At 40.8% G+C, this 72,089-nt stretch overlaps 1 pseudogene; it reads left to right on the top strand.

Moving 5' to 3' along the window:
- The first annotated feature begins 45,492 nt into the window (after window positions 1-45,492).
- Window positions 45,493-61,503, top strand: LOC121159241 (annotated as a pseudogene).
- Window positions 61,504-72,089: the final 10,586 nt, after the last annotated feature.

Below are 72,089 nucleotides of genomic sequence, written 5' to 3'. Positions count from 1 at the left end.
ATGGAGAAATTCTGGCAGAATGGCTCTCATGCGCATAGCTGAAAAGCAAGCAAGTAAATAATTCTTAGAGACCCTCCTCCCCACAAGAAAGAAGGCGCCAGAAGGCAGACGTGGGGGCAAAGACGATTGTGTACCTGTTTTTTCTTTTAAAATGCATATAAACTCATACACTGACCAATAACCCTGATAAACACAGATGTAAAAATCCTCAACAAAACATAAGCCAATCAAATCCTGCAACACATTAGAAAAAATCATTCACCTGTAATAAATGGGATTTATCCCTGGTAGGCAAGGATATTTAACACAAATCAGTACATGCAATACATCATATTAATGAACTGAAGAACAAAAAGTATAATTATCTCAACACGCAGAGAAAGTTTTGGTAAAAAATATAACAGCTTTTGATAATAAAAACTTTAAGCAAGCTGGGTATAACAGGAACATTCCTTAACACAATCAAGGCAATTAGCAGTGAATTAATCTTCCACCTGCACGTGCCAGCATCCGAAATGAACACTGATTCTAATCCCGGTTTCTCCACTTTATATCTAATTTTCTAAGTAGCAAAGGGTGCCCCCAAAGTCCTTAGACCCCCTGCATGTTGAAGACATGGGTGCAGCGGTCCAAGGACTTTGGTACTGGTTCAGATACCCCCAGCAGGCAATTGTCCCCAACTGTACTTTCCCATAGTTGGGTTGCTCTTGAGTTTGCTCTCTGGTTGGGCTAGAGTGAGCCTGTGGACAGAAGCTCATCCTCTCTTGTGTGCACTCCTCTCTCTCTCTCTTTCTATCTGTAAATCTTCCTTTCAAATAAAAATTTAAAAATCTTAAAAATCAAACAAAAACAAATCAAGCTTGAGGCATCACAACACCAGATTTAAGGACATATTACAGAGCAGTGATACTAACCAAAACAGTCTGGTACTGGTACCAAAACAGACATGTAGGCCAATGGAACAGAAGAGCAACCTCGGAGATCCACCCATCCACAACCAACTTCTCTGATGAATGAGCCAGAATCAGTTTCTGAAAAGAGGATACTTTCTTCAACAAACGGTACTGGAAAAATTGGTTTTCCTCATTCATTAGTGTGATACAAGGCCCCTACACTTTATATAAAAATCAACTCAGCATTTCAAGGATCCAGATCCAAACCCAGTACTCAGATTGCTAGAAGAAAACATCAGGAAAGTTGCATGAAATTAACAAAGGCAGAGACTTCTTGAAAAAGACCCCATACTTTTTTTTTTTTAAGCAAAGCTTTAACTGAATAAAGAAGGTGTTAGCAAATTGCGTATTTGTTTCCATTTGACTCAAAATATTTTCTAATCCCTATTAAAACGTTTTGTTTGATTTACATAAAAGTTTTTTTTTCTTCTTCAATTCTCATATGCATGCTTTTGTTTTTGTTTTTGGTTTTGGTAATCCTGTTATTACTGGTTTTTAGTCTGAGCAAATCACTGTAAAAATGGGAACTACGTGTTCTAACTTTTGCAATCTATTGGTGTAGCCTACCTTACGGCCAGTTTGTATAAAATTTTTGTGTTAGAAAATCAAGTACTTACAGTAATTTGGATACAGTATCTACCATGCATCCATAAGACCACATTTGCTAATCAAATGCCTTGATTGTCCTAGTTCTTTAGTGCTGCAATAACAAAACACTGGAGTGGACAATTTATAAAGAGTAAAAATTTCTCTCTCTACTTCTGGAGCTTCCAGCAGTTTGAAGATATTCTGCGGACTCTGCAATCCCTAAGAGAACTGCTAGCTACTCACAGGGCAGACAGGGTAAGACATCTTGAATTCCCTCCAACAAGTTCTTTTGTAAATCAATAATCTCATTCCTTAGGGTGGTGCTTTCAAGATGTAATCGTTTCTAAAATTCACAGTTTACAAAACTGCTGGGTTGGGGACTTTCGACCCATGTGAATTTTGGAGGAGTTTTGGAATTCATCAAAATTAATATTGATTAATATTCAAATATTCATAGTATTCATCTTACAGTCTAAAAATATATTTTAACAGTATAAGAAGTTGCTCCATCAGATGTGAGAGATGTTTGTAAAATTTCCCTTAATATTTGTAATTTTGACCATGTGTCTCTATGTAATCTCTTTGCATGTGCTTCGCATAATGTGAGGCTCTGTTAGGATGGCTTTCTTCCGGGTGAATTGAAAGTGTCACTATTATGAAGTACTCTTGTTTACCTAAGTAACAAGATGTTTTAATGTTTTCTCTTTCATTCTTCCTTCGTTTTGGGGACTGACATGGTCCAAGCTGTTCAACAGCTCACTGATGCTCAAGGTTCTGGCTTCCCCTTGTACTCATTCTTGATGGTTTCTGATTTTTATTTCTTCAAGTAGCATAATACCTTCCTATGCATTGTTAAATCTGTTGTCAATCCCCTTTAGAATATTTTTCATCTCTCATATTGATATTTTTCAATCTGTGTATTTAGTTTGAGTCTTAGTTTACATCTTACCTCTGTATAACTTTTTGAGCACATAGGATACAGTCTTAACTATTGTAATGTCTTTGTATGTTAAAATAAATATATTCCCTTTAATTTATCCGTCATTATTGTGCTGGTCTTTGGTAGTTTCTTTATATGTTCCTGTTGATTAGAAGTCATGGAAATATTTGAGTTAGGCGCATCATAAATCTCTTCAATCAGTCGCTCTCACTCTTTCTCTCCCAAACCACCCCCATCTCTTTGCTATCCTCCCTTCCTTGTTATTATGCACTCTAAAACCTCCTGTGTCATAAGAACTGCTTTCTTTATTTTGTCTCATTTTGGTTTACTTTTCCTAAAAGTTCAAACAGTGTATACCATAGAGCCCAATAATTTCTCTCCTCATTTTACTCAAGAGTAATAAATACACACGTTCCCATGAAAATGTGTACATAAACAGACACAGCGGCTTAACGTGTAATCCTCTGAAACTGGGAACACCAAGATGTCAAGTAACAGATAAATGGGTAAACAAACTATATATCCACAAGGGAATACTACTCAGCAATATGAATGAATAAATTATTAACAAACCAGTCCTCTCTCCAAATAATTAAGCTGAGTATAGAGAGTCAAATAAAAGCAAACTCATTGTACCTAATTTGCCTTCTATAAATTTTAAAAAGTGCAAATTAAACTATGGGGACAGAAATCTGTTCAGTGATCGCCTGGGGGTGGGATTTGAGGAGAGAGCAGTGAATTGTAGAGGAGCAGTGGGAACTTTCACGTGAGAGCTATCTTCATTATCTTGATTGCATGATACTTTTACCAGCTTATGCCTCATTCAAACTCACTAAAACAGTTCACTTCATTTTTTTTTAAAGATGTGTTCATTTTTAATCGAAGGACAGACTCACAATGAAAAGGAAAAACAGAGAGAAATCTTCCACACACTGGTTCACTCCCCAAATGTCTACAATAGCCAGAGCCGAACTGACCCAAAGCCAGGAGCCAGGAATTTCTTCATGGTCTCCCACATGGGTGTAGAGACCCAAAGACCAGAACCATCCTCTACTATTTTCCCAGGCCACAAGCAGGGAACTGAATGTGAAGTGAAATAGCCAGAATTAGAACCAGCACTCATGGAATGCCATACCTGCAGGTGGAAAATGAGCCTTTGAACCACACTGCTGGCCCCAAAAGGACGGATTCACTTTCAACATGAATAGTTTTGGGTACATTGAGTGCACCTCAGCCCAATTGAAGTAAAGAACTTGACTATTAAAAGAAAAAAAGAATTGTGGAGTATGCAGAATATGTAGAAATAAACTGTGTGCCAACAGTAAACAAGGACAGGAAGAGTTTGTGGCTTGACAACCCAATGAGGTCTCGTGCTCAGCGTGAATAAGACAAAAGATCACAAAGGTGAGCAGAAAAAAAAAACTACAAAAGTGACAGTCTGCTAATAAATGCTAAAACATATTTGATGTCAAAGCGCATAATTAGACACACTTTTACACTGTCTACAAGAAACCCACTTTACATACAAAAGATGGAAAATGTAACGGAGACACACACACAGCTTGAAATGTTATATGAATGCCAAAGTTAATTTTTGTAATAAAATACATGATCAAAGAGAAGCATTTCAAAGTACCAAAGTGCTAAGAAAAAGAATAGAAAATCCTTAAAAAGCACGTGCTTAGTCGCAACTTAAGGGAATGGGACAAGAATTGATACAACTGAAAGATAAACGCACAAACCCACAATTCCAGATTTTAGCTGGAGATCTCCACCCTCCCATCTCCTGGGTCGATAGAACAAATACTCTGGTTGTGTCCTTTTCTAATTCATGTGGAAGCCCTAACTCTAATGCTTACCAGAAAGACAGCGACAGCAGAACCAAATCTGCCAACCCTTTGTTCTCAGACTTCTCAGCCTCCAGAACTATGAAAAAAATTTTCAATTCTCCTTACTGCCCAAACTACAGAAATCTGTCACAGCATCTGGCATAGACTGTGACAACAAGAAATCGTAAAATGACCAACGACAGAGAAGACTTAAACCACCAGACTCATCATCTTGACCTGACATCACATCCACCCACTTTAATACAATCACGTTCTGTTTTGACCATATGGACTATTTACCAGCAGGCTATGTTATGAGACACATACACAAGTTTTACCAAATTTTAGAGGTGCACACTAGAGGGAAGGATTTCTCATGACTGAAAATGGATTAAGCATCAAATATTGATAGATGTGGAGACAGCTGGAATTATAAATTCAACCTGAGGTACACGGTACAAAGTAATAAGAAGGGACATTAGAAAACAGTATGAACTGAATAAGAAAAGAAAATGTCATGTAGGATAAAATGAAAACAATAATTTGAGAATAATATAGCAATATTTTTTAAAGTTCATGGAATGTGAAATCAAAAGATGCTTACTTAGGAGCAAAAAGATTGTTGAAATTCATCATTTCATAACATGCATTTCCCATGAACTTTTGGAAGAGTCATGGTCTACAGCATTAAATATTTCAATAGCTCACATCAACATTAATAGTTTAAAGACTGTTCTATGAATAAGAACCTTTCCAGACAACCACTCTTACCTATCTTCTCCAAAATTTTTATTTAAGGACCAAGGGCCTCTGCAAGACAAAGGCACATCATCTAGAAAGAAGTAGAATGGTGTCTGAAAATATGACTTCTATGGAGAACATCTGAAGAATTTACCTCCAAACAAGTAAGCTAGGCAAGCTTGCAGAATACATATGACAACTACTGGTGGAGAATTGGAAATTTAAATCCGTTACAATAGCAGCAAATTTCACAGTGTTTAGCTGTGCACACACTTTTGTGTGTCTATATGTAAAGCATGGGTGCTAAGAACAGTAAAACATTTTTGAGAGAATATTTTAAAGCCTGAGGTTATTTTCTGCTATGCCGCCACTTTGTCAGTTCTGAATTATACCTGATCAATTTTTTTTTTAATCTCTCTGTGGCTAGTTAATTTGCTTTTGTTCCTACATGGTAATTTTGATGGAATGCCAAATACCGAATTTGACATTGCGTAGTGTTCAATCCTATTGCAGTTCTATAAATCTTGAATTTTATTCTGAGATGAAATTGATTGTAAATAATTTGAGACTATTGACTCTTGTTTTATGATTTGATGAATGGTTCTGGAGCAGAGCTTAGTGCAAATCAACTGCTTCCCTTTACAGAGGCAAAATCTACCTGACCACTACTCAATTTCCCACATGCTGTGGACCATTCCAATATGGCTAGTGAAGATGAGCACCAACATAGGACTGTGTGAACCAGGAGCACTGCTTCTCTCCCTCTCCCTTTTCTTCTCTCTCTCTCTCTCTCTCTCTCTCAGATCAAGTAGTTTCCTATTCTACTGAATATTCAAGGAAAACCCTCAGTAGAATCCTGGGCCTCTTTCTATATGGCTCTGCTTCCTGGTGCTCTGTCCTGCAAACTGCATAGCCATCTTCACCTGCTTGACTCTTAGCAAATCCTCATTACACTAAGTGGTTCTCTGCATTTCATCTCAGCTCTACCTCCTGTATCATGCATGGGAAGTTCTCCAGGAAGACAATGAATAGTAACAGAGTCCAACTCCTGAAGATCACTGCCCATCATCGTCTGATGCCTCATGTCTTGAAAATGACTATGTTATCTATTTTATCTATGTTTCTCCTTGCTTTGTGGTTGTTCCAGGCAGAATGTGGCCGTAGGATAAATCCATATGGTCTTTTTTATAAAGATTCTTTTTTCATTTTTCACATTTCCAATAACTTTATTCATATCACACAACCCAGCCCGTAGCTAAAAACATTTCTGTTCATGTCAATTATCTCTCTGTCTCTTGCATTATTTTTCTTTCTTTTGGCAAAGGCTGACTTGACAACTGTCCTTTCCTAACACTTGAGTTTCTTGTATATCTGGCAATTTTCCTAGTGAGTTCAGTTTTCTTCCCTAGAACTGTCAGCTAACATCTAATTCTTTCAGAGGTGAAAAGCAGAGCCTCTTGTGTGCTTCCCCAGGTGAATGGTTGGCAGGTTTCAGGGAAGGATACACCTAAGCCATAACTCTTGTGCCTCACTCTTGCTGAGACAACAGAGGAGAGATATTTAGCATGGCCAGTGGGCAGGTGTTTTTATTACAACTACCTGGCACACACAGCGAGGTTTCCTGATGTCCTCCAGCTCCTTCTGACTGGCAGTGAGGTTTTCTAGACCCACTCAGAGTCAGGTTAGGTAAGAGGAAAGGGCACAACTAGAACGATATTCTAAGTACATGTCCCATTTGTCATTTCTGAGCGTTGCAGGCCTAGTTCTCTCATCTCTGGAACCTGCCCCCGTTGGACTGCTTACATAATGCTGTGTAAGCTGTTGCGCATCTCTGATTGTCTGCCACCCCACATCTCCACGTTACATCCCAGGGCCGGGTTTCGGAGAAAGGCCCAGTAGCTCCCGCTTGTTCTTCATCTTATTCAGACTCGCATTTTTCTTTGCAGATAACTTAATTATTTCACTGCGTGATTCACTTGAATTGCGATTCTAAACCTTTATTCATGATCCTCACTCCAATTGCAATCAGCATGTAAAAAAGTGTTCCAATTAGAAAAATCAAATTAATTCTTTTTTTAAATAAGGAAGAAAAACTACTTATTCCATACTCCTGGGAAGCAGAAATTAGGTAGAATTCTTAAAATGAAAGGGACAATTATATCTCTCACTTATTTCATCTTACTTTTTATTTCCCTGTGTTTTCAGCTCCCCAAAGCCCAAGAAATTACTGAGGGAAGACAGATTTCCACATATTACATGTTCCATTGGATTTATTCCATAAATTATGCCCTTAACATGGCTTATGAAATAGAAAGTAAAGACCAAGAAGACAGGAAATGTGCCCTGGATGTTTAGAAGGCAATAGAAGACATGTACATTTTTATGTCTTATATTACTTAATATCTGATTAAAAGGATAAAGGATGGACAGTGAAATGCTTTTCATGCAAATCTCTCCACTGTCCTATTCCTGTAGGTCCCCAACTATCAGCTTCATTACATGGTTTTCCCCTCAATGAGTTTGCATTAGAACATGTTTAACAAAATCCTATGGATCTTCTCAAAGAAGACCTATTAAGAATCCATGCAGGGGGCCCGGCGCGGTGGCGCAAGTGGTTAAAGGTCCTCGCCTTGCACACCCGGGATCCCATATGGGAGCCGGTTCTAATGCCCGCAGCCCCGCTTCCCTTCCAGCTCCCTGCCTGTGGCCTGGGAAAGCAGTCAAGGACGGCCCAAAGCTTTGGGACCCTGCCCCCGCGTGGGAGACCCGGAAGAGGCTCCTGGCTTCGGATCAGCATAGCATCGGCCCGTTGCGCTCACTTGGGGAGTGAATCATCGGACGGAAGATCTTCCTCTCTGTCTCTCCTCTCTGTATATCCGCCTTTCCAATAAAAAAATAATAAAAATAAATCTTTAAAAAAAAAAAAAAAGAATCCATGCAGGGCTTTGCACAATAGCCCGGCATCCCATATGGCACTGGTCTGTATTTTGACTGCTGTGCTTCCCATCCAGCTCCCTGCCTGTGGCCTGGGAAAGCAGTAAAGGATGGCCCAAAGCCTTGGAACCCTGCACCCACGTCGGATACCCAGAAGAAACTCTTGACTCTTGGCTTCAGATTGGCTCTGTTCTGGCCATTGTGGCCACTTGGAAGTGAACCAGCAGATGGAAGATCTTTATCTCTCCTTGTCTGTGTAAGTCTGACTTTCCAATCAAAACAAATAATTTCTTTAAAGAATCCATGCAATTATGGTTATTTTTTTTAAAAAAAGATTTATTTATTTTTATTGCAAAGTCAGATACGCAGAGAGGAGGAGAGACAGAGAGGAAGATCTTCCATCTGATAATTCATCCCCAGGTGAGTGCAACAGCCAGTGCTGAGCCAATCTGAAGCCAGGAGCCAGGAACTTCCTCCAGATTTCCCACATGGGTGCAGGGTCCCAAGGCTTTGGGCCGATTGCTTTCCCAGGCCACAAGCAGGGAGCTAGATGGGAAGCGAGGCTGCCAGGATTAGAACCAGAGCCCATATGGGATCCTGGTGCGTTCAAGGCGAGGACTTTAGCCACTAGGCCACCACACCAGGCCCAGTTATGATCATTTCAATCAGAATATACTGTAGCGGAAGTCTTTAACCTATCAGCTAAAATGCCAGTTAAGATCCCACCTGCCGTATTGGACTACCTACTTTCAATACCCAGCTCCAGCTCCAGCTCCTGACTCTAGGTTCTTGCTAACAAAGACTCTGGAGCTTTGGGTGATGGCTCAAGTAACTGGGTTCCTGTAGCCACACATGAGATGGGTATTGCATTCTTGACCCCTGGCTCCAACCAAGCCCAGTCCTGGCTACTCTGATGGTTTGTGCAGTGAACCAGCACCCCTCCCTACCCCCCTCTCTTCTTCTCAAATAAGAGAACTTAAAAAAAAAAAAAACTCCCCTGGGAAATGAATATTTGATACAACAGTTAATATGCTCCTGAGCATGTCCAGAACTTGTATTAGAATGCCTGAGTTCAAGCTTCATCTCCACTTCCTATACAGCTTTCTGATACTGCATATCCTGGGGAGTAGCAGATGATGGCTCAAGCGTGTGTCCCTACCAGGCGTGTGAGACACTCAAAAGGAGCTACAAGCTCCTACCTTAGCTTTGGCCTAAACCTCGTTATTTCGGTCACTCGCAGTAGAAACCAGCTAATGGAGGATTCTCTTTCTCTCTTTCCCTCCCTCTCAGTGTGTATGTGAGACCACAATTCCAAAGCCATTGTTTACAATTCATGGAATTCATGAACATATCTGAAATTCTGGTCTTTCTACTATAACTATAAATTGCTGGAACATATCTCTGAAAGGGTTTCTAAGTCGCATACCACTAATAGTAATGACTTTTTAGCCCCTTTCCAGTGTCCCAATTTCTGAAGTCAACTGACAGTTCTTGTAAAAAGCTCATGAAAAGCCCCGTTTTGATGAATATTTCGTGAACTTATTTTAGGATTAGCTCCCAACAATGTATTCCCATCCAAACATTTAATGATTTTCCATGTGAAACTAAAATACCATGCTATATTTTTAAAACACCATAAATCCTGGATCATTCATTATTCCATTTGGAATGAATCCGCTAAGCAATGGCTTGAACCACATGACAAACTACTATTCCAGACAACGGGGCTCTCTGGGACATGGAAATCTGAGCATTCAGTACTCAGTTTCTTCCAAAGCCAAGAGGAGGCATGGGTCAAAGAAAGGTCTCTTGGCATACTGTTAATGGGCCTAATAAAAATATGATTTCCAATAATAATAATGATCCAAGATAACCCAGGGAGGAATAAGGGGGAGTTATAATTACTGGCTCTATTACAAAAAAATATGTATTGAACAACTATGGGACTTCACAACAACCACATTAAAAAAACAAAAACAAAAACATGCAACTATATTGCTTTAGGCCAAGTGAGTCTTGGAACAACAACTCACTGCTAACACTAGAAGAAGTTAAGAATTAGATATTTTTGATAGTGGAGACAGCAGCTGCTTTATAGGATAAGACCTCTAAGTATCAGTAAAAGACATTTGCATTCTTGTAACTCTGATCCTCCCTTAGGAAAGCATTTTTGATAGAAGTGCTGAGTAGAGAACAGCTGTCAGTAAACTGTTGCTTTTACTGAGTAGCAGCCAAAGTATTAGAAAATCCCAAGGTACCCAAATATGAAAACAGTAGACTGAGCAAGACCACCAGAAATAACATCTTACCCTGTGTCTAACTTTATACCTTACAAAGTGCTTTCACGCCTCTTGTCTCATGTGCTTCTCAAGAACTGTTGGCAGATAAGGGCACCATTATTTTTGTTCTCCCTTTATCAACAAATAAGGCCTCCAGAGGCTGGGGAAGTTGTCCACAGTCAGACAGCCCCAAATATTGTTCCTCCTTTGCACTTTCCACTGCTTCTTCAACCCCCTCTACTTCTGTGCTAAAATCAGGTTCCCCAATTGTGTACTGGCTCCTCTTCATAGTGGAAATTCTCAGTATTTATCTGAATGGTCCACTTGGCAACACATTTCTATTGAGATAGACAGAATAATCTCCATTTCTCAAAGACATCCACCTCCGAGACTCTAGATGCTGGAATCTGCGAATATGCTTAGTTACCTGGTAAAAAGGAGTTAAGGTAGCAGGTATGCTTACAGTTGTTTTAAGATGGTCTTTAGTTGGAGAGGTTATTCTGGATTATCTGGAAGAGCCCAATGCAATCCCAAGAATCTTCCTGAATAGGCAGTGACAGGAGATGAGAAAGAAGATCGCATACCAAGGAGCATGGAAAGAACAAAGTCTACAAAATATTTAGAATACAGGCCGCTTGCTTTTTCAGAGACACAAAAACTACCAGAAATCTTACACTTTGAAGAATATTAATGGAAATTCTTTGCATAGATGGAAAATGAAACAAGGTAAAAATGTATGCAAAACAAAGAATACCAGAAAGAATGAGTAAACACTTTTTTTTTTTTTAATTCTTGTCATTTGAACCTCATAGAAAACAATGATATTGGTATGCCGTAGTTAGGTGCAGTGGTTGGCCTAACAGTTAAGACACCAATGAAAATGTTCATATCCCTAACAGAGTAATCCAGCTCTCAACGCCAACTTTCCATTAGTGCAAACTAGGAGGGAGCATTCATGGCTCAAATGTTTGAGTCCTGATCTGCAGTGTGGGAGGTCTACATTGAATTCCTGGCTCCTAGTTCATTCTCTCATTTTTTTTTCTGGTTCTAGTCATTATGGGCATTTGGTGAATAAACCCATGGGTGGAAGATTTTTCCTGTCTTTCTTTCTGAATAAATAAGTAAATTAAAAGATAACAAAATTCTATTCAGTGTAGATTACATATTAAAAGGTGATGTTAAATTATTAAATAATTAAGATATTCAGTACAAAGTTAGGAAGGACAGAAATGAAAATATACTCTTTTTTTTTAAAGATTTATTTATTTATTTATTTTATTACAAAGTCAGATATACAGAGAGGAGGAGAGGCAGAGAGGAAGATCTTCCATCCGATGATTCGATCCCCAAGTGAGCCACAATGGCCGGTGCTGCACCGATCCGAAGCCAGGATCCAGGAACCTCTTCTGGGTCTCCCATGTGGGTGCAGGGTCCCAAAGCTCTGGGTCGTCCTCAACTGCTTTCCCAGGCCACAAGCAGGGAGCTGGATGGGAAGTGGGGTTTCTGAGATTAGAACCGGCGCCCATATGGGATCCAGGTGCATTCAAGGTGAGGACTTTAGCCACTAGGCCATGCCGCCCGGCCCGAAAATATACTCTTATAAAGCTCTAATACTACACATTGGGTACCATATTACAATGAAAGTAGACTTTAATAGGTTTGAGATATATATTATCAACCCTAGTGTAATCACTAAACTAACACAGCAATGAATCATAAAATAAATAAAATTAATCTGAATTAAGGAAAAATTAAAATGAGGTAAGTGAAAAGTGAAGACAGTAAAGACATGGCAAGTTTAAATTCTACTATATTAATGATTATATTAAATCTAATGCATCTATAATGGAACAGAAAAGACTATAAATAAACCCTCTCCTATAAGATCAACTGTTTTTTTATAAAGATACCAAGATAATTCAATAAACATCAATCTTCAACAAATGCTATAGAGAGAAGTAGATATCCAAAAGCAAAGAATGAAATTTAAACTTCACCTAATACCACAAATGTAAATTAACTCAAAATGGGTCAAATACCTGAACGTAAGAACTAACACTGCAAAAATCAGAAGAAAATCTTTGTTTTCCAGGTTATTTCTTTGGGTGGTGACTCCTTGGATATGACACAGACAGCACGGGCAATATAAGAAAACTAAACCGCAAACAACTTTGAAACTTTTGTGCATTACAGGGCAACACACCAAGTGTCGGAAAATACCTGCAGAAATTAATCTGTTCAGAGATTAATATCTAGAATATCTTTATTCATATAGTCTAAAAACTGCAAGTAAAGTCCAAGCATTTCCAGATTGCATAAAAAAAAACAACAAAACTGTCTTTACATGCTGCTTAAAGGAACCTATTTTAACAATAAGACTAAGTAAGTAGAAAATACAGGGATTGAAAAATATATACTATACTTATACTAATCAAAATGAACAATATATACTATACTAACACCAATCAAAATCAAGCTGGAGTGGATATATTCATATCAGGCAGATAGATTTCAGAGCAAAGAATTAAATCAGACTCGCTACTTCTAACAGTACCACAAAATTAGCAACACTCTTTCTATGCCACAGTGTCTGCAGGTCAGGGTCCCACCTGCCTCAGCTAAGATCCTTGCTATGTGGGATTTGCCATTGGGACCTCTCACCTCTTGTCAACCAGAAAGGAAGAGACAGATAAAATCAAGAGGGGAAAGTGAATAATATGCACTAAAATCACGCAATTAATCACAATTGCATATGTGTCACCTTTGCCATATTCTTTTTATTAGCTCAAATGAATGGCACAGGTCCTATCCACAATCAAGAAGAGATACACACAACGAAATGGATTGCAGAAATGGGAATCGTCAAACCAGGGCTATGCAGAGTCAGTGAACTGGCCAGCCAGCAGACGAGAGCACTAGCGCTCCTCCTCCTTTACATTCACACCAATTACGCAAATAAGTATATACAAATGTGTGTGTGTGTACCATCTACCAATAGACACATTGCAAGTAAAGCAAATATAAAATAAATCTACATACTTAAAATTTATATTTCATTTTTGGTGTACCACTGTACTTACAATTTTATTACATAAAATTTCTATATTAAAAATATACTGTACGTACAAATTTATCACGAAATTTCTATACTAAAAATAGATCTCAAGTGATTTATCTCAGCTTCTATTTATAAAATTAAGGAGAAAAAATGGAAAACAGTAAATATAATGAAATAGACAATAAAAATCAGAATGGAAAACAATACAAATAACAAAAATATATGTACAAACAGCGAGCATAATATTAAAAGCCAAGAAAACCCAGAATTTTCTCCTTGAGAGAGTAAAAAAATTGATACACCTATAACAAGATTGATTTTTTTTAATGTGCAGGGGAAGATAACTTTCACTAATATCAGGAATGAGAAATAGGATATGGATTTTAAAGGAATAGTAAGGGAATAACATGAAAAACTTGGAACCAGTAAATTCTACAACATAGTAGAAATGCGTAAACAGTAATAGCTCCACAAACTTCTTTCAGAACAGTGAAGAGGACATCCTTTTAAAATCACTTAATGTAATTATTGTTACTCCTACATCAAAATCAAAGGCTTAATAACAGAAACCTACAATCAATGTCTCTCTTGAAAGCAGATTCAAGCAGAAACTGAATTAAATTCAACAACTAGTGGAGTCTATTCAAAAACTGAGCATTTAAAAAAATTTAGTCCTGAATCCACTTTATTAATAGACAAAAACCTAGCTCAGCAGTTTTCAAAAAGTTTCTGGAAAATACATATTACTAAAAAGCTATGCATGGAATTTAGTATCTTTTTTAATAAAAATGATCTTACATTCCATTTCCCCATGAATTTTTGAAGAATGGTCATATGGTCATCTCACAGTAAACGCATTTGAATTTGGCACCGCAGTGAGGATGTTACTTGGGTCTCATGCTTCTTGTATCAGTTGCCTGTGTTCAAGTTCATCTCGACTTCTGATTGCAGATGCCAGTTCCTGCTCGTACTGGGAGGTAGCAGAGACACAAGGACATGTGTCTCTACACCCATGAGACAAATCCAGAGAGTTCTTGGCTTAGTCAGGCATCTAGGGAACAAACCAGCAGGTGCAAGATGTTTATCCGTGTCTCTGCCTCTCAACTAAATAAGATTTTAGAAGTATATGTTCAGGGCCTGGTGTGGTGGTGTAATGGCTAAACTCCACAATCATATCTCAGCCTCTCCACTTCCCATCCAGCTCCCTGCTTGTGGCCTGGGAAAGCAGTCGAGGATGGCGCAAAGTCTTGGGACCCTGCACCCGTGTGGGAGACCTGGAGCAAGTTCCTGGCTCCTGGCTTTGGATCAGCACAGCACCGGCCATTGCGCTCACTTGGGGAGTGAATCAGGGCAGGGATCTTCCTCCCTGTGTCTCCTCCTCTCTGTATATCTGGCTTTCCAATTGAGATAAACAAATCTTTTTTTAAAAAAGGAAGTGTATGCTCAGATCCAATATCCACACATAACTTTTGAAAAATTATAAAACCAGGAAAAAGGAATCTCTTTCATCCGAATGATTGCAATTATGAAAAATAACTAACATTGTACTTCATGTCGACAGATGGAATACTTTCTAAATTCAGGATCAAGGTTAAGAATGTATACTCTTCTATAATTTTTTACGGTTAAAACAATATCTGAAAAGATGCAACTAGAAGCATTTAGAAAGTTTACAGAATAGAGACAAATATTGTTATGGATGGAACTGTGTCAGCCCAAAACAAATGCTAATATGAATTACTGATCCCAGTAGCTCAGAATGTACCTATATTTGGAAACAAGGGCTAAAACAAGGTAATTAACTTAAAATGAGGTCTTGGAAGTGGACCATAAACCTATCTGAGTAGTATCTTTATGCAAATGTGAAATTTGAACACTGACTTGCACACATACAAATAAAAGACTGTTGAAATACAAAGACAGCCATTTGTAATGCTCCAAAGAACTCAACCCAGCTACATTATAATCCTACATTATAATTCTCCAGAATTGTTCTCTTACTTAAGTAGTGCAGTGTTTTGTCATAAAAGCCCTGGTAAACTAATGAAAATGTACAGAGAACATTAGTATTTCTATACTCTAATTGTTCAATTGGAGAAAGCAAGATTATTTATAACAGATCAAAATATATAATTAAATGCTTAGAAATAGATTTTCAAAGGTGCAATCAAGGAGTGTACACCATGTTCACAAAGCAGAAGACTTAACATTATTAAGATGCCCAAAATGATCTTTATTCAATGCATTATCAAAATGTAAGATTTTTGTTTTCCGGAGGATATTTCTAAGAGAATGAAAATGCAAGTCACAGACTGAAAAATCATTTGAACATAGCATTGAATAATGAAATACCCAGAATCTGATCATATCTAATAAAATGTACAGATATTCAGTTTTTGATACAACAAACAAATATCTCAGCATCTATCCCAAATGAGGTCTAGAAAAACAAGGGGGAAAGGCTAACGCATAATGTCACATGTTACAACATTAGAAAACTTAGAACTTATTTCTGAATTTGAATGTCTAGAAAAATCATATTTAAATTAAACAATGTTTAGAACTAAAGAGAAGTGAACGATATCCAGGACTTTCAAAACTCAATAATAAAAAAAAAGCAAGATAGTTCCACGAAACTAGAACAAATGATTTAGAGAGGGCAAGAAGGCTCATGAAAAGGTGTTTATCGTGAGCCACAGGAACTACCGGAGTTAAAATTAAAAACTGACCATACCAAGTGTTGGCAAAGGTAGGGCCCACTAACCCTTATGCCTTCTGCACAGACTGCAAGGCACAATGTTTTATTTCAGGGAACGGTTCGGCAGATTCTTTAAAAAGGTAAATATACACCTTCTTTAAGATCCAGACAACCAATTCCTAACTATTTCCTTCAAGAGAACTAGAACACTGTAACTACATAAAGAATTACGCGCGACAGCATACAGCATCCTAGCTGAAATAGTCACAACTTGTAAATAGCCATAATGTCAGCTCACAGATACCAGATGGACATGTTGTGGTGTGCTGTTGTTTTGCAACGATAAAAAGAATTCTTGAAAAGTACAATGACAACATCTCATTATTCCCCTTGGAAAGAAGTCAGTCAAAAGAAATACACGCTTTTTATTTGTATTTACCTAAATTTATTCCGAATATAAAGATATCTATACCGACAGAAATCACAGCAGTCATTGAAAGGGGTAAGGAAAGGTAGACAGAGTTTACAAAGCATTACAAAGAAATGTTTAGGCTCGGGGCAATATTCATTCTCTTAATTGTGGTGATGGCTTTAGAGATTTGGTGATCAAGCTTAGACAAACTACCCTTTAACAAGTGGAATTTTCTTTGTGTCCATTTTATAACTTAGTGATTTTTGATAGGAGGTCCTAAGTGTTCTTGTTTTGATATTTACATCCAATTTTCTTCAACTGATCGAACAGCTATTGGTTTCCTTTTAGCATGTCTCTTCCGTTCTTTGAGCACTTCTGAACTTCATGGCTCCACAAGAGTACAGGCTCTCTTGTGCCGTCTCTCTCTCACTTAGGCAACTTCTTAAATCAGTCATTTCTCCAAGGTGCCCTCCTTCCTTTCATTACCCAATGGAATTCAGAAAACGAGCCCCGAACACAGGAGTGTGTATCATTTTACAAGATCAGAGCATCTAGATTTCTAGAGCTTCCAGGCTTCCTGCCCCCAGCTCGGTGCAGGATTTGATGGGACAGGGCAGAAGTCGACGGGAGGACAGGAAAGCGGAGCAAGACAGAGGACAGTGTTCAACAAGTACTCAAAGATTCTTCCGTGACTGTAAACAGGAGCTGGAAGGCAGATAACCGTGAGTGAATGGCCGGCTCAGGCTTTGAGGTTCCAACCCACCTGCCACATCTGGATTCCTTCCAGGACGTCTGGGACTTTCCAATATATCTCTCCTATTTGTGGATGGTGGTCTCTGGGTTCCTGCTCAGGGAAACAGACCTGCCCAGCCCAGCTGTCCATCCCAGCCACAGAATCGCAGTGGCCAGCACAATGCTGAGCTCATGGGCTCCACTCAGAGCCAGCAAGCCGTTCCCTTCCCTTTGGCATTTCCACAGGCACCAAACTGTGCTGCATGCTTGGGGCTCACTATTTCATTGCTTCTTTCCCCATGATGTCTTTATTATTGTTATTATTGTTGTACAGCTCACAAATTCAGCAGCAGCAGAAGAAAGGAACTGAGCCTGACCCACAGCTGGTGAGGAACCATCCACCTGGTCTAGGGCTTCATAGCCACGAAGAGGACACAAAGAAGGAATGGGTTCTCTCTACAGTCACACAGTTGCCAGCCAGAATCAGGAGTAACAGGAGAAAAATAAGGAAACGGTGTAAAATAACAGCAATTCCACAGTTAATCCTATAAGAAGAACTTTTAGGAGTAAGAGAAGCTCTGGAATAAAAATGTCTTGCAAAGAGCTGCAAAATTCAGTTCCGTTCTGATCCAGAACTTGTCATAGATTCATCAAGATCAGAGGAAAAAAAAAACCCCACACCATTTTGCACTTGAAGAAGTTACCCTACACTGACAGCAGCACCATGGCAGCAAGGCAGTGCCCTACGGCTGTGATTCTGAGTGATCAGCTTTTATTAATGATCAGGTGGGTGGTCACGCGGCACTTGGAAATCTGTTATGTAGATTTCCAATTGTCAGTCAATAGTTTCTCAAGCACCCCTAAAACCAGGTATTTGCAACTTTCGATTTCTCTGAGTGCTTTCATTTATATCATTTTATCTTTTGTTTTTCTTTAAACTGAATAGCCACTGGAGACACCAAATTACATCCTAATTCAGAATATGAATAAGAAGCAAATACATTGTTGCCAATCTCAACACAGTGACCCCTTGGTAATTCTGATTATCTTTAGGAAAGTCTCTGCATTTCCTAAGCCAAACATCAGGCTTAAAGGCAAAGACAGGTGGGAGACCAGAGACGGAGAAGTTTCTATTTGCTTTTTTATCCCTAACCTATTGATAATCGAAAGGTGTGAGATTGATCAAAGTGCTACAAGGAAAGGAGAGTTGTCTCAGCCTCCCCAGCCAGTTGGCTTTTTTGAACCCGGAGTTCCAATTTCCCCCAACTCCAGAGAGAGGGGGTGACCGCTTGAAAATCAAATGGGAAAGAGGCTGGCACTTGAGGAGCAGTCTGACCTTGGGAGTCCTGGGGTCACTGGCAGCTCCCCACGGAGGCCCAGCAGGGAGCCTGCTGGAGAAGCCAAGGGGGATGAGGGTCTCATTAACACCCTGGAGGAAGAGGGCGGTTCTGTGCCCAGAACAATTACAGGGTGGCCAGGACTAATTCAAAGGGGGGATGATGATGGATTCCCCTCATATTGGGAGCAATCAGCATAATTTATTTCCAAATCAGTTGAGAGGCATGGAGGCATGCATGCCTGACGCGTGGACCGGCTGGGTGACAGAAATTGTTTTTTAAGCAGTTGCCCTCTGAAAATATTACCCTCTCCCTGACACCCAGTATAATGAGGCCTTGATTATCTGTCAGGTCTGTAAAATCAGGCCTCCTCATTGAGTATTCCGGAGCCAGTGGGACCTATCCCTTATTCTCCTGTTCTTGGGTTTCTTTCTTTCTTTCTTTCTTCTTCTTTAATCCTCTTTGGAATCACTACTCTTTGTTCTCCCAGTTCCTGCCCTTTCCTCTGCAATTTGAACATTTTCTCTGTTTCCTTTTGAGAATCACATACTTTTTCCTACCTCCACTAACAACGCTGGGTAAAAAAGTCACTGCTCGCAGAGAAATGAATCCTGAGCAGGGAGCAACGAGCCCACAGATAACAGATATCCCTGGGAGAGCCATTTCCTCTCACTGAGTTTTCTGCTGTGTGATGTGGGGATGTAGATGGAGACAGAAATGGAGGGAGAAATGGCTAGGGACCGGCCATCCTATGGTTCATGTCATCTGCACTCAGACAAGGCTTGGTGGAAGCTAGGCGGTGCGGGTGAGATAAGTCCCCACTCTGAATTCAAGTCAGGAACCTGTTAGTGTCATCATCGATTCTCTCGTGTTCACTGCCCCTTTCTAAACCAGAGACTTGTGGAAGGACTGTGTGACTGGAATGAGAAGACCTAGCCGAGATTTTGTGTGCTGCTGTACCACTTCAGGCTACTCAAATCCTTCAAACTGGGAATTCATTCATTCATTCATCCAGCTCTTTGATAAGTAGTGGTGTTTACATTTTCCGGGGAGTGCTGAGGGATAAAAAAGAAAAAATGAATCTAAAACAACCTACATGTACCGTTGATGGGAAGAGCTGGTAAAATGGAAGATGGTGTCCTACCATGGTCAGTGTTGCAAACGGAAGATGTTGATGTTATACTTTGGTTCCCCAAGTGGCGACTGGGACATTTTCCCAGTAGACAGAGCTCAGTGTTTGCCAATTGATGGGGCTGTACTGCAAGGCTTAAAATAGCTTCTGGCAGCAAAGGAGAAAACACGCCTTTCTGGAGAGTGTGGATTAAAATGCCATTATACCCAAACCAGTAGCAATGCTTAAGACTGATGTTCTTTTCTCCAAATAACCCGTGATGCTGAAGGACCATCTCCAGCTGTCCAGGGCAGTCCCCAGGAGGAGGAGCAGCAGGTCTGCAGTCTGCAATACGCATTGGGCACCCTGGAACCTCTGCAGCACAGGGGCCATCAACGCCGCTCAGCCCAAGTAGGCAGCCAAGACTCTGGCCTCCAAGGAAGCCACATAACTTGCTCCCTCAACAACTCACTGACTAAAACTACTCTGCTGCCTTGTTGTAATCAGCTGGAATAATGCAATAAATCTCTCACTACAATCCAAAGAACTATGAAATCTGTTTTACTGTCAGCTGAGTGGCACGGCACAAAGCAAGAGGACATGAGCTGCCACTGGTCTGTCTGGTGCGGTAATGGGAAATAGTCCACCTTGCATGGAATCCAGCTGCTGTTTCATGCTGGGAGAGTAGCGATGGTGGGCCTGTGTTCAGTGATGGATAAGGATCCTTCATACTGCTGGGAACAACCAAAGCATCCTTTCATTTGAGTCTTTGTAAAAGTTTTATAGAGAACAAATTCCATGTATATTATTGACACAATGCTAAGAAGTTAACTACACTCGCCTCACTCAATCTCTCCTTCATTCATTTTTTTTCCTTTAATTTTTGCAATAACATAATTTCAATTCACTTTATAATCACAGACTTAACACATCATCATAACGTTCAGCAAGTAAAAGCAGAGATGAGCCTTTCACAAAACTATGGAAAAGCGCTACAAACAACAATTAAGTCGTAAGTTGTCTGCTTGATTTTTATACACTATTCTATATCCACTATCGCATATCACAGCAAACATGTGCTACTTGTCTGTTTCACATCTCGCAGTGAGAATGGATTCTGAAATAGAACTCTCTTTTCCCAGCTTTATCAAGGAATGGTTGATAAATAAAAGCTGTTTAAACTGAAGATGCAGAACATGATTTCTTTTTCAAGATGCTTTTTTTTTTAAGATTTATTTATTTATTGGAAAGTCAGATATACAGAGAGGAGGAGAGACAGAGAGGAAGATCTTCCGTCCGATGATTCACTCCCCAAGTGAGTGCAACGGCCGATGCTATGCCGATCTGAAGCCAGGATCCAGGAACTTCTTCCGGGTCTCCCAAAGCCTTGGGCCATCCTCAACTGCTTTCCCAGGCCGCAAGCAGGGAGCCGGATGGGAAGTGGAGCTGCCGGGATTAGAACCGGCGCCCATATGGGATTCCGGCGCATTCAAGGCGAGGACCTTAGCTGCTAGGCCATGCCACCAGGCCCAAGATGCATTTATTTTTATTTGAAAGGTACATTTACAGAAAGATAGAGAGGGAGAGAGGAGGGTATCTTTCATCTGCTGGTTTACTCCCCCCACAGAGCTGCAGCAGCCAGAGCTGAGCTGATTCAAAGCTGGGAGTCAGAAGCTTCTTTTTGGTCTCCCAAGTGGGTACAGCACCCGTGAAAAGTGCTAGTGCCACAGGCAAAGGACTAAGCTGTTACACATCCTGGCCCCTAAAACATGGTGTCATGAGCTCTATACTATAAAAAGATCAGCATGGTCAATTGAATTAATATATCTATTATCCTCCACAGCTGTAACTTTTTAGTGAAAACACTAAGGTCTACTTTAAGTATACTGTGAGGTGTTGCTGACATTCGCCCAGCTGCACAGGGCATCTCCAGTACTTGTTCATCCTGCGTAACTGAGCCTCTATACCATCCAGCACTGTGGTCCCATTCTCCCAGTAGCTCAGCCCTTGGCAACCCATCATCATCATCCCTCTTCTCTCTGGCTTGACAGAATCAACTCCTTCAGATGCTACCGGTGAATGGGATCACGCAGAATCTCTCCTTCTGTGTCTGGCTAGCTTCCTTTACCATAAAGTCCCCCAGCATCATCCATGCCCAAATGACAGTATTTCCCTTTTTTGAAACACTGAGCAATATTCCACCATTTAAATATCTATTTCTTTATCTTTGTGAGTAGTGTTATCAACAAGACATCCAGGCAGCTCTTTGACATACTAAGTTTCCTTAGATTTATAATTTATATGAGATTGTAGAATCATCTGATAGTTTTAACTTCTTGAGGAAGTTAAAGGAAGTACTTGTCTTCCAAATAGCTGTATTAATTTACCTTCTCACAACAGCGTATGGATGAGGGTTCCATCTTATCTTAGCCAGCACACATCTAATGTCTTTTTGTAGTCATTCTGTGCAGATTTGCTTATTTTTATTTGGAAAATAGATTCACATTGAGAAGGAGATACAGAAAGTAAGATCTTCTGTCTACTTGTTCACTCCCGAAGTGGTCACAATGGCCAGAGCTGAGCTGATCTGAAGCCAGGAGTCAGGAGCTTCTTCTGGGTCTCCATTGCAAGTGTAGGGTCTCAAGGCTTTGGGCCGTCCTCGACTGCTTTCCCAGGTCACAAGCAGGGAGCTGGATGGGAAGAAAGCAGAAGCCATGTATATGGGATCCCGGTGCTTGCAAGGCAAGGATTTAGCCATTGAGTCATTACGCCTGGCCCTCATTGTGGTTTTAACTAGCTTTATCAACTACCTATTGGCTATTTGTGTCTTATTTAGAGAAATGTCAAATAATGTCTTTGCCCAGTTTTAAATCAGGTTATTTTAATGAACTCCTTACATAGTTTGCATTTTAAGTCCTTATTAGATGGATTGTTTGTAAACAACTTCTACTCTTGCCGTTGTTACATTCCTTGGCGACGCAGAAGCTTTTCCCCGAGATAACTCTACTTGCGTTGCTTGTTCTTTCCGTATCATATCCAAAAATAATTGCCCAGATCAATATAGCAAGAAAGAAGTTTCCTGCATTTTCCTTAAACAGCTTAATAACTTCAGACATTACATTTAACATTAACATTATTTGAGGGTTTTTTTTTAAACATGAGATAAAAGTTTAATTACATTCTTCCGCACGTAAGTTTTTTCACAGCATCACTTACTGAAGAGACTATTTTACCATTGTGTGGTCTCGGTACTGTTTTCAAGATAATAGAAACACGGGGTCCTCTTTTTCTTTCCATTGTTCCATGTGAGTTCAAAGCTAAATATGTACTACAAAAAATATGCAGAGATTTCAAAAATATTTAACATCAAGATATCTTTATTTTCTAATTCCATTTTTCCCATATACTTTCTGGAGTGCCCTGTAATTCCACTGATATGATTGGAACACACTGTTTTAATTACTGTAGCTTTACATTTTGATTTGAAATTAGGAAATGTGATGCCCCCAGTTTCTGTTTTATGGGTCAGGTTTTCTGGAGCCAGGTGACCTGAGCACTGCTGGATCCCCTGCACCTGGGAATCACAAACCCAGCACCCACCTCATTAGGCATGCCCAAAGACCCGGGCCAGGTGACTCGAGCCTCAGCAGACCACCCAGCCCCAGAGTTTACTAATCACAGGCAAGCACAGCAACCCAGGCTGGGTGACCCAAGCCTTACCGGATCCCCTATCCCCAGGGCTAACGGATTTGGCACCCACCTCACAGGAGGGCTCAAGGACCTGGCACAGGTAACACTAGCTGGTGTTGTAGCCTGACCTGGCCCTCCTGTACCCTGTCCAGGATCTCAGATCTGCCACTGAATGTTATGAACTGGCCCAGCCTATCCTACCCTGAGACCTTGCCCATATGTATACCAGCAGGTACTGTAAGCTGGAATGGTCCAGGCTGTTCCTTAACTTGGTTCTTGTGCTCAGCTGCAGGGACCTGCAGGGACTGTGTCCAAATGAAGGAATTTCCAAAGCTCCTCTATCAGATGGCAGATCTTATGCACACCAGTGATCCTAGGTCCAAGTTGAATTAGTCCACCTCTTGTCCTTTCAGGAACAATGGCCTTGCTCAACTGGCCCACACCCATTCTGGTTCTTACTATTGGGTGTTGCCAACTCAGCCACATCTAGTCCAGACACCACTTTTGCATAGTTCACTAGGAGACAACCTAGCCCAGCCTATTCTACACCCAGCCTGGCTCTCAACAGTACTAGTGGGTGCTGAAATCTAGCCCAGTCTGTTCCTCCCTAGATCCAGTCCACACCTGCACCAAGGGAGGCTGCAGCCATATCCAGCCCAGCCCACTGCCCCCAATCTGGTTCTTGTGCTCACCAGTGGGAACCCCAACCCAACTGTGGCGTCCCTTTAGCTCCCCAGACAGGCCTGTTTCCATGCACAGTTCTTGGGTGTGCCAGCGGAGACTGCAGTTCCACAGTGGAAAGCCACATACCCTCACAGATTCTGCTACCAGACCCAAGTCTCTCACAAGCTTGTTATTGTCATGGCCCATCCTAACATCACCCATCCCCTGTTCTGACTCTCACTGATGGGTACGCTGACTTAGCCCTGCCAGGTAGGCCCCAGCCTTAGCTTTAATGTGTGGCAGTGAGTGGTACTCAGTGATGGTCAATGTTAACTACCCCAGCTCAGGTCTCCCACATGTGCTGGTACTTCCGACTGACACTTAAAGCCCCTCCAGCTCCCTGCTCCAGATCATTTAGTCTCAGCGCCTCACTTACCTACACGCACAGTGGCCTCATCCCTGGAAGTTACTATGCAGTAATTCCTCACCTGAGCATAAACCCTCAGGTCATTGCTCATTAGCCCCTACAATGCATTCCCCCTGCAAACTCACACCCCCAACTCCCTGAGCATGCTACCAGGTAGTCCCGGGACTTCCCCCAGCCAGTACCATTGGTGCTGGGACTGAGACTTGAGCTGAGAGAGGTCCCAGGCCCAGATGGTGGCCGGGGCTGCCCAAGGCAGCCACCTGACTCAAGCGAGGAGAGGTCCTCCTGCGGACTTTCATCTTGTTTCCTCATAGTCCCTTGCGCCAGCTGTTTGTCAGTATAGTGAAAGCAAGCTGGCAGGATGGGAGCTTTATCTTATCATTTTTCTGGATCTTTCAGTTGCACATCAGATCTAGGGATATTAGTCCACATCTGTTCAACCCACTTGTGAGGTTTGCAGCAGTTTTCCTAGTTCAGAGATCATCAGCAATTGCAAATTGATCAATGTAATCACGCTTCATCGTCACTTGAAATCCCAGGGATAATTTTGAAGCACGGCCTAATAAGACCCTAGACTTTGCCTCTGTCTTTTTCCAGCAGTACAGAAAGATGGCAGAAAAAGCCTTCATTGGGTTTTTTTTTTTTTTTGAGGTATAATGTTATATTGTCTACTTGAGAACTTTATTTTGTCTTAAATTTTTAATTATTTATTTTAGAAATAGGAATACAGAGATGAGAGTGTCACAGACACAAGAGACACAGTGAGAGACAAAAACAGAATCAAACTGAGACGCTTCCATTCAGCAGCCTCATTCCAAAATGCCCTCAGCAAACCCATCCAGGATTGAAGCTGGGAGCTGAACTTAACCCAGTTCTGCCATGTAGGTGATAAAACCCAACTATAGGAGCTATTACCACTGCTTGTCATGCACTGTCAAAAGACAGATGCAAAGATCAACCCCAGGCCCCCCACATGGGATGTCGGCATCTTAATTCTCATGTTAATCACTGGATCAAACAACTACACCCATAATATCTTTATCTTGGAACTACTTTCTCTGTACCCCATGAGTTTGGCTATATATGTTTCAGTCTTTATATATCACAGAGTATATTTAACTTTGTATTTGGTTCTTTTCTAAAACATTATTCAGGAATATGTTGTTTAATGCAGACATATTTGATAGTTTCCTAATTTTCCTCCTGTTACTAATTTCTAGTTTTATTCCATTGTGCTCAGGAAAGATACTTGATATAGTCCCAATCTGTTGAAATTTGCTGACTCATTTTAAGGATTCACATTAAGCATATCTAAAGAGCTCAAGAATCTCAACAATGACAAAATAAACAAACCAGTTAAGCAATGAGCAAAGGATACAAATTGTATTAAAAAATGAGAGAGAGTTGACTACCAATAGCCAACAAGAATGCTCAGAATCACTAGACACCAAGGAAATGCAAATAGAAACCACAATGCCTTTCACCTCACATCAATTAGAATGGCTACCATTCAAAAAAAAGAAACAAAAAACCAAACCTTACTGTTGTCAACTAGCACAACCATTGGGGAAGACCGTAAGAGATTCCTCAGAAATCTGAAACTATGTGAACCAAATCATCCCACCCATAAGGATTTACCCAAAGGAAATGAAATAAGGATATTAGTCGTCGGTACCCTCATATTTGCAGCACATTAATTCACAATACCTAAGATATGGAATCAACCAAGATGCCCATAAACTGTTGAGTCAACAAGGAGAATGTGGTCTATATGCATAACAGAATATGAGTCAGCCATTAAAAAAAGGTAATCCTGTCTTTAGCAAAAAGATGGTTGCAGCTGGAGAGCATCGTGCTTAACAAAACCACTGAAAAAAAAAAAGGCAAACATTTTTCTCTGAGTTGTAATAGATAATATATGCAGTAAAAATCCTTCATGTAGATAAGAAAAATTAAGATGTTTTATTTGGTTGTTGTTTATAACCCTGTCTATACTATCATGGAACAGTGATTTTTGTGTACCTTACTTCATTCAAAGGACCATTAAGCTAATGATTAGTGGTTAAAGTCCTCATCTTGAATGCACCCGGGAACTCATATGGGTGCAGGTTCTAATCCCGGCGGTTCTGCTTCCCAACCAGCTCCCTGCTTGTGGCCTGGGAGAGCAGTCAAAAGCCTTGGGACCCAAAACCTTGGGACCCTGTACCCACGTGGGAGACCTGGTGGAGACTCCTAACTCCTGGCTTCAGATTGGCACAGCTCCAGCCGTCACGGCTGCTTAGGGAGTGAACCATCTTCCTCTCTGTCGCTCCTCCTCTCTGTATATGTAACTTTCCAATAAAAATAATAAACAAATATTTAAAGAAAGCAAACTGAAAGTAGTAATGGGAAAACATTTAGAAAGAAGAAAGGAAAGAGGGAGGGTAGAAAGTACTGTGATGTTAGACTCGGATCCATGAAACACACGAAACATGCCATCTTTGTAAGACAGTAAAAATGTGTTCAACCTTGATTCATGGACTAACATGTGCTTTGTGCTGCAGAACACTGGTATTCTGCTGTTGGACTGACGGTTTTGCTAATGTTTGTTATGTCCATTTGGTCTACAGTATTGTTCAAGGCTGCTATTTCCTTATTGATTTTCTGTCTGGATAATCCATCCTTTGGTGAAAATGCAATATTAAAGACCCTAACTACTACCACATTGCTATTTATTTCTCTCATTTCTGCTCATATTTGGTTTCTATATTTGGGAACTACAATGTTGAGTGCGTAAACACTTCTAATGCCTATGCACTCTTGAGGAATTTGCTCCCTTATCATCATAGAATGCCCTTCCTTTTGTGGCATTTTTTAATAAAAAGTCAACTTTGCTTGATAAAGGTCAACTCTGTCTAATAAAAGTATAGGCAGTTCTGTTTCTTTTGGTTTCCATTTGTGTGGAATATCTTTTTTCCCCCTACATCTTTTTAAATGATTTCTTTATTTGAAAGGTAGAATTGCACAGACAGAAGCAGAGAGAGAGAGAGAGACAGAGATCTTCCATCTGCTGGTTCACTCAAAAATGGCTACAACCAGCCTGAGCTGTCCTAAGCTGATACAAGCAGCCAGAAGCTTAATCTGAGTCTTCCACATTAGCGCAGAGGCCCAAGGACTTGGGCCATCGTGTGCTGCCTTCACAGGTGCCTGAAGCTGACTGGGGAGTGGAGCAGCTAGTGCTTGAATCAGTGCCTTTATGCAACACTGGTGTCCTAGGTAACAACGCAACCCACTCGGCCACAACGCTGGCCCCAATTCTTTCACTTTGGCATACGTGTGTCCTTGTAGCTAAATTCAGACTCTAACAAACAGAATGCCTTTTGATCTTATGTACTTCTTTCGACACCCTCTTTTGATTGTATAATTTAATCCATTAAAAGTAATTGTTGATAGGCAATGACATGATTGCCATTTTGTTCATTGCTTTCTGAGTGTTTATAGAGCCCTTATTCGCTTATCTCTCCATTCTCTTCTGTGATTTGATGATTTATAGTGCCGATGTGACTTAATTAGTCCTTTTTTTCATTTTTAAGCGTTATCTACTACAAGCTCTTTATCTGCAATTACAATGATGCTTACATATAAATATCTTGAACTTGTAATCAGCTACTTTAAGCTGATAGCAGCCTCTTCAATCCCATATAAAACTCTACACTTTTTCTTCTTTTTAATCATATCCTTTGTTTTATTTTTGTATACATTAACAAATTGTTGTGACTGTGGCCTTTTTTAAAGAAATATATATGGCTTACATACTTTATGCTAGAGCTAAATGACATTTATGTATTGTTATCATTATGGCAGTACACACTTCAAAGTTTGGCTGCCTACACAACCTTTAAAAGTGACTTTCATATTTTGTGATGTGTTCATGTACTATTTAGAATCCTTTCATTTTTCAACTTGAAAATGCCCTGCAACATTTCCTGTGATGCAGAGAAAGTGGTGACTGTGTGGAAAGCATGTGTGTCTCCTAGAATTCTAAAGAACAGGTAAATTATTATTGGTTTGTAGGTTTTTTTTTTTTCTTTTAATACTTCATATAAGATGAACAAAGAGCTTCACATTATTTAGAAGCACTGTGAAACTTTCTGCCCTCGACACCCCTCCTGACCATGCTCAGTGTCTGGGAAGTTGGGGAGGGGTGAGAAAGAGGTGGTCTTCTTGGACAACTCAACAAGCCAGGCACATGCTACGTTCTTATTTCTTGCTCTGAGAGAAATCATGGGTGATATGGTGACATGGATAAAGCAAAACCTATTTTCTGCCTCAGTGTCTCTGTTGTTGGATATTTTTTTCTGCAAGAGGTTATGGAAAGCTCTTCAGCTCCACATAGGCATCCTTATCAATGGATGATTGCAATTATTTGTGTTTATGTGAGGGGAGTTGAGGGCGTGACCCCTTTATTTCTGACATCACTCTACCTAATGCTAAAATAAAGCTTTTGGGACAACTATTTCAATCAGTTTCTCATTTTGATGTTTACAGTATCTTTCAATTGTTTATTCTAAAACTACAACTGTAAAAGAGTAGCTGATAAAGCACAAATGCATTGTGATATATTTGGTGGTAATGTATTGCATTATATCGTCTGGGTTATGACAAATGTAAAGAACGTTCTCACATTTTCATGTTTATGTTTTCATATTTCATTTTTAAATTTTAATTTAGAACATGTCAAAGGTTTAACAAATAAAACATTACACTCCAGTAGAAATACATACAGATACATACAAGTGTATATACTCAGTAATCAGCTTCAGTCATATAAATTTTAAAACATTTACAAAATAATGACAACTATAGCAGTATATACTTCCTACCAATGTTTTGACAAGCATGTAAAATAAAGTTTGACAAAACACTGTATTTGTAAAAACTAATATATATTAATAAATTTCATTTCTTTCTTTCTTTTAGCTTCTATTTCTTTATTTCATTTTAAATTTTATCTCCCACTTACAAGGGAGAATATGTGGTATTTGATGTCCTTTGGTTGCAATCATTTTGCTGCAAATAATAGGATTTATTTTTTATAGGTGAATAATGCTCTATTGTACACCTACACTATGTTTTCTTTACCGTCTCACTGATGATGGACACTTTAGTTGATTCCACATTTTGGTAATTGTGAACAATGATGCTATAATATGGCAGTGTAGGTATCACTTTGATACAGTTATGTCAACTATATACCCAGTAATAAATTGCGGAATCACCTGGCAAGTCTAGGTCTGGTTTTTAAGAAATTCCCCTACTGTTCCCTGTAATGGTTGTACTCATTTACATCCCCATCGAGAGTCCCCCTTTGCCACATCCTCACCAGCATTTCTTGTTGTTCTCTGTCTTTCGGACCTCAGCCATTCTGACACAGGTGGAGTGGCATCTTCTCCTGGGTTTTGATTTTCACTTCCCAGATGACCACTGATGCTGAGTTTTTGTTTTGTTTTGTTTTCATATAGACATTTGTGCTTCTTCCTTTGAGAACTATCTGTTCAGGTCTTGCAACCAATTCTAAAATGGATGCGTTGCTTTCATACTGTGGAGTTTTTCCAGTTGCTGAAATATTCTTGGTATTAATCCTTTGTCAGATAAGTAACTTGCAAATATATACTCCCATCCTATTGAACAAACATCTCTTCACTCTATTGCTTTCTTTGCTGTGCAGATGGAATAATGGATGTCCAAAGTCCCTTGGGATAATTGACAATGTCAACATAACTAGCAGTGTAATCTGAAGTGGTCAGAGCAGCAAGTCAAGACCCAGATTCTATCCATACTGACCATCTATGGACTTTGGCCATGAGCAATGCCTCAACTATCTAGACCAATTCAACAAAATGAGTCCAAGAATGATACTGACATTGCATATATAACCAATACCATGAAACTTTTGGCTATTAAGTAAGATATATGAAAAAGCATTGATAATATAGTTCCATTGTCATGTCAAAGATTCCTACTGTGATTACACGAGCTTCAATATTCAAGCGATAAATAAAATCTGATCCACTAACTGAGAACGTGATTGAGCCGAGCTTAGCACAAATCTGTGTCACCACTTGGTGTCACAGGGAAGCTGGCATCCTGATGAATCACAGGTCATAACCTTCATTTATTTTCGCCACTCTGCTAGCAATAAATGAATACTATGAAAACAAAATATTTGTAAGGCATTTTGTGTAGTAAAAGATGATTTTCTCTGCATTTGGCATTGTATTTTTCTCATTACTTCAGAGAATGGTGGGGTTTTGTGATGCCCATTCTGTTTTCTGAGGTTTTCAAATAATTCTGTGGATGGAGATGAACCAAGGTCCTGCTGCTGTCAGTGTATCGAGCATGAGCACCATACTTTGGGAAATATATGTTAAAAAACTGAGAGATACTCACCAAAAATGTGTAACAGAATTATCACGAGATTAGAAAAAAAGGGACTAGCATTGTGGCATAGCAAGTTAGATCTCTGCCTGAGGTGACAGCATCCCAAAGGGAAACTGGTTCGCATCCCAGCTGGTCCCTGCTAATGTGCCTGGGAATGCAATGGGAGATGCTCATGGCTCCTGATTTTAGATTGGTCCAGCTCCAGCCAATGTGGCCATTTGATGAGTGGACCAGAGGATGGAAGATCTCTGTGTTTGTCTCTGAGTGTGGGCTTCTGCCTAAATCTACCTTAAAAAAGGAAAGAAAGAGGAGAGAGAAAGGGAGGCAGGGGGAGAGAGTGTATGCACTGCTTAGCAAAATTCCCCAGAACCACGAACAGGTACGCATGTAGGAGCCAAAACAAGGTTTCTGCCATGTTCCAACATTTGAAGTCTGAAAAAGTCACAAGTTGCCATAAACCTATACTTCCCAAACAGCACAAGGAATATCTCTGGCCTCCACAACCCAGAACGACAGCGGGAAAGAAATTCTGCTAAACACAGCTCCAGCTTACACTGACACAACCCACGTCCTTCAAAATCAATACGGAGATCAAGAAGGCACTGGAGATGCTATTTCTGGCCTCTGCAAACTCAGAGTCTGCCAGGGAAGACAACTTACAAATGGCTTTTCAAACTGTGCTGAGTGCCACAGCTGTGGTCCCAGATGTACACACCAGACGGTGGAAGCAAACTCAAATGGGACTCAAATGTTTGGGGGCAACATGGAGAGAGGTGATGAGAGGAATATTCCCAAGGAATCATCAAAACTTCACAGAGGAGCAACTGTAGGGAGAATCAAAAGTGACACAGAGGTTTGGGACAATGAGGAAAGCAGCCCTCCCCACAGTAAGAAATGCATAGCAAATGTAGATATTTATATGTATATTTGCAAACATATTCATATGTGTATATGTATACGGGTAAATATATTTACATGTATGTAAATGTGTGTGTATGTTACCATACTTTCCAGTGTACTTAGAGAAGGTGGTAATGTGCCTTGTGTTGGGCACCGTGGGCTGCTTGTGAAGTGCCATTGGCCTGGACCCAGAAAATCATTACAGCTTATGGTCCAAGTGCAAGAGATAGCAGAGGTCTCTGAGAAAGGCAGTGGTTCAGAAGGTCTTATTTTAGCTGAACGAAACAGAACTTACATGTGAAAAATCAATACACTGGGCCAATTTAGGCATAAACAAGTGAATAAATGTCACTCTTCATACTAGAGAAAAGCTTGAGAATTTATTTTCCTGTTCTAATTTACTTATTTTAAAATAGATATCTTTGGCTCATACAATCCTAGACTAACATGGTAATTTTGTTCCCCCCGAGTTGCCTAGGAACTAACCTATTTGATTTTTCTTTAGTCAAAGACCATTGAAGGGCATCAAGAGTTTAAAAGTTGGCTTTTTTTTTAACTGCACATGAAAGAAAACTCAAATAGGGACTAGGATCCATGCCTAGATGCATTTTTCATGTGGAGTAGACATTTCTTAATTTATTTGTTTCCTTTTTTTTTACATTAATCCTCCAGAGTTATTCAGTTTACTGTTAATAAAAGATTATCAAAAGAGCATTTATAACTCAGCATGATAGCAGCCAGGGAATTAACTCTAAGATTTCTGGAAATGAGTTATAAAAAGCTCTATATTTGTGAATGTGTTTACATATAGGTCCATATTAACACATAGATTCTGGGTTTTGTCCATTTTAATGCTATAATCTCACCAGGGGAAAAAGCACCTGCATGAAATAAAAATCTCAATGAATGGGTCAATAGCCATTGAAAATAATGTTGGAACAGGTGTTGCACGAAAATCTTTGATCTTGAAGACCCTTTTAAAAGTGTCAGAAACAAAGTGCATGTTTCCATCAAAGGAAAAAAAACCCACCAGTTTTGTTTTCTAAAGTAAGGGAGGTTTTTTGTTTAAGGTAAACTTTGCTCTGTCGCCTAATATTTTGTGGAATACAGTTGAAAGGACAAAAATCCAAAGGAATTAAACACACAGTGCATGAGGGCACTATTCTTTGCTCAAGTCACGGATGCGACAGGAGCAAGCAAGGACAAACAAGTAGAAAAGAGTCCTTGGCACATTCTAAAGATGCAGCTAAAATGTAGACAAGCCTCTCCACGCATTGTTTGGGCAGAAGCATGGAAGGAAACTTCTGGATCTCACAGATACATACAGACATGACCACATGCACAGCGATTCCACCTAGGACTCCTGGACGTTGTCACAGTGCGAAGTCAAACACATTCAACACGAACCTCACTGCAAAATTTGAACTTGAATTTGTTCCTGGGCTAGAATGGGTCTCTCTTGTGCTAAGGCGCATTGGCAGCCAGCTACAGATCCAGTCAGCAGTGTAATCTTTGCATAACAGACTACCCCACCACAACTACCAGCACACTGCTACAGTGCTACAGGTGGGGGGTGTGAAACGCATTTTCAACTCATGTTATTTTCCTCTTCAGACAGGTTTATTAGGATGCAACCTCATTTATGGCAAGGAGCATCTGTAGTTTGAAAAAGGAAGGCATATTTTAATATTCTCTGCCAATAATTCGAGTCTTTTTGACATTATACCAAATCTTGACACGCAGTAGTTCATCACTGCGTAATTGTTACATTTAAGTCCCTAAGTCAGACATCTAACGTGAATGACTTTCTAGCCTCATGCAGTTTTGCTCAACTACAACTAATGCAGAGCTTCTAAAAGTTGCCTCATCTCATTGCATAATATCCACAAATCACACTTGTTATTTTCTCTGCTGATCTCATCAGAAGTGGTTTTAATATTAGAAAGCTGTCAACTTCATGACGGTAACTTAAATTTTTCCAAAATGCTAGCTTTCACTTGAAAGTTTGAATTTTATTATTGGCAACAAACACGATCCCTTATTTTCCTTAAAGTGACAAATTTACTTTGTTACTTAAAAAAATAAAAAGACTGTGAAATACCAAAGTTTGAATATCCACAGTTTGTCACTTAATGATGTGAAAATGGAGTTGCAACATAAAAGCTGGTTAAGCTTGGAGTTCAGTCCACAAGTGACTTTCTCAGACAACTGCCACATTGGTTCTGCAACGGAAGGGTCTCAGGATCGCTCCCACTGTGTCACACAGGGTGTCAAAAGGATGTGCTTGCCTACATTCATGATTCCTCGCATTGAGAGTTTTTCCTGCTTCAGCAAAAACAATTTTAAGTGAAATACTGTTATTTTGTTCTTTGTTTTGTTTTGCTGGATGTGCTTGGCAGTGACAAACAGTGGATGTTCGCCTAGTTCAGTGTCTTGGCTGTGCGTCTCAATCACGCACCAGCATTTTCTTAGACCCTCTTGCTTCTGTATCATCAGTGCAATTTCTCGCCAGCAAGAAGGCAATAAGGTCAACATTTTTTATGAAAACAGTTTTCACTTTGTAGACCATCTGGAAGGATCTCTGGGGTCGCCATCAGTCTGCAGGAGAGCCTTTGAGAACCACTGACACCCAGAGTGAAAAGGGATACAAGAGAAGGAGGTAAATGTCATCTCCAGGATCGGCAAGGGAAAAGTCCTCATAGAAACAAGGACAGGACTGAGCACCTGTCGTCTCCAGGAACAGCAAGCGACTGTCCTCAGACAAATTTCAGAAAGATGCGTGAGAACTGTTAACAACTGAAGGGGAGAGAAGAGAACAGTGCACAGAAGGGAGAGAACCTACAGGAAGGGAATCCACATCTTGCCTTATCCCATGGTTGTGTTCCTCTGAGTAAAATACATGCTCTGCATGACCCTCATGTGTTCGTGGATGGAACGGGACGTTGACGATCACCACACAGGGGGCTCAGCGGTGTGGCCTGTCATCAGCACTCAACCGCTGTCAGATCCTTCTCTTCTTTTCCTGCACAGTGCAACCTGACTACACATGGGAAACGAGAAAGGTAGATCTTTGCAAACTCAAAGATTTTTCCCCTACGCTCTCATCAGGATCCAGTTTTTCTGAACTTTGAATGACAAAAGTTCTGAAATAATTTCTTTGTCTGTTAAAAAGAAAGCTCCCAGGCACAGAACTAAAAACAAGCAAATTCCTATGCTGATCATCAAATGTAGCTCAGGAAATGAGAACGGGATTCAGAGACCTCTGTGGGCATGCCGAAACAGTCTAAGAATATTCTTTTGTTATCTACATTACCATGTAATTGTTCAGCGATCTCTCAAAAATTAGAGTCTAAAAGATCTACAGTGTAACACAAAGCACCAATTTTCAGGTCAGATTTCAAAATACATGTGTTTAGGTTATTTATAACTTTGAAGAGATTTGCACAGTGACATACCGTTCAAGGAATAAAGCCACAACATAAAGCAGATTCCATATTCCCAAGGTTTAGGGAATTTCTGAGCCTGGCAGTCTAGGCTGTGGCATACTGCTATTAAAACTGAATATCATTCATTGTCTTCATAAATAAAATCTTCTCCATTTTAGGTTTCTTAATACAAAGTAGCATTCGGCTCCGACATTTTTCAGAAGTCTTGCCACAAGCAAAAGACTCCAGATGTCCTTACATCAGAAAATGCTGTCACTCTCCATGTGGGAACATGAGCTGAAATAAAGCCTGGAGCTTTGAGCCCAGCACCTGCACCCTAGAAAACACAGGTGACACTACAAGACCCTTCACACTACTATACTATTTCAACTATTTTAAACTATTCAGTGTTCTCTTTAATGTGTAATTCAAATGAATTCTCTGCTGTGAAGTCTTCCACAATCCTTCTATCCCGAATTAATACATTCTCTCTGTATATTGCAAACACATCATGGGCATAACCATTTAAACATTTCTTCTACCTTGCAACTGTGTATCTTTTATAACACGCATCTATTATGCTACTTTCCATCATCTCTGTGGCTGTTTACAGTTTATGCCACCAATTAAATTATGACCTCTATGATGAAGATACTGTTTATTTCTATTTCTCCAAGCAGGGAACAAAATTCAAGTCACCATGAATATAGCAAAGCCAGCGTTTGAATCCAGACCTGCTGCTTCAGTTCGTAGCTCATGGATGCTTTTTAAACAAAATGCTCCCCTTTTACAGAATCAGTTCAACAGCTAAAACATGTCTAACTGTGTTTTTCAGTAACATCAGCTAGCTTGGATCAGTTGACAGAGAGGTGGAAAACAGAAAACTCCAGGAGACAGGCAGCTCCAGAATCTTCCACAGAGTTGCTCTTGGTAAAGTTCTCTGTGTGCAGTACTGTGTATCACACTCTCAACGTTGTCAACGATCCAAGAAACATCAACAGGTATCACCAATTACCAGCAGACAACAAAAGAGCTCGCTGGACACTATCAGACACCAACAAATAATATTAGACCCTAGACATACACCACTGGATAAATCAGATACCAATATACACCATCATATACCAACACATGCCAACAAATATCATCAAATGCTAGCAGATTATAACAGATACCAACAAACAACAATAGATTCTATCTATGTGGTACCATTAGACAAACAGACACAGCCAGGAGTCCATCAAATACCAACATACACTATTAGGTGCCAACAGCTACCACTATTAGTGAATATCAGTAGACATTATCAGATACTAAGCATATGTCAACAGAATCATGAGACAGCATCAGCTACTAACCAGACACCAAAAGCTACCCGTAGGTACCACTAGGCACCAACTAATACTGTAGATCAACAGCATGTTTGTATCGAAGTCCCTGATCAAACATTTGCTCTCAAGAGCTGGCACCCCAACTCCTTCCCTTTGGAAGGTGAATTTCTCTCTGTTCTTCCAAAAGATGGTAGCTCATGGCTTCTTTAAGACAGGTCACTCTCTGTCCTTCTTTGGCTGCTGGCCAGTGGAGAAGGCTGACCCAGACACGGCATTCATCTCCTTGGAAGGCTCATATTAGATCCAGTCATCCTTTCCTAACTGCTGTGTCATAATTTTCAGCAAGGACACCCTTCTTGGGGATCACCCATATTGACTGCATTCTATTGTGAACTTAATCCCCAACAACTAGCCCACAAGCTCCCACGGCCAGAGAGAGGAGCTTTACAAAGTCAAATTTCCACAAAAACCAGAGTGGCTAAAGCTACTGTAGCTCAACATTCTCTGAGGTGCCTTATGAAAACATTCAGAAGCTTAGCAGGGCACTTAGTTTGTAAAAGGGTCCGTCTCCCAGCCCATGTCTGCAATAAAAAAAAAGCATTCAACATCTTGGGATTACAAGAGCAACAATTAAAGCAGAGCCTAAAAGCTGACCTTGCGCTCTTCAGAAGCCTGCACTCTGGCAAGCTGGGGAAACTATTTTAGACTTAGGTGCCAATTTTTACATAAGCCCTGAACCTCCCTTTAAAAAACAAAAGCTAAAGAAAAATTCAGGGGCCTCCCTGGCTTGGAGGAGAACATAAACAGGCGAGGTGGGGGAAGGGTGGCCCTGATGAAAGCTGTGCTGTGCTGGGGCAGGAATCCACAGCTCACTCGCCAGCAAGATTCCCCCCAACTCCTTTCAGACTGAAAAGGGGAAAACACGGAGCTTTTGCACACAATCCCTTTGGTCAGCTGAGCGAGGATGGCACTTTAGTGGCTCCTTTTCACAGACTCCGGCTATAAGTTTGACTTGAAAGTGTTCTTTAATGTCTGGAAAGCAAAAAGCAAATTGGAGAAATAGCTGAAGACACACTTTGATGGGCGTGGGAGCTGCTCGGGGGCCTTTAAAGGTACAGCACAGCAACTCAAAGAAAAGCCTTTTGTAGTTGGGTGGTTTCTCTAAACCAAATGCTTGCTTGCAATTCACCGCACAATTTCAGGGAATATTGAAACCCTATGGGAAAAACATGGGTTGGCTTCCTGAGTCAGCCTGTTATTAAATGTCTACAATAATTAGCAAGACTATGTATGTCTCCTTGCTGCTTCTTGGCCTGAGAAGAACAGAACAAATCGTTCTATTGTTGGGGGAAAAAAATGGGAGCTTTAGTCTCATTTACCCCCATAACCCACCTATTTCATTCGATGTACTCTGAGCTGAAGAATGACTAGAAGAACACATGTCAAGATGAACACATAATCTCAGCAAAAAATATACAAATAAGCATGTCCCATACATCGCCACCAGATAGAGTAGAATCAATGTACACTTCCCCAGAATGTCAACTTCAAAACATACATAAAGATTTATTTATTTTATTAGAAAGTCAGATACACAGAGAGAAGGAGAGACAGAGAAAGATCTTCCATCTGCTGAATAACTCCCCAAATGGCTCCTGAGCTGAAGCCAGGAGCCAGAAGTTTCTTTCGGATCTCTCATGCGGGGGGCATGGTCCCAAGGCCTTGGGCCATCCTTGACTGCTTCCCCAGGCCACAAGCAGGGAGCTGAATGGGAAGCAGGGTGGCCAGGACATGAACCGGAGCCCATATAGGATCTCGGCAAGTGCAAGGCGAGGACTTTAGCCACTAGGTTACCAGGCTGGGGCTCCCTCTCCTTGTTTTCAGAATGCAGGCCTTTCTCCATGCCCTTTCCATGATACAAGAGGGAGAGAGAGAGGAGAAGAAAGAGGAGGAGGGAGAGGGAGAAGTATCTTCTATTCATTAGCTCATTGTACAAATGATTGCAGCAGCTAGGACTGGAACAGGCCAAATTTAGGAGCCAGAAACTCCCAAACGCGTGGCAAGAACTTAAATACTTAAACCATTGTCTGCTGCCTGCATTCTAAGGAAACTGTATGACAGTCAATTCCAAGTCCTCCAACAAGAGTCATGGGTGCCCCAAATGGTGACTTAAAATCCGCTACAATACAAGGTTCACCCCCTTTGTTATATTTGCCACATTAATCCGAGAAAGAAGTATGTGATAGCTGCCATTTGTGTGTCCGTATGCAAGGCCCCCAACAAAGGAGCTCATAAAATTGTGGAGGGAACATCTTTCAAATGAAATCACCAGAATAAATAATTCATTATAACAGTGACAAGTACATTAAGGGAGCAGCTCAATGGGTTAAGCCACTACTGGCAATATTGGCATCCCATACTGAGTCCTGGCTATTCTGCTTTCTGTCCTACTAATGTGCCAGAGCAGGCAGGGAAACACAGCCTAAGAACTGTTGCCACCACTGCAGAAGACCAGGCTGGGGCTCCGGCTTCTGCCTGGCCCAGACTGGGATTTGTGACCATCTGGGCAATAGAAGACTCATTCTGTCTCTCTCTTAATGTGTGTTCTCTCTCCAAACTGATGTCTCTCTCTCTCTCTCTCTCTCTCTCTCTCTCTCTCTCTCTCTCTTTCTGTGTGTGTGTGTGTGTGCATGGTTCTGTCTTCTAAATAAATAAGCAAATTTTTTCTTTGGAAAAAAACAGTTGTTGATACAAGAATAAGAAATATATCCAAAGCAGGAATGGTACAATAGGTGAGATGATCAGAATGAGACTGAAGGCAAGGGGATGGACATATGAATGTTGCATAAGCAGATCTGGATTTGAACATGAGTCAACCAAAAATCCATTGAAGTATTTTTCAATTTTCCTGTTGGACACAGTGCGAAAAGTGATTAGAAATGGAAAACTGCATACACGAGTCCAGGCACAGCAGGTATTGCTTTTAAACATCGACGGTCAGAGTCAGGAGAAAATATCAGATAATGGGTAGCTAAAAGAAGCCTATAAATTGATTCCACTCTGGGACAGGAAAAAAAGGTGTCAGGGTCAATTCATAGGTTGCTGTCACTAGAAAGTTGACTAAATTAAGCCATTTGTCTGAGTGAAAGGTACCTAGAGAAAGGATGAGGAGGGGATGAGGGTACCATACATTTTATTAGACAAGCTGAATGAGGCTACACCATGAGACAGGCCAGAGATACAGAGCAGGTGTCTGGAGAGCCAGACCTGGGGTCCAGCAGGTGCCAGGGGCAGACAAATGTTTGAAGTCAACTCACAACAGATCACAGTAGCAATGGAGCAAAGGAGAGTCATATCTTTCCTGATTTCTCAAAACTGCCAGTTTGCAACAACCTATTGAATAAGTCACAACAATAAATTAAGATATGGCAGGAACATTTCATCCGGTCTCTGTCCTATTTGGGAATGAGCTACAAGGGTGAGCTGCACCCCTGATAAGAGCAATGCAAATATCTCATTTGTATTTTCTACATGGATTTCACAAGGAAAGAATAGTTTTCAATGATATATGAGTTAGACTACATTATTCAAAAACAATTTCATCTTAGAAAAAGATGTTGATGGCGCAAGCAATGGGATTCAGTCACAGAGTGCTTCGCATCATCATCTATATCTTTAGCATTCAGGTGAGCACAGGTTCACTGGGAAGCTGATTAAGGAATTGTGGTAGTAGCTGAAGGAAGGCCCATGCAGAAGTGGCTTGTCTAGACTCAGATGGGATACAGTATACAAGAACATAGCGGTGACTGTGTGAAGGGAGGTCTAAAATCTAACTTCACTACGCAGTAGCAGTTTGGGGATGATTTCAGGACACAAGGAAAGAATGAATTTTCTGATGTTTTTATGAGAAGTGCTTGGCAAGGATTTAACTTAGCTTCATCAAAAGACTCCTGAGTGCAAAAGTTCACATCCATTTCTTTGAGAGCCTGGAGGGAGTACCTCACCCCTACTCTCACCCAGCACAACAGTCAGAGGGAAAAGAGTAGGAGAAAGCAATCCGTTGGCACACAGCCTACCTGCCCAGTAGGTGGACATAGTCATGTTTAGTCCCTGGCTAGGTTACCAGAAAACTGAGGATGCCAGTTTTGGCATGGGTCAAAGATGCTCCCCAGAGCACAGACTCGTGGGAGGAGACAATGGAACATCTAACAGCGTAGGTGAGACACAGGTGAGTGGGGAGACCTGAAGAAAGACTGCACTGACAAGGACAGTGTCGAGTGCAGGATTTGTTTGCCTAGTTAAACAACAGGTGAGGAGGTGTGAATGGGAGGTAGGACTGTAGCTGGTCTCAGCACAGGCATAGGTCCTTAATCACTCTTCTATAGTACACACTACCTACCATCGTAGTCTAGTGATATTAAACCTAAAACGCACAAACCAAGCCTCACATCTCATGGTAGTTCATTTCTACAAAATTGCCATGATTGCTAACTTAGCAAACAGTGGACCTTTGCTAGAGAAAATACAGAGTTTGGTTCTTGTGAGCCTCTGGACCCAAAATCATCACCAATGGATCAGTGCACAGTTCCACATTAGTTTGTTTAGACACCTTGTTGAATGTCTCATTCACCCACAGGGAATCCAACAGCCTTTATTTAGCACTGCAATATGCCTGAACCCAGTTTATCGAATAAGCATGCTTTGCGAGACACATCACAGCCTCCAGAACTTGAGAAATGCCAGACAATGCTTCATTACTGCGCATTTAAACAAAAAGCAGAAAAAGGTGGCATTACAGAGCCCGTGTTCCAGAGAGGTTTATTGGAGCAGCCGAAACAGGGAGATGGAACGTTGTCTTATGTGTTGCCCATGGCTTACATGCTCATATGTAGTTCAGATTTCTTCACTGTTTTTGTGTGGCCATGGATGATGATGATGACAGCATGAAGAGCAACATGTAGGGCCTAGTACATTTTAGCAGACTGGTGCTAAGTCATGAATATTGCAAATTGAGAATATTACACGCTGATCAGTTAAGCTTTCCTCAATCTCTTCTCATTATAAAAGCACTGTATTGAGGAAAATTTTAATAATGAAAAGCATGAAAAAGAAAGTAAGAATCAACTCTGGCAGCCCAGAGGAAATTGTATTCTGTTTCTATTCAGGTGCTGGTCTGTGCTTTTGGAGGTGAGTTCAATAAGTGAGGCTCAATAAAACGCGTATGATTTTGTTTCCTGTTCTGTTACTTTAAATTAGATCATGAATTTGTCATTAAATATTCTCTAACAATATTTTTAACTACAAATAACTTTATTTCAATAATACACATTGATCACTGTAGCAAAGCTTGAAATAGAGGAGAAAATACAAAAAAGAAAATTAGAATCCGTTGCTGTCCTCACTGGCACTAAGACACAGCCTAAAGAGACTTCTAACACTTCTTACAGACCTTCCATACTACTGAAGAGATATTGATAGTAATATTTACCATTAATTGAAGTAAAAAACATTAAAATATTGAAATATTATCAGGCAATTCCTTACAGATAAAATTTAAGCCTCACGATACCAACACATTTTATGCTATCACTTTTATTTCATACAACTTGAAAAGCAGGATTTGGGAAGGTTAATTAACTTGGTTAAAAATCAAAGAATTTGTTAACTGCTGAAGCAAGAGCTCAAGTTCTAGTCAAGTCTTGTGTCCTGACTATTGTACATACATGCCTATTTTTATTGATAAGGGGATTGTGCATCTTCAATAATCTGAGAATACACATTGCTGCATCTATGATTTCGAGAGTTCATAATTTATTCAACCATATCATTATTTCATATTTACTAATCGCAACTTTCTATGTTTTATAAAGTCAAATTATTCATATTAATATAACTATAGAAAATTCTAGAATCCTCCACAGGGAAACTAAAACTCACAATAACACATTTATCTTCCAAAAGCTTTTACCAATTCTAATACAATTTTTTTGTTTTGTCCATTTGACCTAATTGAGTATTACTTACCTTTTAGCTCTGATAGATTTCTAGGCAGAGTGCCATGGAGCTTTTATTCCATGTACCTCAGTTTGTTCCACAGTTTTCTGCAGGTAAATCCTGCCCTGATTTTGAAGCTGTAGCCTTAAATCTTGCTAGTACTGTAAATGATATGATTTCCAATCCCAAACCCAAACTGTTCACCACAAGCATACAATTGCTTATAGCTGGATCTTGCTTGCTCAATTTCATTCTAATGCATGTTTTGTAGATCCTTTTGTGGGTTTTTTTTTTTTTTTTGGATATTCATGGCTTATTTAAGTTTTATTTCTTCCACTTGCCACATATGCCTTTCCTTGGCTTTCCCTTCTTTCTTCGACCAGTGACAACCTCAGGCACACTGAACACTCACCATCAAGGCTGACATCAGCTTTCGATTTTTCAAGGCTTCCTTGTATCAGATTGAGACACAGCTTTCAATTCAAAGTTTTCCGAAAACACAGAATTAGAAAGACACTTGGGAAACAACTTGACATTTTCTTATATCAGGTTAAACAAGTTCTTAGCATATACACCTACTAGAGGTATGTGCCCAAGGGAAATACAAGCATATTACTGCATGAAGACCCACGCTAACCTTATTCATAATTGGCCCAGACTGAAAATATCTCATGTCCATAAACAAGAGGAGGAATAAATAAATTGTCAAATATGAAAGAGTGCAAACTACTCAGGAACTTCAGAGAAGTATGCTACCACTGTATATATAACACCAATGAATCTCAAAGCCATTCTAAGCAGAAGCCAGATACAAAAGCTTGCATATTTATGATTCTATTAATAGAATAGTTTAGCGGAGGTAAAATATAGGGACAGATATCAAAATAAGTGGTTTCCAGAGTCTTGGACGAGAAGAAGGAATTTATTATAAAATGTATGAGGAAATTTAGAGGGTTATGGGAGTGTTCTTTGTATTGGTTGTGGTCATTGTGGTTACAGACTGTATGCACTTGTCAAAATTCATCTAACTGTACACTTTAAAGGGTATATTTTGCTTTATAAAAGTTATACCTCAACAAATATTTCCAAGGTAAAAGAGGGCTCAAATTAAAAAATAAAACTCGAGAAACACCTCAGGCCAGAAATGTTCTACAATATTCTCAAAACTGGTTAGAGAAATTGCTTAAAGAACTGTCCAAACTGGGTCCACTTGGGCAACACACAGCAAGCAGATTATTGATACTGGGATGGGTAAAAGAGAGTATCTTTGAAAAGTGCCAACCCAGGAGCTGGGCAGCTGTCCCTTAATTAACAGGCTCCTAAGGGATTAGTCAGAAGGGTTTTTATAGACTGAAGTTGGGACGAAGATAAGGTGCCTGTTCAGCTCATGCTCAGTAATGTCCTTGCGTTCATGCAAGTGGTCACCTACCTCATTCTTTAGGGAATTCCGATGATGGCTTGATAGGTTTTAATCACTTTGGGGGTTACTCATAAGTGTCACAAACTTTTTTGCTCAGAGTCTAAAGGTCCTGGAAGATAAGTAAAGACTACACACCAACAGGTTGTCTAAAGAGGACAGAGATGACCTGACAAATCTTGTACTCAGGCACCTAAATGCAGCGGGCACTGTACCACTCCCTCAAGTCAGTGAGCTAATTTCAATAAGAAGCTGACTTGAATTCTACCTGTCTTCTAGTTTACTAGGCAAAGAGAGCTACTGCAGTACGGTTCTGTGTACCTCACTTTGTGTGTTACTGCATAAGGACCCATCCTATGCCAGTGAGATTACCGAATAGGCTATTCTAGATCAGGCCTCACTGATGCTCCTCACCTATCGACAAAGATGTTCCTCATTCAAGAAGCAGCTTAAGGAAGCTTTGACCCATTCTGATGACTTTCCTAGTATACCTAGAAAAGGAAAGGAAATTCAGCCAGAAAACTTCCTGCTGGAGAATTTGTAATGTGGAGGCCATTCCAGCTGTAGCACTGATACACACATTCTCTGTGATCCCCAAACATACAAAATACGAAACACACTCATGCAAAAACAATGCACATATACAAAACACACTCATGCTTGCATACAGTAATTCTCTCTCATGCATGCGCAACTTACACATATGTACTCCATCCTCTTGAAACAATAATTCAATAATTTTTCCTCTTGGGATCTCTGTTTTCATTCATGGAAGGTCTAACTAGGTTGGCCAAAAGCATTCTGGAAGTGTACAAAGGAGATACCTTCAGGGAAAGGACAGCATTCCTTCCACTTAATTCATTCTCCTCTCCTCTCCTCTCCTCTCCTCTCCTCTCCTCTCCTCTCCTCTCCTCTCCTCTCCTCTCCTCTTTTCTTCTCTAACCTTTCTTCTCCCCCTCCTCCTCTTCTTCTTCTTTTCTCTCTCTCTCTCTTTCCCGCCCTCCCTCCCTCCCTGTACATTTTACCCAATAGTCCATTTGCCTTCAGGTTGCTTCTACTCTCAAATCACACCAAAACCCATGAGCCCTGAACAGCAATGGGTCATTTCATTTTAATTCTACAGACTGTTTGAAGTGTATCTGCACAACAGAATACAATGGGAACCAATTAATAATTGTGAGATCACTGAAACTCAAAAACTCCAAACAATCCTCCAGACCTCCCTGAAGTTTCAGAGCAGCTGCTTCTTTCATCCCTGACAGACCTGGGTGACGACTGCTAAACCAGGCACTCCTCTCTCTATTTTTATCATGGTTTAAAAGTCCCTAAACGTTACTTTCACCAATCTTAGCATACATCACCTAAACAAAGTTTAGACTAGGAGAAATGAGGCTCATAGTTTTTATTTTGCTCCTTCTAATCATGGACCTTCTGAGATGGTTAGCATAGCACAAAGAGGTACTGCATCAACATGCAGATTTTCCATAGTTTTCATTGCTCAGAGAGGCTTCCTACTCCTGGGCTTTGCAAATTTCAAATGTTGCTGTTATTCTGACTTCAGCAACAGAAGGACTGGTACACAGTCTAATCCATTACCTTTTTTCTCTTTCACAATGGATGGCGACTCCAGAATCAGTCCTGGTCTTGTTTCCTTGCAGGCAAGCTACACGCAAGGAGAACCAAGCACGGATAAGGTAACAGAATCAGGACAGGGACCGTAAGTTCTCAAAAACTTATACAGAAGGCCTTCACAGGAAACCGAAGTGAAGGCTTGGGCCATGATTCGAAGTGAGCCAAGCCAGGAACTTCTCAGAAGGGAAGCTTGCCTTTCATCTAGGACTCAGTTGAACCCTGCAGCAGGGGAGCCTTTGTTGGAATTTTTACTTAAGCTGGAGAGTGGGCGAGCCTGAGAGAGAACCACTTGAACCATCTTGTATCATACCAGGGCATACCTACCTCAAAGGGGTGTTGTATGGAACTTAATTAATTAACGTTTGTAAAAATGCTCTGGGCTCCTTGGATGAAAGGGAGCTCAAAAAGTGCAACGTATTATTATTATTAAAATGATATCTAGTATTGGCAGCCAGGCCAGATGCTGAATACAGATAGACCTCGATAAAAGATGGACCACAAAAGAAGAAAAAGTTAATAAGGATGTTTCGGGCGTGCTGCTAATAGTCTCACTGAAATTACTTCTGTCTCCTGTAATGATGATTTCAAGCCCAGATAGGATCTTAACTGCTCGCAGAACCAAAGGGTATTTCCATGGCGGGCGTTTTGAGGACCCAGAGACATCCAAAACAACAAATCCCCAACCTTGCCCTGCCTTGCCTCACAAAACATACAATGAGCCATCTCCAAGTCAAAGGAAACTTGCTATAAGCCAGCGAGGCCAGGCACTGATAGATTTGGTAGCTGTAGATGCTTGAAACATATTTAATATGTTACCTGGGCCCTTATCCAGTTAGCTTCACACTAATGTTTGAGGGCAATTTGAGAAAGAAAGGAAATGAATGAAGAGTTAAAAGTGTGTGTGTGTAGCAAGGGAAGTCATGAAAATCCCTAACTACACAAAGCGTAGGTCTCACACTGCCAGCTAAAGACAGGAGAGCAGGCAGAGCAAGTCTGAACATGCATGTCTTTATTAAGTCTTTTTTTTTTTTTAAAGCACTGTCTCCTGAAATATTTGGGGTGTTTAAACGTGCCACAGCTGACAGAAAGTAATTTTTAAGTCCTGGCACACAATTGCAATTGGTAAAGTGAACCTGATTCTGTTCCAAAAAAAAAAAAAAAAGACAAAGAAAAGAAAAAGAAAGAAAAAGGGCAATGATTCAAACACCTTCTCTGTCCACAATAAAGTAGTTTTAACCTCTATGTTCTAAAGAGGTAATTCATGCTAATTTTGCTCCAAAACTTCATGGCATTTTGGAGATCTCAGGTCAGTTTTTCCAAGTGAAGAAGTGTGCCACCCCCGCCAAAAATTGTTTTACCTGAGGCCATATATCTTGGGAGGGTTAAGACTGGGATACACCCAGGAGGTTGTTGAGGTTCCCAGAATTTAATGAATCTGTTACTATATCTTGACAAGGAACATTAGGATGATAGAATTTCTACCACCTCAATGTAACAATGTGGGGGAAAACAGTAGAAGGGTGGAGGGGAAGTCCCCGTGCGTACGGAACTGTACCATGGAAAACAAATCAGTCCCTCTGCTCTGCTATAACAGGACAGCTAAGATCACGTACTTTATAAAGAACAGAGTGCACTTCTTTGAGTTCTGGAAACTGGAAGTCAACAATCAAGTAGTCCACCTCCAACTGAGGGCCTTGTGCTGCGTCAGTGTATTATGGCAAAGCTGGTGAAGACGGGCACAGGGCAATGCTACCCTCTCGTCACAACCCGTTCCCATGATAACCAAAGTCCTCTTCCCATCAGGATGGTATTAACCCATGCATCATGGCAGGCCTCACGACCTCATCACTCCTTAAAAGTCCCATCGCCGACACTGCTGCCCAGGGGATTACGTTTCCGACGCATGAATGTTAGAGGGCACATTTGAGTCAGAGTGACTGCCCACACAGAACAGGGCCCTGGAACGCAGTCAGCAGCCTGTTCATGTGTATCAGTATCAGTCATCATCACCTATTTCCGGGTCTCTCCAGGCCCTTCAGTGACCCCCACACACACCATTCACCAGACTTTAACTCCAGAGAAAGAGTTAGGGTTCCCTTCATCTTTGCGATGCCATCAAGGTATAAAATCTCTAATGGGAGACACCGAAGAAGCATGACCAGAACCTAAAGGCTCCCAATTTAGTGTTTGTTGGTGGTGAAACAGTACTTTGTGTTAGATGATGGCCACCGACCGCCTGCCCGCTGGTGGAATAATATCGGCAAGTTGTTCAGAGTTGAGATGGAAGCTTTATTGGAAAATCCGCTCCTGGGCCCCCTTTGCGCAGAGGGGAAGGAAGAGGGAAGCGAAAAGGGCGTCTGAGATACGTGTGGAGGAGTTTTATACCCATCTAGACACGTGGGAAGGCAAAGGGGCTGTCTGTGCCCCAACTGTGCAAGGAATGTCCATTCAGGTGTGCCATTGGTCACCTGGAATCCCGCCAGGTAGGTGACGTAACTGGCTCCTGTGGACCCTCCTCCTGTTCCAGGCTGGAGCCTAGGAGATGTGGGGGCGCGGCAGACCAAACCCTGGTCTCCAGTGCCCTGGGCAGCCATCACTTTGTTATTTTTGTTGTCTTTTAACCCTTTCATCACCGTCCTCATGATATTTTACATAGTTCTTTGTTTATAATATCATCTTTTCCCTCCAACATTACTATTTTTCCTCCTAAGTTATACATTGGTTGGTAACAAAGGAGGATTGAGGTATTCTAGGATTCTCTGTAGTGATTACCAAAATCAACACAGGTGTATTTATTGCTTTTATAACTAACTTTATAAGGATGTTCCTATTTGCTCACACATATATTTAGAAATGCAGAAGACTGAAGGTTTTTGTTTTTCAGCCCCCTGAAATGAAAAACGTAAGAGAAGTTTTCTCTGAGTATGGATAAGCATGCATGAAACTAAGCAATCGCAGCCATTCACACATAGGATAGGCTAGGAAGTCAGAAAGGAACTTCTGTAGAGGTGATGGAGAGACAGGACCTGGCCCTGACCACACGGGCTCCAGAGCAGAGAGGAGCAAAGCTCAGGTGTCCAGGCAACAAGCCCATCACCCTGACATGCTAGGAGGAAAGAAATCACGTCCCAGTGGGAGCATTATGTTATTTTATCTTATTTCAGTTTTTGCTTTTATTGAACTACAACATCTCAAATTTGACAAAGGAAACAGTTTCCAAGATTTGGAGATCCATTATACTCTTACCTCTGTCACCAAACTTTTGGACAGTGAAGCTTTTAAAACCAATGGAGAGGGCCTGGCACAGTAGCATAGCGGCTAAAGTCCTCACTTTGCACGCACCGGGATCCCATATGGGCACTGGTTCTAATCCCGGTAGCCTCACCTCCCATCCAGCTCCCTGCTTGTGGCCTGGGAAAGCAGTCAAGGATGGCCCAAAGCCTTGGGACCCTGCACCCACGTGGGAGACTCTGAAGAAGATCCAGGCTCCTGGCTTCGGATTGGTGTAGTTCCAGCCATTGCAGCCATATGGGGAGTGAATCAATGGACAGAAGATCTTGCTCTCTGTCTCTCCTCCTCTCTATATATCTGACTTTCTAATGAAACTAAATTAAATCTTAAAAAAAATAAGAAAACAGTTAAGAACCCACTTGCAGGCTGCTGATAGAACTTTAAAAAAATGGAGAAATCGCAGCATTGAGGCCAATTCTTTGTAAATGGATGTTGTAAGGAATATTTTATCTCACAGAGTAGATGCACTGCTCTCAAGTTTCCCAGGCATAGAATTTCTATGTTAAGTGTTGTACTTTGCAAATGGACAGTCTAATTTATAAAGCTGTGATCATCTCATGTACCTGTCTATGTATTTATATATTTTTTTCCACATCAAGATAATCATAAAGATAATGGTAGTAATTGTAGTATCCTAGAAATTCTTTTAAATCCTGTGGAATTGCCAACAAAAAAGATTTTAACAGTTCAAAATTGTGAAATGTTTAGGACAATTTTTAGATTTGATTCTAGAGTTTAGTGTTTACGAAATCAAATTATAGCATAAACTGCATACGTTGAGGACCACACCCTACCTGCAGTTTTTTTCAGCCACCTGATACTAATTTGTTGTGTTATGGGGGAATTGAGTTTACAAAATAGCCAGGCCACAATGGCCAGAACATGAAGGAACACTGTAGCGTTCTGTAATGTAAGGAGAGCATTCAATGCACATTTATAAATCAGCCACCTTTTGTCTTTACCCACGAGTCCATAGGATTTGCAGAATGTTCTGTGACACAAATGAGTAGAAACTGTGCTTGACAAACCTGGATTTTCTGTGTTTTTAATATATAAATATATACACAAGAATAACCGTGATTCAAACTCATCTGAGATACGCTTCCCTACATGTAGATCAGGCGCAAAGAAGAAAAATCACCCAAATCTAAAATTTTGACTGAAAACAAAATCAATATTTTAACTAAAAATTCCATCTTTGTGAAATTCTTCGTATCAATTTCCAACAAATGTTACTCCTCTCCCAAGTTACCTAACTACTTTGGGAATACTCATCTTCATGCATGTGTTGCTGCTTAAGCGCTAACTTATCTCATAAAAACGTGGAAAAAAGTTATTGACTATGGGTCCCCCATAGCACATGAAATTCCAATCACTGTGTGAGCCTTATTCTATTTGTTGGTCATTTTCAGACCCCCACTCGACTTTGTACTGTCCATCTGTGCTAAAGGTTTTGCTCTCCTCTGAAGCAACAGAAAAATAAGTGGATCTCATCAAGCTGTTGCTGTTCATGGCTAGTCATAAGGCTTTAAAAGGAAGGACATTTCTTATCAGAATGAAGTGTAGCCTCTTATCTTTGTAAATAAAATCATATTCACTATTTTGCTTCATGCAGAAAATGAGGCAACAACTTGGGAGAATCAAAAACATCCAGAATGTAGCAACTGCAAGCCAATACAGCCACTGCTGGTACTCTGACTTGAGCAAATCTGTTGTACAACAACTAGACAGAATAACAAACCGTAAGAGTGAATCATTGTGTTACTGATTGTGAGTATAAGGAAAATCGTGATTATATTTTAAGTCATGAGGGATAAAGCACCACCAAGTCAGAGTATACTCTCTTCAACAGAAGCATAGCTCATGAAAACATGACAGCAGTAAAAATGCAGGTCACAGCATCCTTTGATGTTTAATGATCCATTATTTTCTTTTTCCATGTGTTTGAAATTTTTCTTAATTAAAATACTAATATTCACTATAGAAGTGGGAAGGTACTGATTGCATGCATTTTCTGAAACTCTGGGTAACACTGTTGAAGCTCTCTAGGGGAACTGTACAATGGAAGTAAGTACACCGTGCAGTGGAGATACATGGCAGCATACACCTCTACTTCTGAATAAAAGATGGAGTCCCAATGAAACTGATATTTTGACAATAGAATATTGGACTTTATACCATTGTCTATACTTACAATGTCAGAAAACATTTTAAAACCAGAAAAAAATCAGAATGATGGATTTGTGATTGGTTTTGAAGGAGTATACTATTATTGTACAGGGGAAAACAGTGTGAGGGATGTGAGAGCGGAAAGGTAGAAGGGAAAATCTCTGAGCCTAAGGACCTGTATCATGAAGAATTTAAAACAAAATTAAAGTAAATTAAAAAATGAAACCGAACCTAAAAGGTCATGTCTCTATGAGATCTGGAAACAGTAAAACTCACATTTACACTTTATAATGGAATTCCCGGACCTTTAAGTACATGTAATCAAATAATATTTTTCAAGATCACAGGTGCGGAAGTAGTAACTTATCCATTCTGAGGGTGAGTGGAAATTTAAAAAAAATATATGCCTACGCGAGGATGCCGCTGTGACATAGCAAGATAAGACTACACATGAATCACTGACATCTCAAATGGCTGATTGTTCAAATCCTAACTGCTCTACTTCTAATACAACTCCCCATTTACAGCCTGGGGCAGCAGCAAAGGATGAGCCATGCCCTTGGGACCTGGCATCCATGTGTAAAAGTTGGAAGAAACTCCTGCCTCCTGGCTTCAGATGGGCTCAGCTCCGGCTGTTGTAGCCATTTGGGGAAGAGAATGAGAGACAGATGATTCTGTCTCTCTCTCTCTCTCTCTTTCTCTCTCTCTCTCCCCCTTCTCTCTTTAACTCTTCAAATAAAATAAAAACAAATATTAAAATTATGCCTAAATAATTAGTATGTTAGATTCTCAGAATCACAGCAAATGTATAACTACTACACCATAATTCTCACGCTAATGCAATATTAATACAATTAGACAAGACTATGATCATCCTTCTTTCTTAATTTTTGAGATAACAGATTTTAAATTTAATTTACATCATATTTTCTTCAATGTTCCACTAAATAAAAAGTCCAAGAAAGGAAAAGACCAAAACTCAGCAGGAAAATAGGCAAAGACTGAAAACAATAATCAAATGAAAAGGATGATCATTAACTCATGTATGGTATATTTTTAAAAAATCAAGAGACCATTAAAACTATAGTAGTATGTTACCCTTAACCAGACATTCATTTTCCTTTTTGTTTCTGTTTTTTGACCATTTTTTCCCTTTAAAATTTTAAATTCCACATCTAAGGAAGAATATGTGAGTTTCTCTCTTTGTGTCTGGCTTATTTCACACAACATGATGCCCCTTGACTGCATCCATTTTGATGAAAGTGGTGGACCTGCCTACTGTTATAGCTGACTGATAGCCCCTGGACACACACACACACACACGCACACACACATGCTCACACACACGCATACACACGCATGCACAGGCACACACCAGCTTTCCTTCCATGACTTGATGATGAACATTTTGGTTGAGTCTACATTTTGGCTACTATGAACAGCTGCTATACCATGGTGCTGCACAAGTTTCTTTGAAGCAGTATGTTCATGTCCTTAGGTATGTTTACGATTTCATGGCATCTGTGACTCCTCTGTGTTCAAAACCATTCAATTCAGTAAAAACAAATGCTCTAGCCTTTAACGGTGGTACCTCCATCTTCCACCCATTCCACGGAGCTCCAAATTCTGCTCGTTCAATTCTCAAAAAGAGTTTAGAAGCCTGTTTCTCTTTGTCATCGTGATCACCAACATCCACTCAGTTGAACGCTCCATCTTCTGCGAATGTATTTCAAATAAATGTGTAGTTCATTACTTTCCTCATTCTTTTTCTCTCCCTCTTCTCCGTCTCCTCCTGCTGCTTGCCTCCCTCCCATATTACCTATGATGAATATATGGCAGAACTAATCATCCTTATTGTCCTGCTTAGTTCTCTTTCAAAGATTCTATTACCCCAAACCAGACTCTACCAATCTGCCTGTTTCATTCTGTCACTCACTGCCTTTCCTCTCTCCGGTCTAACTCCTATGTTCCTGAGCCTTAGCAAATCTCCCAAGGCAGTCACAAAGGTGTGCACGCACACATATGCTCCCCTCCACTCACACGCATACACACAGCTCTTTATGCCCTGGTGAATATCCACTCATCCCTGGAAATTACACCTTTCTTGAGATTTTCCCCTCAAATATGCTAGTGCCTCTCTTAAACGTATGCACAGCTTTCTTCAAGAACCCACTCCTCCACATGGAAATACTCTAGTCACCTGTGTCTACGCATCATCCCCCCTCCAGCTGGGTTTACTTCTCACACTTCTTATTTATAACATCCACATCACACACATCTATCTAGTTACAGTGTTGGCAAATAGTAAATCTTGTCCTAAGCTGAACTACAGCAAAAATATCTTGTGAAATTCTCTCCTAAAAATGTTTTCAAGGAATTCAAAAAACAAATACATTTTTATAGATGAATTAGGGATAATAGCAAAGAAATATTCAGAAATAATATTCAGCCGTGAGCTCTTTGCTTATTTGAATGCTTAGATTTTCTGTTTGTAATCTTAATTAGTTTCTGCTTCTTTATGACTTCTCAAATGTCATAAACCTTGGGCAGAACCTATAAGATTTAATATATTACTAAATGGTTAGAAATAGAAATAAATCACATTAGATCTCCCATCCACGTCTTTTTGTTTAACAACCATATATTTAGATTACTTGCTCCATTTGGGGGGGAAAAAACCATGAGAAGTGTCTAGAGGTGCTAATTTCTACATTGTTACTAAAAGGATCAATGCCCAAGGCCACGAGCGACTCCAGCACTGCTTCTGCCACTTGCACCTTCGGGGATTCACCCTGAAGTTGTCAGTTTTCGTATTTGCTTTGCTTCAGTGAGCATTCATTTGGGGACATGCCCAGAATTCGGACACCTTCTAAATGGGACTCTCACTTCCCTTCTCATCAGTGATAATGTGTTGGAAATGTCGATTACATTTCTTTTGATTTTTCTGGAAATCAATGTGTTTTTGTCGCCTGCCTCTCTTTAAGATATCAATACTATCTGTGGTACATGTGGTGACTTCTTGTCACAACAAGAAGTGCCTTTTAAAAAATGTTCATTTATTTACAAGACAGAGAAACACACACATAAAGAGAGAGAAAAGAGAGATTTCCTATGTTTGTGCACTCCACAAATACCTTTAGACCCTGGGCCGGGGCTAGGCCTTAGGTCTCCTCTGTAGGTGGTAATGATACCGCCTGTCTGCCAGAGAATGCACTAGAGGAAGCTGCAATTGGGTACAGGCTCTTGAACCCAGGCACTCCTACCTAACAGGCCAGTACCCTAAGCAGTGCCAACTTCTAGGCCAAATACCCACGCCCAAAATGACTTCAGCATTTTTAAATAACTTTAACTTTGAGGATAGTTTACCTGTGATTCTTTGGTTCTCACATCAGCTAGGCAGAGTTTTTTCCTTTGTTAGTCCAATGTTTTTTTCCATTCAGTGGTAATCTAGTCCATTCATCTTTTTACTTCCAAGCTGTAAGTTCCAACAAACTTTAAGTGTCAAGGGCAGCGGCTGTGCTTGTTTCATTCAATGTCTAGAATCTAGACATTAGTCAGGAATCATTGCTGAAAAAATCTAGTCCCACTGTTTTATTTTCACCTATAAATCATTATTAATAATGTTGACAAATACATAGAAATAACATTTTCGTTGACTGATAAGACATGATCATACATGGTCTTTAATATTTCAAGATGGAGAATTTCAAATATTCACTTATTTTATTGGAAAGGCAGAGTTACAAAGGTAAAAGGAGAGAAAGAGAGAAACAGATCTTCAATCCACTGGTATACTCCCCAATGGTCAGCCAGAACTGAGCCAATCCAAAGCCAGGAGCCAGGAGATTCCTCCAGCTCTCCCACACGAACCCTCTCCTATTTTCCAAGGCCATACGTGTGGAATTCCATTGGAAGTGGAGCAGTCAGTACTCAAAGTGGCAGTCATATGGGATGTGGGCACCACAGACGAATGTCTAGCTTTTCATGCTACCACACTGACCCTCAAGATGTGGAATTTTGGCTATGTAAGTTTGGCATGTATTAAAAATTTTATATTATATAGCTTAGATTTTTTTTTCTTCAAGTCAGTGTTAGCACTTTCTGAGTCAGGAGTCTCTCATCATTCCCAGGTTAATTCTCTGTCTCCTGATTTCTTGGTTGTGGATATTCTTCAAGTGCTATCTGTTTAAGTTTTAATGCCTTGCAGCCCTGTTTCATGGTCAGTCACCTCTGGGATGGGGAAAACTTTCCTTTCACTAAATCAGCCAACACAGAGAGCTCTAGGATAAATTAGTGTATTTTCTTCTATAGCTTCTCACACTAATTCTGGACTGGGGTAACTCCAAAAATCATATTATGATGTTTACATGCAGATCCTTCCCCCCGTTCAGTTCCTATATTTCTGGAAAATTGCTCTGTGATTACCTGTTCTATAGTCAGCACATATGAAGCACCTTTGTCTCCTGGGCCAGTCATCTCTGACCTTTGTTGGTAAAGACACAGACTACACTTGGAATTGTAGACTTTTTTTTTTCAAAATTTTTGTATAGTTCTTGAGCACAGGTTTATGATATATGAATAAGATGAGAGAAACTTTTCCTTAGCTCCTACATTCTAGACTGACAATATTTCCGTTGATTTTAAGCGCTGTGAAAGAAAACAAGCTTGCTTTGATAAACTCAAGGACAAGGTCAAGTATTTTGAGATTTCCAAAAGAAAAATAAATATTCCCCTATTCTTATTACCACCGCCTCCGGTTGACATTAGGTGAATGCTCATGTGGTTCACTCTGTAGAAAGCCTTCCCAGAATAATCCAGTGCTCAGTAGCATGGCTTGCAATATGAGCTATCTTTCAGCCTCCTCATGCTCGCAGGCACAGCAAAGATGCACTCTAAGTACACGCTAAATGGACATCTTGGCCCAGGAAAGGACCATGTCAGCAGCAGCAGCAGCGGCAGCATCTTTGAGAACGAAGGACAACGATATAAACGATGATGAAGGCAGGAAGCAAATTATCCCTGAAACTTCGCAGCGTCCTCTAGGGCTGCTCTGTTGTGTTCATATCCATTCCCTTGTCCTAATGGCCCACTGTCCTGATGGCCTTTCTCACTGGTCTATTTGGAGGAGCATTTCCCGTATGCCAGATGTCTCTCTACATCTTGGATAATCATAACTATTTGAAGAATTTCAAGGAAACGTCAGTTCATTAGTGACTGAGAGTACTTGACATTCTTTCTGATTTTAAAAAAAAGTTTTTTGAAGGGCTTCAAATTCACACTAGCTATGGCACAAAACAGTGTCCAATGTGAAGAAATCAAAACTTGGGAAATCTAGGCTTGAATAACAGAGATACAATAATGGAAAATAACAGTATTCTATATTGAATTTGATTCATATACAATGTCTTGCATTTTTAAAGATAGTGAAGGGATAACTGGATTCACAGACTTACAAAGAGGGGCAAACATTTGCAGAACAGGAATATTGGGAAAAGAAAACATACTGTTTCCCCAAGATTTATCAAGAAAAGCCTTTTGTTCCTCCTCTTATCACTGCTCAGTGAACAACATGTGGAAGATGGATTTCAAATGGTTGCTTTGGTTAAAGAGACTGCACTATTGCTCAAGGTTATTGTTTCAAAGCTGAGGCATCTGTACAGAGAAGACAGAAATCGCTATTCTCGACTTCAGAGTAGCACTATGGAAAACAAGGCTGGGGCTAAATTTACAATGCTTCCAGGAGCAGTTAACAAGATCATTTTTGGAAATTTACTTGCCTTTAATGTTAAAGTATGTGATTCAAACTTCGTGATCTTTGAAACTGCTCTTTGGCAAGATGGAAAAAAACTAAAAGGAAAGATTTAGACTGGCAAGGCAAAAGTAATGTTAGTTTCCAATCTCATTGTGGTTTTTGTTTTCATATTGGAAAGTGTGATATAGAAAGAGGAGAGACAGAGAGGAAGATCTTCTGTCCATTGAGTCACTGCCCAAATGGCCCCAATGGCCACAACTGAGCTGATCCGAAGCCAGGAGCCAGGAACCTCTTCTGGTTCTCCTGTGCAGGTGCAGGGTCCCAAGGCTTCGGACCTTTCCCAGGCCACAAGCAGAGAGCTGGATGGAAAGCAGGGTCACTGGGATTAGAACCAGTGCCTATATGGGTTCCCGGTACGTGCAAAGTGAGGACTTTAGCCACTAGGCTATTGTGCTGGGCCTGGCATTGCCTTTTAATTTCCGTTTTTCAAAAGCTTTTTGAAGCTCTATTGCATAGCTCCGAAATGTGAAACAACCTGACCAAGATTAACATAGGTAAGAGGCATTAATACTTAGCTACCTAGCAGAGTCTCCCTTACACAAAGCCAACTTTAACAAGAACCTGGAGAGCAAGAATAGCATTATTCCCAATGTATGGCATACTAAGCTATGTCCTGAAGCAATTAATGTCCTCCTATCAAGAATTTTAGAAGCTTGGTGTCTAAAATAAGACCCAATTCAACGTTCCTTCTGTTGTTCTGCTGCCTTCCAGCTGGGAAGAGGCAGAGCAAGGCAGCACCTGTCTCCTGACATCAGTACACGGGGCTCTCCTTGCCATCACAGAGCTCAGTGGATGTAAGAGGAAAGAAGTGCTGAGAAGAGGAGAAGATGGTGCCTGTGGAGGTGAGCAACACTGAACGTCACCTTGGCCTGGGAGAGGCAGAGAGGCTTAGGACTCGTGCAGACACTTGGAAGCCCCAAGGAGCATGGGCTGGTAGGGCAGAGGTTGGGTTCAGGCAGGAGCTCCCTGAAGAAAAAGAACCCCAAGAAGAACACATTGTGTAGAACTTGAGGTTTATTTCAAATCATCACCAGCAGACAAGCAAGGCCTGTCAAGTCAATAGCACAAGAAAAACCTGTCCTGAGGGATGGGTCATTTCACCACAGTGTGATAATAATTAGAATTGGTCCTAGTGGCTGGAGACAGAGAAGTTACTGGGGATCCCATAAATCAGGCTGAACTTCAAGAGCAAACTGACACAGCAAGAGGTGGGGACAGGTGTGAGGAAGAGCACAGAGAACACTGATGGGCAAAGCCTCTTTCTGCCCTAACTGCAATTTAGTAGAATCTGTGGGACTCAGCCTGTGAGGAAATGAGTGCCCCTAACGTGGAGGAGATGGTGATATAGGGCTGAGATAACCTCTGTACCGTGAAACCAGGGGCTACAACTCCAGGACTAAAAGGAGGAACACAGTATAATTCTGATGACTAGTCATTAATTTAATTGGAAAGGCTACGCTTATGCAACCCTTCCTGCAATGACCTTGCTATATATGTGAAGAATGTTGCTTTTCAAAATGCCTCTCTCAGTGTTTCCTACAAATAACTTTCTGAGCACCAATAAACATTTGCTTATGGTTTGATAATTATTCATCAGGGAACTCAGGCAGGGAGATTTTTAGTGTCTTTGTAGCTGATGCTGATTGAAAATCAATAAAAAATTAGGATAGGATTTCCTTCTTTGAGGTGATTACATAAGTCAGTAGGGAAACGTGTTTAGATTTTGGAAGATTCCATTTCAAGGCAACTTTTAGGATGATATCATTTTCATGAAGTCAACACTTGAGTCATAAAATAGCATCTACAAATAGAAAACTCCTAATGGAGACATCCAGTTTTGTGAGGACTTTTCATGCATTTTCCAAAGCGTAGCTATATCTAGCAGTATCTGAAATGAGCAAAACGACCACCTGTAAGCAGTAGAGCATGGGATACGGCTTGTTTCAGTGGGTGTATCTCCAGGATAATGAGTTCTCTCATCCTCTCTGCAGTCTAGAGGCCACAGGTAACAAATATCTCCATCCAGTGGGATATCCTCCTAAAGAATCCTTAAACAACTGTCACGTGACATTGATGGGCCAGGGCTTGCATTGCATGTGTCCTGCCATGAAGCCAAAACACACCCCTGTCAACCCACAGGGACAGCAGACTTGGAAATGTAGATTTTCATGTATGGCAGCCTGGCCTCCACTACTTACTAACCTACTGGCAAAGCACGAAGGAGGGTGGGAGACATGTGTCTGCTCCCTCTTCTCCTATGCAACCATAAGTTCTAGTTTTGTCCTTGCTTCCTATATTGTACTAGGAACAACTCTAGGCCCAGCAATTATCTGGTCTAGCAATTGATTTGTGCTTGTGGAGCCCTCTCATGGGGAGGTGCTGCGCTAGACATAATGATGAGATCTAAGATTCCAACTTGACACACCTGCATCCACGTTGGAATACCTGAGTTCAATTCCCAGTTCAACTCTCCATCTTGCTCTCAATGTCTGGGAGGCAGCAATGATGAGTAGAGTGATGGGATTCTTCTGAGCCATGTGGGAGAGCAGGCCTGGGTGCCCAGCTGCCAGCCCAGCCTCAATCACTGCAGGCAACTGAGGAATGGCCGGAAGATGAGAGTGGTCACTCATGGCTACACTTGTTCTCTCTCTCTCTCTCTCTCTCTCTCTCTCTCTCTGCTTTTCAGATAATTTCTTTTCAGAAAATTTACACAAACTGAACAACTTTCGTGACACAGACTTAGGGGCATGATGACACTTTCCCACCCTCACCTCCCTGCTGCCCACATTTCCTATCCACTCAACTCTTTCCTTATTTCTTTTTTTTTTCCTCCTAATTTTAATGATGGCATATTTTAATTTTACATTGCAATCTCAAGCCTAACACTCTATCAGGTAAATATATTAACACATAGCAAGTAGGAAATAAAAAAACTACTATTCCTCAGGAGTGTAAAGAATCTTCCTTGGAAACATACCTGCAATGTACATTCATTGTGTAAGAGAGCATTATCCTAGCTGTCATCCAGATTGGGGGTCGGGGCAGGGGTGAAACAAGCCAGACCTGAGGCTATTGAGGTGTCCAGGGCTCAGAGGAAAGGACACTGCTTGTGGAGAGAGACTTAACAGCACCGATGCAGAGACAGTGATGATGAGCTCAGGAGGGAAGTCACACACACCTTTGGCTCTCCTATTTCTGTCTCTAATTTTATCCCTATGCATTATGGTAGCTGTGCTTGCCTCAAAGAAATACTACTCACTGGAGTAAAGTTTCACCTTAGCAACCTGCTGCCACATTCCCTGGGAGAAGTGCCCCTGATCACAGAAATGACCCGAGAGAAGGCAGCACTCTGAGGAAGGACTTTGGCTGGCAGTCCCCACAAGGCGCACAAACCCCAAAGCACGGTCAGAGCACACCTTGTCTGCACACTTTCCACAGCCATGACTGCCCCCCTCACTCCAGCCACAATGACCACAGACCAGTCTGGCATGTCCTGAGTCCCAAAGAACACAGGATGGCAGGCCGCTGGGGTCAGGTAATCAGACAAGTATTTCACTGCTTGGAGGATTTCAGCAAGGGAAGTGACTTAACCAGCTGCAGAGATGTCAAATGGCATCAGAGAAAGGATCCATCACAGGAATTATTATCAGGTCCCTCATTTTACTGCCTGGGAAGAACACTGCGGAGGACACAAAAGGGCTGCAGGAACTTCCTGTGTCATCCTAATAGGCCACAACAGGCTCAAGGTTTGAGCGCAGTTCCAATCGCTGAACACAGAGTGGAAAACGTGGGACTTCAGATCCAGTTTGGGATTCCATGCATCATTTTGCTCCATTAACCCTACACCTAAACAGTGATATTTTTTTTTAATAGCAGTATAGGTGCCAACGTGGACCTGCCAACTGTTTTTATTGTTCCTGCTGCTGTGGTTGCCTGGGTCTGGCTTAGATTTGTCTTGACTAAGATCTGGAGACCTATGTAAAACATGTCACTTCTCTCACCAATTTGATGAGAAATTAATTTTTTAGTTAATTAAAATACATAGAAATATACAAAGGACATTTTCAAATGGTCAAATTTCCTATCAACTGCAGGACTTTAAGCAAGAACTTCATTGAAAAAAAAAATAAGACTAGGCTCTCTATACCCTGTTTAAAATGGTAATTAAGAAATGCAGTCGTGAAGGAAGATCAGCTGCTTCAAAGTGAGGCTGAGCATCTCCTTCCCGGCCACTGGCTGCCAAAACCTCACTGAACTGAATGACGAACATAAACTTCATGCCTTCTTTGAGAAGAGTATGGTATAGACGTTGCTGTGACGCTCTGAGTGAAGAATGGAAGGGTACGTGGTTCAATGAGAAACAAGGCTTTCTCATGAAGCTAGGAATCCTGATCCATGGCCATGTCTGCCTGCTGCTAAGTAATGGGCATTCCTATTACAGACCAAGTACTAGAGAACAAAATCACAAATAAGTTTGAGGCTGCATTGTTGAGACCAACTTGAGCATTCTCAATTTGGATATTGTAAAGAAGGAGTTAAAGATATTCCTGGATTGACTGATAACACAGTGCTTCGGTGCCTGCGTCCTCAAAGAGCCAGCAGACACTGCAAACATTTTGATCTCTCCAAAGGAGATAATATATGCCAGTGTGTTGGAAGAAAGCTCCTAAATAAAGAAGGCCAGAAACAGATTGCCAAGAGACTACACTGTTTTATCTGAGAGCATGTAGTTCTGGATCAGAGTCTAGTAAAAAGTAACAATAAGGCTTAAGAATAATGAATAAATAAGGTTGGGAGAAAGGAAGGAAGGAAGGAAGGAAGGAAGGAAGGAAGGAAGGAAGGAAGGAAGGAAGGAAGAAAGGAAGGAAGGAAGGAATGCAGTCAAAGATGAGGGATTTCAGGTGCTCTGGCTGCTAAGGTGACAAAACACCACAGCAAACTCCAGAACCCAAGGCAAAAATTCCCCATTGTATTCCAGTATCTCTCAGATTTGCTCATTGCATATGGAGCAGGTTTACCTTCCAGGTAATTTGGAAATGCATGACCTCACTTGGACCTGCCCACTCTGTAGCCCAGGGCTTCCACGCCCAGTCCCTCATTCCCCATTGATTTGCAGACTACTTCTGGCCCTCAGACTCCCTGATCTGCTGTGCTGCTTCCTGATCTGTTCTGTTACTGGCACAAGCGATCTCTTTCAGACAGGGAGGCTCTTGTTCCCAGCCCCAGCTTCTGTGACACCTCAGAGTCCAACCTTGTTGAGGCCCATCACTTTTATGCAGGGGCTTGTTATCCTCTGATTAGCACAAAACTAGTTAGTCAACAGTAGCTGTTCTCAAAACATTGGGTGTCGTTTTTGCTGTCATCATTTTCCTCCATTTCAGCTCAGGCATTATTATGAGATTGTAAAATAATACGTGAGCATGATTTAACCACCAAAGCACAGAAAAGGCAACAAGCAAGTGTTCCCAGCGGCAGTCCTAAAATACTGCTCCACTGACCTACCTCTCCTGCTCTAGTTTGTCACTCCAAAAGAGTGCTCATAAAAGCAGAGTCAGAGCCGAGTCCCTTTGTTATCCAACATCGGACAAGCAGTGCTGCTTGTTCTTACATGTGCGAAACTATCTTGTTAATTAAGCATACCATAAAATCTTTGAATCAAATCCCCACTCTGTTGCCTGGCATTATTCTGTGAAATTTATTCCAGAAGTCATGAAAAGGGAAAAATTCCTAACAAGGTAATCATTTCTACTAGCAAGTCATTCCAGGGGATGCACAAACTCCTTGGGGAAGCCTGTGCCTTCTGTTGCACTGCTAGTTCAGCAACCACGTCAGGAAGCACTGTTTCAGGAGTCCTCAGCAGACGGAAGAATCAGAATTAAGCAGCAGCAATACAGAGGGGGAGTGAGAAAGATCCAGCTCCCAGCTAGCCCTCTGAGTAGGTGTGAACTGGACCAGCACCCAATCCGGGAAGAGTCATCACTGTGGATGAGTATGGGTGGTTCTGCAAAATCACTCCAATGCAATCTGTGTGATATGAGAGCATTTCACAATGCGTGTGGGAAAAGATATATTTTAAAAAAAAACCTATCCATGAATTAAAAAAAAAAATAGCTTGCACTTCGAGTGAGTGGCCTTGAAGTCAGCTGAGATGTCTACATCCCTTTACCAGAGTGCCTTGGTTTAAGTTCTGGCTTCATTCCTGATTCCAGCAAGGTAGCAGCCAATGACTCAACAAGTTGGGTCCCTGGCATCCACAAAGCAGAACCTGGCTTGGGTTCTCAGCTCCTGGCTTCAGCCTGGACCAGCCCCAGCTGTTGCAATATTCAGTACAACAGTAGATGGGAGTTTGTTCTCTCCAGCACACTTTTACTCTTTCTCCCCATTGGCCTGCCTCTCAAATAAGTAGATAAGAACTTTAAAATATTTTTGCACCAAATTAAACTTGCCTTTTAATTCCATTTCCTGTTACATTTTTTAAATTCCTCAGATGTGTCCCATTGCTCACATTGAGGGTGGATGCCTCCAGGGAGCCAGGGACATGCCAGGATTTTACTCCAGGGTTCCTCCAGGAGACCTCGGGAAGATAGGTACTATGTTTGAAGCCCAGAAAGGGAAATCCCACTGTACCGCCCTCCACCTTGCCATCATTACACTATCCTCCCAATCTCGCTTTCAGTTTCCGTGCCTGTAATATAAGGCTAAAAATATTTGTCCTGGGATTATTGTGAGACTCAAATTCGATAATACCTGTGGAAGAATTTCTAAATTCAAAAATGCTATTTGAGTATAAGGGATCTGTGTCCTTATTAAACCAACTTTGGTGGGGCTGGCATTGTGGCATCGCAGGTTAAGCCAGAGACTACAATGCTAGCATCCTCTGTGGGTGCCAGTTCAGGTCCTGGATATAGTTCCCAATAGACATGGAAGTGTGATGGGGAGAAGAGGACTGAATGCCAGGAATGAGCCCAGGAATGCAAGGTGGCTGAGGAAAGGCACTGGGTCATAGGGGCCAAGGTACAGACATAGTCCAAGCTTAGAGATTCCCATGTTCAGGTGTCCTGGAGATGGGGAAAGAATACAGACTTGGGATCAGCCGTGTGGGAATCATTCCTAGATGTGTTAGGAATATCCATTTCTGCATCAACAGCTGTAAAGATTATGGCCAGTACTCTGGCGTAACTGGCTGAGCTGCTGCCTGTAACATTGGCACCTCATATGGGCCACTGGTTCAACTCCTGACTGCTCTATTTCTGATCCAGTTCCCTGTTAATGTGCCTGGAAAAACAGCAAAGGGCCTAGTTCTTGTGCTCCTGCATCCACATGGTGGAGACCTAGAAGAAGCTCCTGGCTTGTGGCTTCAGTCTGGACCAGCTCTTACCACTGTAGCCATGTAGTGAGTGAACCAGTGGGTGGAAGACTCCTCTGTCTCTGTCTGTAACTCTGCTTTCAAATAAAATAAAGATTTTTTAAAAATTGCTATAAACTCTGCACAAAATAGATTGTGCATGTTAAGTGGGATCACAAATATTCCTAAACATATCTTAAATCCTGTAGATTAATAGCAATTGGTGGCTCTTTCCTTCTCCTTTCCTTGAGAGTATACTAGGACATGAAATTAGCATGTCCCATTGAGAAAGAGGATCTGCTAAACAAAGTACAATGTATTTCTCTCAGAACTTCACAGTTAGCCATTCGGATGTGTGTCTGTCATACAGGCTGCAATGCAAATCAGTACAAGAAATCACATTCCCACCTGCTTGACAAGGCGCAGCTCACACGCCCTACCTAGGAGCCTTTCAAGACAACAAAGATGCCCATGACCATGGTGATTTGCTCAGTCCACTGATGTGCAATTTCACACCACATTCTCTAACACGTGCTTGATACACAGCTGAGCTGGAAGAGACTGGGGACCGCACCCCACATCTTGGTATCCCAAATGGGGCCCAGAAGGCAGAATCTCAAGCTCTCTCCAGGAGACCAGAAACTCCACAGTCCCTGTCACTGCAAACACCTGACACTCCCAGCAGAAAGCTGGGTGCTCTTTCTGGAAGTTAAGTATCATGGCAATTGTTGACTTCATTTTTTCATATTCTGGACTTGGAATGAGCAGACTCACCATGTCTGTGGAATCGTACTCCCCACTGGGGGGGCCAGTGTGTGACTATGGCAATGACCCTGCTCCTTTAGATGGGCATCAGCATCAGCATAGGAGGTGGAGCACCCAGGACTTACACTGTTGCCTATAAGGGATGCCAGCATATTTTACCCATTATGCCACAATGCTGACCTGAAACTTACCTAACCTTTAATTCCATTTGCCACAAACCTTTGGAAGAACTCTCATGAGATTAAACAATTCTGTTTCACTGAATTCACTGATATCACTCCTTAACTGAGATTTCCTCTCCTGATTTCAGAGAAGACTTAAACTCCTGAATGCGAGGCTATTTATGCCACCATCGGGCCTAACTTTGCTTTTGAATAATATAAGGAAATCTCCCCAAATCCTTATCAATGCTGCTTTGAAAACCTTTGACTGCGTTTGAAACCTTGGATTAGAAGGTTTGTCGTTTCCACGAGAAGCTGCTAAGTCCTGAAGCTGGGATACTGGCAGGGCCAGGTGTTAGAAATAATTTTGATTGCCAAACTTCTTTGCTCAGCAGCTTAATTTTCTGTCATAATTGATTAGTTAGGCAAAGACTGGGTCAGCACTTGGAAAATCAACTCAACTTCTGTGTTGGGGACGTTGCCAAGAGGTGAGTATTTTAAGGAGGAATAAAGAAGCATAAAACATTAGAATGGAGGGGATATTTTAGGGAAGGTGACTCCTCTTTGCTGGAGATTACACTTCAGAATCATTACCGCTCCCCTTGCCAAAGCCTCAAAGTCTCATCTCTGCTTTCACTTTTACAGCAATTATTAATCCACTACCACTCAAGTTTCCATCCTTCTTAAACCACCAGTGTTTCAACCTGCGTATTCTCTAAATCAATGATGGATCAACCAGAGCAATTTACGAAATGCATACAAAATACAAGCCATTAAACATTTGTGAACTAATTAAACACAATTAGGCAGACATTGCATTAGCACAATATTGCTGACATGTGAGGCTGCCTTGCTCGCTGCTTGCCCCCTTTGCAATGTTCTCCAACGGTGCTTGTCAATCAACTAATCCAAAGGCAGTTATTGAGCCCTTACTCTGACTCGAGCCATGCTTCAGATGCTGTTCAGAATCTATCAGAAAGGTGCTCAAGGAGCTTATCATTTTGATAAGTTAACAAGTCGTTTAAATCAGAAGAATTTTAAAAGCAATGTCCTGAATAGAGATTCTGGTAAAGAAGAGATTAGAACTGGTTAAAGTAGTAAAAAAATGAAGCTTAAGTGATCCTGGGAAGAGGTTGTCACCTTTGGATCTGCCAAGAGACGGCAGGGATGTTCTGACCAAGGCAAAGAGCATGAGCAAAGGTTAAGGGTTAAAGGTGAGCATGGGAGTGGGCAGCAGCCAGCGTTACACTTGTCGAAGAGTTCACAATGCTGGGAAAGAGAACCCTTAATCAGGAATCATTTCAGATATTGTAAGATCCCATGCATACTGTATGCAGCACAAAGAACTAATGCATGACGTGACCCTGGCTCTCAGTGAATCAAGATGATTATTATATTTACAAAAAGACAAAGTGAGGACATGCCTGTAGCTTTTTAAGACTACAGCTTGCACTTCTTACAACACATAGAAGAATATTTTAGGGTTAAGCCATGGCTTTAAAAACCATCACTTCTGATGGAAAAAAAACATTTTTTAAAAATGGAATGAGGCTGCCATAAATAATCTCAAATCTCGCAACTGAAGAAGGGAGGAGAGGGGGAAAGGAAGAAGTAAAGCGAGGGATGAAAAGAGAGAGAAAAAGGGGAAAGGAAAGAGAGAGCTCCCATCTGCTGGTTCATTCCCGAAATCCCTACAATGTCTGGGGATGGCCAGGCCCGAAGTCCAGAGCTAGGAGTGAGAGAGACTCAGCATGAATAGGAAACTGTGGAGTCAAGAGCTGGATATCAAACCCACGCACCACGATATGGGATGTGAGCGCTCTAACCGCCAGGCTAAACTACCACTCCCACTGTTAATTTTAAGCTTTCAGTAGCAGCCCGTGTCCAGCGCCTTCTCTCTTGGAAAACACAATTTTAAGAACACCCACCGACACCATTCTGTAAGCTTTGCATGGCAATTCAAATTTCCGTAACTCCCTCATGAGAGCAAGAAAGAGTGGCAATGAGTATAATCAGGTGTTTGATGCCCTGAGCCCAAACCTCATCCTGGTGCTGACTAGCTAAACCTTTAGGTAGCTTTCAGAATTTGTGTTCAACTTCCCCATCTGTGAAGTGTATTTACTATAGTTTTGTAGAGTTAACGGATTAGTATACATAAAGAATTTTAAACTGATCCTGAAAAATAGTTTATTGATGTTACAGTATTATTCTCATTCCCAGTTCCTTTTTGTCACCCACATTATTTTAGTAAATCACATTATTTCTTGCTGTATTTATCATCCAACACTTAAATATGCTCATATATATGTATGTATCTATAACACCCACTTTAATATCTAGAAATCATTTTTAAATTATGCATTTAAAATGCATAATTTTTTAAATCATTAAGCTTACATTATACCCTATGTCTGTTTTTTCTCAAGAGGTTTCAATCATTTTGTTTCTAAATTTTTTTTCACAAAAATTTACTTTTCGTTCTATAACCATCATGATCACTTTTTATGAACTCAGCAATAACATTAAATGAATTCATTAAGTGTTCCTCAGTTTCGTCATCATTTATTTGATAAAGCTTATCCCCATGAGCACCTTTAAGAACCTATGGACATAAGGGCCCGGTGTGGTGGCCTAGCGGCTAAAGGCCTTGCCTTGAATGCGCCTGGGATCCCATATGGGCACAGGTTCTAATCCCGGTGGCTCCACTTCCCATCCAGCTCCCTGCTTGTGGCCTGGGAAAGCAGTCGAGGACACCCCAAAGCTTTGGGACCCTGCACCCATGTGGGAGATCTGGAGGAGGTTCCTGGATCCTGGCTTCGGATCGGCATAGCATCGGCCATTGCGTTCACTTGGGGAGTGAATCATCCGACGGAAGATCTTTCTCACTGTCTCTCCTCCTCTCTGTATATCTGACTTTCTAATAAAAATAAATAAATCTTGAAAAAAAAAGAACCTATGAACATGAATTGTGGGAATTGTATCTACGTTTGCGAATATCACAAAGGTATCTGCCTGCAGCCCCTTATATCCGAGCTCAGCTAGGTTCTGCTTCTCCTTGGGTTTAAAAAACCCAACTCCAAATTTAACATCACCATTTTATTGTGCTGACAAATCTGTGTGCCAGAAGTTTAGGGAGAGCTTGATGGCAATGATTCTTACCTGGTCTACAGGCTCCTAGACAACCCCAGGGTAACTTGAACAGCTGAACTCAGAAAGTCTGAGTATTCATTTCCAGGGTAGTTCCCACACCAGCACAACTACCTCTGGGCTGGGCTGGCTGATGGCCGGGCTCAGCTAGGATAACTGACCAGGACACCTGTGTGTTGTTTTGCCATAGTGGTGGTGTAGCATAACAAGCCTTCTGTGCACCCAGGCTGCGCTCATGTATACCAATGCAGAGCTCATGCCTCTCATGAGCTGGCTGAAGAGACCTGCAGGGCTGCTTCTGTTAGAATATTCTAGAAGTAGACACAACTGCCCAGATTCCAGGAAAGGAATAGACTCAACTCTCTGAATAAAGGGAGTGTCTTAGCATTTGTAGTTCTGTTTTAAAACACATAGAGTGGGAATCATTTTTTGTTGTATTTATATTTCTTTACACTTAAGTGCCAAAACATATTATATATGTTCTCTCTTAGCCAAATTTATGAGGATGCCATGGGGTCTATTCCCTTTTAATTATTAATCTTTTCATTTTTGGAATGTTTTCCTGAAATACACATTCTTAAATTAACTTAGTAATGATTTTTATTTTCTTTGGTAATACCAATAACACAAATGACAAATCTTATTTTTTTGACAACTCTCATCTTTTCACTTGCATTTTATTTTGAATGTTTTCTTTCAGATCTTATCCTGCACAGTCCTTAAGCTATTTTCACAAGTATTTCTTATTTCTGAGGCTTCAAGCTTAACTTCTCTGACTATGATACTTGTATAGTTTTTTTTAAGATTTATATATTTGTATTGGAAAGTCACACAGAGAGGAAGATCTTCCATCCACTGGTTCACTCTACAAGTTGCCACAATGGCCAGAGCTGAGTCCATCTGAAGCCAGGAGACAGGAGCTCTTCCAGGTCTCCCATACAGGTAAAGGGTCCCAAGGCTTTGGGCCATCCTCAACTGCTTTCCTAGGCCACAACCAGGAAGTCGGATGGGAAGCGGGGCTGCCAGAACACAAACTGGCACCCATCTGGTATCCTGGTGCGTGCAAGATAAGGATTTTAGCCACTAGACTACCACACCAGGTCCCAAAACTTGCACAATTTTACTCAGCTCTTTTCTAGAATGAAGATACTGTTTCTTAATATCTGCTACTAGATCTTCTGTACATGAACTCTTCTGTCTTGCATATGTACTCTTGTTTTATGCAGGTGAACTAATTTCCTGGTTTTAAAATTTTATCATGATATACTTAATCACAAATGTCTCTTTTTGGTATATCTCGGATTGGATCTTTTATTTTCCATTTATTCAACATGTTAATACATTTTCTCTTTTGTATTTTATGTAGATATTTTAAGTGATAACTTATCATTGAATAATAAATTATTCCCCCTAAATGCCCTTGTTGAAGCTACTAATGGTGGAAAATCCAAGATCATATTGTTAGCAAGCAGGAATTCTCCTTATTTGGCTAGTATTGTCTATGCAAGTAAATCTATTTAGACCAACTTGGCTCTTGTCAATTAAGACGGCAGGGCTGTTCCCAGTGCTCGGTCTCTCCACCCTGTCTCTCACACACTAATCTTATGTTTAATTTTTTTTTTAATTTATCGTAATAACTCAGTGTATACTTCTTCAACTGCACTGCCTTCCTGCAAACGGCACTCTGGGCACACCTGCTCTGGATACAGTCATCTCTCGCCTTGTTCCACACAAATGGTTGTTGGCTTTCCCCCCGGGACGAGCCATTTGCTCTGGAGAGGGCATTCGGTGTGCGTTTCCTGAGATCTGCAGCTGTGCTGTCCTCCCTGCAGCCTTCCTCAGCTCTCTGACCTTCTCTCTCCTTGGCAGTCTTCCCTCCTAGATTGTGTTTCAGGCTTCCAGATGTCTCTTGATTCTGTTGTGAAGATGGCATTTGCATTTCAGGTTCTCATTCTTCTTGCAGCCTTTGTGTGATTTCTTTTTTTTCCCAAGATGGAAAATGTGACTTTCACCTAGCCAATATTAAACTGAACCTAGGCAATAATTATGAACATTTCTTTTTCAGATGAAAACTGGCAAAAGAGTAACATGAGATGTACAGAGGTCTGAAACCATGAATGCCTTCAGGAGGACAACTAGGCGAAGGAGAGGCCCGTGCAGGCAGACATGACATGATTACTGGCTGAGTTTAGGAAAAGGCTTCTTCTCCCTAGGGACTAGAGCTTGGGGAATAGCTAGCAGCCCCGGCAGCTTTATAGTGATCACGTGCAATCACTCAAGGGTTTAAAAAATATGCTTTGATGATCTCAACCCCAAAGAGACTAAAAATTATATTCTCACAAGGACAGGAGGCCCAATATCAATGTGAGCACATTGGGATAGCTTCAAACTAAAGAACTTCTGGTCTTAGATTACTGCCTGTGATATCTGGGTATCAATGAATATGATGAGAACACATACTTGGAATTTATTTCCTTTATTTCTTATTTTCTTTACTTTTCTGTAAAGCTCCCTTAAAATATAAGTCAAAAATCCCTCTCCACTTTACTAGAGCTGAAAAAATTTACTTGTTGTATTGCTTTGTACAAAACTTGGGCCAGTCAAGAAAACATAAAGAGCAAAGAATGACTTCATTCAGGAATCAACATTTTAAAATTCAAAATATTTGTGTACACATCTGTGCATGTATGTACCTGTGTGCACACATGTTGGTGCACATATGTGTGCTATACTTACATATCAGTGTGCCTCTGTGTACATGTGCAGGTTTGCATGTGGGTGTTGCTCACTTTCCAACCTCCTTCTGTACAACAGGAAGTGCATAGTTAAAGCAGTATCCTGTGACTCAAAAAGGCATATTTGGAGAGGAACAGAACTCCCCAAGACAGTGGGAATGAAGGTGTGGGGGAAAAGAAAGTAAAGACTCTTGGGCATTGAGTTAGAGAGAAAATACCTACCATGACCTATATTTATTTGACATACTTCCCAAAGTTCATAAAATAGAAATAAAAAGTAAGACTTTGTACAAGAAACTTAAACACATTGAAAAAAAAAAAAAGATAACTTCAAAAAGTTCATGGAAAGGGCATACGAAAAGCCTACACAATGGATTTCAAATTATTTACATATAAAATAAACTTTGTTTTAAAGATTTACTCCTTCTTATTGGAAATTTAAACAGAGAAGGGGAGACAGAAAGAAAGATCTCCTGTGCACTGGTCCGCTCTTCAAATGGCCAAAATGGCTGGAGCGGAGCCAATCTAAAGTCAAGAACCAGGAGTTTCTTCCGGGCCTCCCACATGGGTTCTGGGTCCCAAGGCTGTGGGCCATTCTCCACTACTTTCCCAGGCCACAAGCAGGGAGCTGGATGAGATATGGAGCAGCCGGGACACAAACTGGTACTCACATGGGATGCCAGTGCTTGTAGCTGGAGGATTAACCAATTGAGCCATAGCACTAGTTCCTTAAAATAATCTTTTAATTCTATTTTTCATGGACTTTAAAAAATAGCCTCATAGATTTTGAAGAGTTTTCTCCACTTCTCTTTTACTATTTATTTAATTTGGTGAATCCTTCCTTTATCACATTAGCATCCTTCAGTTTAGAGATAAATAAACTGAGATAAGCAATCCATCAGCAAAGTCATGCTGTTGTCCTTCCTGGGATGAGAAATAAGACACAGGCTTCCCACACATCAGGCTTGTCTGAAGGCCACGCAACCATACGCTCCTGCTGCATAATTAATAACGGGAAATGCGTAACTCCATTTTCTCTTTTTTCTAATGCCCAGATGGCTCCATTATGAATTTTTTTCCAAAGAAAATATCCATCTCTGTGATAAGTATTACCCAAAACATCTCTTGTGTCTTCTAGATTTACCTCCAGGTA

The sequence above is a fragment of the Ochotona curzoniae genome, unplaced genomic scaffold, assembly GCF_017591425.1.
Source record: "Ochotona curzoniae isolate NIBS_2020 unplaced genomic scaffold, NIBS_Ocur_1.0 contig_4105, whole genome shotgun sequence".
Taxonomy (NCBI): Eukaryota; Metazoa; Chordata; class Mammalia; order Lagomorpha; family Ochotonidae; genus Ochotona; species Ochotona curzoniae.
The sequence above is the reverse complement of the archived record's forward strand: the minus strand, read 5'-3'. Positions and strand labels throughout refer to the sequence as shown.